At 40.9% G+C, this 61602-nt stretch overlaps 2 protein-coding genes across 2 annotated transcripts; both read left to right on the top strand.

Moving 5' to 3' along the window:
- Nucleotides 1–13945: 13945 nt before the first annotated feature.
- On the top strand, nt 13946–46703 carry tead1a (TEA domain family member 1a; the record flags this gene model as incomplete). Its single annotated transcript, XM_079247023.1, has 11 exons — nt 13946–14150; nt 27184–27248; nt 29411–29473; nt 31139–31270; nt 31409–31455; nt 33526–33587; nt 36768–36895; nt 39166–39339; nt 43991–44131; nt 44354–44506; nt 45633–46703. 11 exons carry the CDS (start codon nt 13946–13948, stop codon nt 45744–45746), a joined length of 1284 nt encoding a protein of 427 aa, XP_079103149.1. The 3' UTR covers nt 45747–46703.
- A 9885-nt stretch (nt 46704–56588) lies between these two features.
- On the top strand, nt 56589–58052 carry rassf10a (Ras association domain family member 10a; the record flags this gene model as incomplete). Its single annotated transcript, XM_079255615.1, has 1 exon — nt 56589–58052. The coding sequence occupies one exon, from the start codon at nt 56589–56591 to the stop codon at nt 58050–58052; it is 1464 nt and encodes a 487-aa protein (XP_079111741.1).
- Between the last annotated feature and the right edge of the window lie 3550 nt (nt 58053–61602).

Below are 61602 nucleotides of genomic sequence, written 5' to 3'. Positions count from 1 at the left end.
GAAGTGCATGCTGTGAATCACAGCCTCTTCGACAGTCATAAAGCAAGTCTTTCTGTCTTTCTCGAGTGGGTATTAGCACCAAGAAAGAATAAAAGAAGCTTCGCCGGCTTCTTTTCATTCAGGTTTTTTCATTTGCTTTATTGAATATTAGTCTTTGTGAGTTTAAACAGGAAAATCAGGTCAGAACTTACCCAAACACCTCAAGACTCGAATGAAAAAGACTTTTTCTTTTTTTTTTTCACCTGCTTTTGGTCTGCGTTGTGTAACCTGAATTGATCAGTGGTGGGTTCATCGAAATGGTGTCCATCTGAACTGTGAAATGTAAAAGCAGCGAAGCGTGTCGGTGCCAAAATGAAAATAACGAGTGATGGAAGTACAGAGTACAAACAGAGGAGCAATTACAAAGCAAATAGAGACTGAAAAATCAGTTTGCTCTGATATTCCTGCTTCAAAACTCACCAGAAACTCTGACACAAATGTATATTTGAGCAGTTTTGCTTTTTATTGATTGGTTTTCGGGCTCTGTCGCAGCTGTTGATTGGACGTTTGGCGCCTTCGGGTTTGGCTGTAGACGGCTGGTGGAAGCCGTCACGCCTGATGTTTGTGTAGCTCTATTAGCAGGCTTTTTTTTTTTCCTGCTTGTTGACCTCTGCTTCCACCTTGCCCTGCACACACTTCATAAAATGCTGCCCTGTGTGAGTGGATCATAAGAAGACGCCGCCACGTTGAGGCAGGAATGTGTCTGGAATGTACAGAGGATGCGCCTCTCAAAGCGCATTCAGAAGAGTCAAGGACACGCGTCCTCACAAGAACCCATGTGTAACTCGCCCCCTGACCCCTCCGCAGGAAGTCGCTGGCTCTTAACGCACGTGAAGCTCAACAAGTCTTTTCATTTGCTGTGACCAGACGAGTTCTGTGAAGTTTTGGAGCTAGCATGTGTGGCTGCGTGTTAGCTGCGATGCTAACAGCAGCAGTCGAGTTCTGCAGGAGTATTTACATCCTTAACATGAGTGAATTTGCTAATAATCAGTCAATAGTCATTATTATTTTGTTGATTATTTTCTCATTGAATTAATTTATTATTTCCTGTTTTTTTTTTTTTTTAAAGAAAAGGATTGGTGGCAATTTGTCCCATCTGTCAGCTGATTCACCAGTTCAGCTGAAGGTCGGTGGTTTGCCTCATATCTTCCTGATGATTGTTGGCATCATTTCTGACTTGAGTAAAAAATTACGCCCACAAGAACTTCTATCTCCCCATAGAGAAGATTTTCTGAACGTTTAATTAAAATCTGTCCAAAACTTTTGGCCTTACGTTGCTAAGAGACGGCCAAATGCATGACCTGCGCCGGGGCAGAGGTAAAAATAAGTAACTGTAGTTGTTGGATCAAGGTTTTCAGCTTTTCTTCACCGACCAATCACAATTTCCATTTACTAAATATTTTGTGTGTAACTAAATACATTAAATCAGACATTTTCCTTTGATTTTTATTTAGCTTTTTCCTTTTTTTTTTTTTTTACATTTTGTCTTGAAAACAGCATAATTTTCCAGTAAGGAGTAGAATAACTCTGTACACACATTTTTTGTTTTCTTTTACACATAATTAACTTCATGTACATTCATCTTCTCCTTTCGCTGCACCTTGTTCAGGAAGTAGCTGGTAAACAACACCACGCATGCTGAAATAAATAAACAACAAAGGATGAACGATGCATCATGGAATAGTGCTCATGGGAAACGTTTGTCCATGACGGTGATGAGAAGACCAACTCTGTTCAGAGAATCAGTGTCTTTAGAAGAGTTTGCTCCTCCAGCTCCTAATTATTGCCTAATCTAGAGTCACTGTGAGTTTTGGACATAATTTATGGGTGTCTTTTGTGATAGGAAGCTCTTTTCTGCAGTGTTTTCATAAAACATTTTTTTTAAAATAACGTTTTGATTAAAAAAAATTTTATTTCATATTTTTATCTGACATTTTTAATGAACAGCTGAACAAAGAACAAATAAAGGCTAAATTTTAATATGATGACATTGTATAAACTTATAGATATTTTCACATTATTTCATGTTCCAGATTCCTGGGATCTAGTAGTGTGTACATCTAAAATAAATGTAGGACTAGAACATAGCCTGGAAATCAGAAAATGAGTAGAAAAGAGCTGCGTGGCGAAAGTCTGCGCTCTCAGTTTGTATTTAAAGTGAAGCTCCGTGTTCTCGGCCTGTACAACTAAACCTGCTGTCATTGGAGTATCTGCACCTCCTTCCTTCTTTCACTTAATGGTTGATTCCAGTCTGTCCTCGCACTTGATTGAGCCCATGGTGTATCCATCAAGACAAAGTCCCGCCTCTGCCCATGAGGAGAGTTTAGCACCAGCAGCTGGTGGTTTGATTCGTTCCGATGGGAGTCGGTTCCTCTTGTTCCTCGCAAAGAAACATCATTAATTCATCCCCAGGCAGAGTGGGAAGTACGTTTTCATTTATAGAACCAACATTTGGTGGGTTAATGAGCATTTGATTCTGTCTATAACTATATTTAACCTGGATGTTTTTGAAATGAATTGAAATGTTGCTGTAAAGGACGAAAGTCCAAATCCAGAATTTCCTAATTGTTTCCAAAGCAGACTTCATTTCTCCACTGCTGGTGTCACGTTATCCGTATCTTACCTCTGGATTCCATTTGTGGGAAAAATCTTATGCTTAAAGCTGGAGTAGGTAATCTCGCTCAGACATTTTTTTTTACTCTGGTTCCTCGTCCTGATAGTAGTCTATTCATTTTGTAATCATGAACAATAAGAAATATAGTTAGACCCCTCAGTTTACTGTAAATGTGTAAAAACTCTGACCAATCCAAACGTTCGGACCCAAATGAAGTTTTTCTATATTTCGTAATCTTCTTCTCCCGGCTCCCCTCCTCCCCCTCCCGCAGCACATACCTGATAGCCACACCCTGCATATAAATAGCGTGTTAGGATGAAAATACAAAGTAATAAAGAAGAAACTCAGAAGGCAAACATGGCTGAGAAAATGCAGGAAGGATTTCCCGACCTGGCTCGGCACGCAAGGAGCAAAACCGGAGGGGGAGGAGCCACGACAGGGTGCTACTTTCACATCTTGCTCGCTCCCCAACATTACCTACCCCAGCTTTAAATTCTCCAAATACCGTTTGTTGTGTAGAAATCTTGATAGCATCTAATCCTGGCTTAAAATCTGTCGGTCGTCTTCACTGCTACTTTATCGTGACATGAAAGATCAATGTTTTAAATGATCTGATTGGCAAAACCCCAGAATAAGTCCTAAAGACTTATTCACTGACTAAAGGCCTTCACGTGGAGTCCCTGAAACCTACATGAACACCACCCTGCAGATAAAGAGATCGAACAGATGCATTTTCACCAGATTGCAAAGCAGCTGGCTGCTTAAACTCTTAGAGCTGTAACAGGCCAGTTGTGCTTAGACACACTGACGACTTAGACCTCCAGTTGTGTGTTTAGTCGTACTTCTTCCTACTACAATTAAATCGTGTTCCAGTTGACTGCAAGCTCTTAATATGCATATCTCAATTTAAGTCAGTCAGCAAGTCCTGCAGGACAAAATACACTAGAATATTGTGTACTTATCATTTCAAAGCACTTTATCTGTGTTATTCTGCATCAGTATGTGAGTACTGATGCACCCATTGTTGAAGGGTGACAGTGAAGTTCGCTAAAGATGACTGAACTTGCTTTGTTTGGCTCATGCATACAGCTCTTTTTTATTAGGGTGACTCCTAACATCCTAGCAAAATTAGGAAATTCTCAGAAATGATATTTAAATCCAACCCATCTCTGGTGTAAGTGTGTGCGCGATAAATCATTGGAATATTGAAAATGGAAATGCTGCTTATTGTAGTTTAAAGAAAAAAAACACAATTTTTTAAGCAAATTGACATGTTTTTAAATAACCTGTATGCACACAGCATTGTTTAATATTACAAAGTTATATAAATTGTTAGAAATTCTTTAAATTTTGAATAAAAATGAAATGTTTTCAAAATTGAAATCAACAGGTAAAAGCAAAGTTATTGTTCTTTCAAGGTAAAACACGTTTTTTTTCTGAGTGTTTAGTGAAGTGGTACCAAAAAAGATTACAATCATGATCAATGAAAAACAAACAAACAAAAAAAACAATCATGATAAATTTCTTGCATTTTTGTTAAAATAAGGCTCTGAGAAACAACAACCCCGACTGCACCGGGGACTAGCATGGAAGCAGGGATGTCATGTAGATGTTCACCTTTTGTCAAATCATTTTAAAATCAAAAATACATTTAGTGTTTCCAATTTTTCCAATTTCCAGTTTCCAATATTTAGCTTAATGCCACTATTGGACAAGTTTGAATTAATTTATTTAATGCTGCTGCAAGTGTTCCCATTAGAAAGTTCAGTCACTACAGTTTTATACAAATGCATTGTAAAAGACATACGATAACAGTGTTTTGTTAGATTTGTGCCTATTATGCCTGGTGTGGTGTTCAGGGACAGGCAGTACATCAGCTCAAGCTGAACTCATAAACTTAAAGACATTCTGACAGCTTGAATAACATGAGGTGTTCTTGAATGATCTTACCTTGTGAATGTCTGCTGTGGAGGCTGTTAACATAAGAAGATAAATGAAGCGTAAGTCTGTTCAGATATTGAATGCTTTATTCACATTTGGACTTTAGTGAAAAAAAAAAAAAGAAGAAGGCTGTGTGATATGGTCCTTGATGTAAAATAAAATTATTATAAAAGCAGAAACCAAGAAATATTGCCATATTCTTCAAGGAAGAATATTTTAAAACGCGGCATAAGGCTGGAAAGTAGAACAATGTTTGCCTTCAGGATTGAGAAAATCCTCTTGTATTAAGTGTGCATGTAAAATGTTAGACGCAGACCAAACAGATGATGTTGACAAGCATAGAAAGGGTGAAAGGGCTAAACTGTGAGAACAGATTGTGTAGCGACAAAGCACACACTACAAACTTGCAGATTCAAAGCATTATGTTTAATTACAACCTAGCAGACCTGCTTGCGAACATATGGCGGTTTCAAACCATTAACACGTAGCTGGTTCCTTCCTGGTTGAAGCCAGCGAGCGCTGTAAGAAAGAAGGAAAAAGAGGACGAAAGACACAGAGGGGGGAACATGCGAGTCCAAGGCAGCTGCAGGATTGTGGCTGTATGCCCTGTGTGTTCTCCCGAGGGCTGGCACTGACACCATGAAGCCTGCTGTCCTGGCTGGAGTGGCCTGGGCCTGCCTGGTGACAGAGAGAGGAGGGAGGGGGGGGGGGTATCCAGGGTGCAGAGGAGTCGCCCAGTAGTCACAGTTGATTGTTGTGTGACTAATGTCTTTCTCCAGCGTCCATCTGCTGCTGGGCCCCTCTCACACTCACATCTCCTCTGTAGTTCTTCTGTTAGCCTCTTTTCTTCTTAAGTGTACTGTAGTCAAGAACACAAAGTAGAGGCACAAGATGAGGGATTTCAAGGCTAACCAGCTGTTTCAGGCTGGTAAACTCGTGCAACTCGCCAGAATATTCAAAGCAATAGATCTGAGCTGTATATAATATTTTCTACCTATATTAATTTCAGAAAAGTAGTGCAGTAATAACGCTGCTCTGTGAGCTCTTGTGTTGTCACACCTCTTAATGAAACCATCACAAAGTCCATGTGGTGTGAAAATCGTTTGTAGTGACAAACCTAAAGAGAGTTATTACCTGAATCTTCAGCTTCATGGAGCTTAACAGCAAGTTGGAGCTCATTGTTCGGCTGTCGAGGTACTTTACTGTTGTGGCAGACTCCCACAGCTTTCATAGTGTCTTTAATGGCTGAAATAGGCAGCTGTTGCGACGAAAAAGCTCTACAATCAAACTGTACTGCACAGACATGGCTGGCAGCTTGCTGGGGAAAAACAAGTGGGACATTTAGTAGCTAAAACATGGATGTTTTTTCTTTTCAGAAGTTAACACAAAAAGCAGCCAAAAGAGAATCAGCGGACTAATATTTCTCATGTGGCAGGAGCCAGAATAGTAATTTATCTTGATGTGTTTAAGTAATTATTCATCACATGTTTCTGCCAGTGATAAGTTATTAAGATTGTCACATTTCATAACAGGAACAGAATTTGGATGAATGCTAAGAGAAATGATGATGATTTAAAGCAGGAGTCAAGGTCTGACTATTTAGTAAGTCTCCAATTAAAAGGCCAGTGTGTGCTTTAGTAAGACATAACTTCAACTTTGTTTTTTTTTTTGGTTTTTTTTAATAATTCACTATTGAGGTTTTCAAAACATAGAAAAGCTATATTGTATCTGACATACAAAAATATAAACACTTCCTATGTTTACATGGGAGTTTTAATTCCTGTTTAATTCATAATAAAAGTTAATTCCACTTTAAACTGATGAAAAACGACCATGTAAACACTTAATTCCTAATGCAAATTTCTATTAGGAATGAGACTTAATTCTGATGTAAGCGGCTGGTTTATTCGCATTTTAATCCCAAACTATTTAATTCCTCTGTCATATAAAGCTTCATTCAGCTCTAAGTTAATTCCGGTCATTCTGAGCATGCTCGTTACCTTGTCCTGTCCCGATGACGCGCGTTGTTTTACCTCCCGTGTTCGGTGGTCTGTCTTTCTTCTCCTTCTCAGCTGCTGCAAAAAGTGAAGTAGTATGCTCGTGTTGAGCTGCTACTTCACATTTATAATAAAAATAGAGGCGAAACTGGTGCTTATTATGTAGTTTTTACAAGTTATGACTGAAAAGACGAGAAGCAGGGAGTGAATTTTATTTATTTTCGGTATACATCATACGTCACATGCACCCTCTGTCCAATCAGAACCCTTCGCCACCTGTCGCTCTACAGAGGAATTAAGTAAGGACTTGTTTCACGTAAACGTTTATTCATAATTATTATTTTCATGTCAACTCGTAGGACAATACGTTAATTCTGAATGATTTAATTCTGAATTATAAATTCCGAATGAAAAAACACCATGCAACCGTAGCCATTGTTTGTATATTACTAAAACGAATCCTTTACCAACTCCTTTCGTAGTTGTTCTTCATATTGTCACCATCCTCCCCAAATGTTTCGAGTTTCTTCAATTCTAGTCTGAGTGAGAAAGTCAGTTTCTCCATATTATAAATGCTAATCATAGTTTCAACCCAGTCCTCGCCTGTAAGCAATAAGTTCAATCTTCTTTTTTTTAAGTGACACTTTTCATCTAAATGCTCATTTATGCTTCCTTTACGTAAATCTTATCAGCTTAGAAAGTTTGAATTGATTAGTTCATGGAGGTGTGAACTGACTTTGATTCACATTTAGAAAAAAAAAAAAAAAAAAAAAAAAAAACTTGTTTAATTTTCTATCAGCTTATTTGTTTTTATTTATGTTAAATTTCTGGGTTCATCCCTTGAGGAGTAGAAATATTCACCTTTGCAAGGACACTGAAAACTCAATATTGCTTTCTTTTATAAATGACACACAGGATGACCTCCAACATGTAGTAAAAGCTCGATAACCCACATATAGTTGTAGTAGCAGCAGTAATGATGTACTATATGGCAGTTTCCATGGTTTTTGGAAAAAGGGACTTTTTGTAGCTATGGAAATCTAAAGTCCATTGTTAATGCCTTAATGGTGGGCCGTTGAATGTTTATCTGAATAGGTCTACAGTTAAATACAGACATTTTCGGATAACGATGAAAGACTTTAAGTCTTAAAGGTATTGACTTAAGATCCTCTTTTTTATGAGTGGTTCCTTAAAAGATGAGCTGAATGCCACAATGCTTTTAATGCTGTCATTGATTTTTATGGAAACTTAACTCCTGAGCCAAGGTCTTTGAGAAAAAGAGCTCACTAGACTCTACAGACAGCATTGGGCCCTCTGATCAATTTAATTGGGTTTTAGAACAGACCAAAGCTGAGAAAAGTATAAAGCATAGGACTGTTTGCTGCATCTGCAGTTTCCTTCGTGATGTTTGGAGGCTGTTGTACAGATTTTTTTAAAGGGTCTTCTGAGTATTTTTAGATACTCAAAAGATATAGAAATGTAGCCATGGAAATCTAAAGCCCATTGTTATTGGCTTACACTGGGCCTTTAGATATTGAATGCTTATCTGAATAGATCTACGGTTAAATACAGACATTTTCGGATAAAGACGATGGACTTCATTACTTCAGATCTTTATCTTTTTATGAGGGGATCCTTAAAAGATGAGCTTAAAACCACAGTGCTTTCATGCTGTCATTGATTATGATGGAAACTTCCCTCCTGAGCCAAGGTCCTGGGGAAAAGAGCTCACTACACTCTACAGACATTGTTGGGTGTTTTTGGATTTAGAAAGGACAAAAAGCACAGAAAAAGCCTTTTTTGAACACTTCATAATGTCTCACCAGCAGCTGACTGTTACCAAACAGTTTTTACCTTCGGTAGGACTACTTTCAGAGATGGGGCTTAAGGCTACCCCCAGGCTAAAGTAGCTTTTATAGCCGATCTGAGTCAAAGTCACTTGCAAAGACTTGACTTAAATAAGTCACAGTTTTGCCTTCTTTTGGATTAAACTCATAGACTGTATAAAAAGATGGACTAAGTCTCCGTTACTCACGTGTAGGTTTCTGAAGAGCTTAACTGAAGCTCATTGGGTGGTACCCCACCCCACCGTCCAATGAATGCCAAGTGTCCTGGAAGATACAGAAATGGGCAAAAAGGTGGAGCTGATAGGGGGGCTGTGAGCGTGGGGGTGGATGATTGACATCTATTGAACGCTGACCTGCCTGTATCTAACAGCTATCCAAACTAACACAGAGCCAATGTGAACTCACCAGCTAGAGGAGGTAGGTTGGCTAAAGCTAAATGATGCTGTTAGCCAGCTAAAACTTGTTGTGGTACGCTCTGCATTCTTGCAGCGGGATATCAAGTACCTGTCAGTCAGAAGGAAACGCCCCTAAGTGCCAAATTTTGAGATGAAATGGGTTATAAATGGATGAGTTATCAAAAAAACTTTTTTCAACAATATTTTAAAAAATCAAATAAAACAATTCACACTACAAAGACGTCATCACTGTACAAACCCAAACTTCTCTCATAATACTGCAGGGCCCGAACAACGCTTTGATTAACCAGTATGCTTTTGGTAATGCCAAGCTTGTGCAAATTGGAATCATAGTTGACAGAGAGAAATGCAGCAAAACCCAACAAATCATGAATTAAACTGCACCATTTTAAAGACTCACATGATCTTCATAGATCCATGGATCACCTGAGAATTATCTCTTCTCATCTGTAATAATGTAGATGTTAAAATTTAGTTTTCATGGAAATAGTCATCCTTCAAGCTGCACATACTGCAGCTCTAGTCTGGTTTTGTGCAGAGACAGTCTGCAAAGAGACATTTCTATGATATCTCGTGTTGTAGTTGGGACATGCAATGATTCGTTTTGATTTAGTTGTTCAGGAAACCCCAAAGACCTGGTGCAGTTTTGGAAATGTATCTGATTTCTAAACTTTATTATGAACAAGTTGTCCCACTGAAGACAAGTGACAGAATTTGTTTGTCCATGTCAGTAGCTGAGCTTCTCTTTATAAATAGAACTAATACTCCAGTCTCCGACCACAATACAAAGACACACATTAGGTTAATCGGTCACTATAAATTCTCAAAGGAATAAATCCCGATTTATACTCGCATGGCATTTGAGTGGGCTAGTGCTGATGCACTGGATGCCAATGAAATACGCTCTTGCGTAGGGCGATGATGCCGTGTTGCAGTTTCTCTTCAATGCTTACGGCACAAACTCAACGAGAAGCTCCAGAAATTTGGAAACACATAATCTCAAACCGACCAATCACCAGGAAGTACTTCTGCGTAACCGTGGTGCAAGCAGGGGTGGAAATTGGTCTGGAAGACATCTGCATCAAGCCTTTATGGGCCTACGTGAACCACATGGTGGTGATGCTGCTATAAAACCTTCTTAAGCATCAGTGGTTGTTTTTCTTTCTGCGTTGGTCCTGTGATGGACCGGTAACCTGTAACTATGTGCCTCTTGTATTGTAACTCAGAGAGGTCCCAGTCCCACATCGTCTGCCAGTGGAATAAGCAGGTAAAGAAACCGTTAGATGGACCTTGTATATCTGAGAAAAAGCAAAAAGAAACTTGGTTAGTTATAGGAAGGAAGACAGTCTGATGCCTCAGTTATATAATTGTCTGTACATAAAAATATCCTTCTAAGTCTTTACTGGAAACATTAGCCAAGTCAGTCTTCTCACAAGAGACTTAAAAAGACAGATTGACATGGGAAAAATGAAGGTGTTTTGGAACTCTGTCATCGTCCTTTTAAAGATTAAGTAAAGCAGTGGATGTTTTTTAATATCATTTTGTTAGTCTTTAAAGGTTGAGAACATCCGGCCAGATGTCACACAGTTGGGTTACGCTGTTTTTGAAGGTTGGATGATTCAGTCTTTTTTTAAGATAAGAAAAAGCATTTACTACTTGTGAGGAGGGATACTTGACTTTAACACAAAACAGCTGAATTTCCACAAATGTACACAAACTCTAAAGGAAACAACACGGCTGTTGCTCAAACCATGCAGCCTGCTGGATGAATGAATCCTTGTTTGAATGGAAATGGGCTGCAGAGGGTCAGGAGGGAAGCGGGGAAGACGGCAAGGGTGGGGAAGCCAGAGAGGAAACGGATATGAGGGTGAATAGAACAAGCATGGAGAAAGCACCAGAGGACAGACTGTGGTAAAAGCAGTAGATCCCCCTCATTACTCAAGGCTGTGAGTCTTAGGCAGCGGATGTTTCTGTGCAGACTTGCAGTGTTTTCCCTCAGGTGTTAAAAGCTGAGCTCTTGTGTGCAGACAGGGTTAAAATGTGTCCAAAATGCTGCTTGCTGCTTTACATGCTTCACTTGCATGCATGCATACTGTCAAGTGTAATTGTGTTAAAATTAGCTGGGCTGAGCACACACACACACACACACACACACTAGTTTCACACTGCAGGCTTGTTCAGGCTGCAACCAGGGACAGTGCATGGGAAGTGTGAACACTAGAAGACCAGACAAAATGACATGTGTTCGCCCAAGGGGCTGGCACTGTAATTGTGTGTGTTGTTAGGCGAGTGTGTGCATATGTTCATGTGTGAGTGTGGAAGCGACTGCGCCAACCCTGCTGTTTACCATGGGGGATTTTAGAAGAACTGTGGGCAGCTGGCAAGCCCCACCAGTTTCTCTTTTCTCCTCCTAAATCTGCTGGTACTGGTGTATGGTAGTAGTCTGTCCCTCATTCACTCACTCCACTTAAGTGCATGCGGATTCAACGAACCACAGCGATTTTAACAAAATACGCAATTTCTTTCATGAAAAGAAGCAGTAATTGTTCTCTAACAGCTGGGATACAGGCTAAAGACATGTTGCCCATGACTTAAAGCCGTATTAAAATATATTTTGGTTAAAATTCAGAGCCAGAATTGGCATAAATGACAGAACAGGTTGCAGACAGACCAAGGTAAATAAGTAAAAGCTGCTTTCTAGGTTTTTTTTTTTTTTTTTTTTTCAATTAAATTAATTTTTCTGGTGACTTTATCTGTACAACTCAAGAATAAATTCAGAAGTTGAACAAAATAGTTTATTAAAGCTAACAGAGCAGCTGGTCGATAATAGTAAATCCTTTCCACAAGAATGTACAATACAAGTTTAATTTCTGACAAATTTGTTGAAAAGTATACACTATATATGAAAGAAAGAAATAAAATTGAGCTCAATTTTAAATTGTAAAATAATATTATCTCAGCACTGATTTATTTTCCTTGAGTATAATACGTTTTGTTTTTAAAATGTTTATTATTATTTACATCAATACAACAACACAATGTGAAACATGAAAAATATAACAGTGCTCTTTTTCCATATACTAAAAGTCATCAAAGCAACAAAAACACAAAAGTACATTGGTTCATGTTGTAAAAATGGAAAATGTACTGAAAACTTATCATTGATATCATTAATTGATACTTCAATCCAATAATAAGTGGTTAAAGTTGCAAAGCATTTTAGCCCAGTCGGCCCACATGTAGGCTGAAAAAACTGCACATATTCTCATCTGCTATTAGTAACCAATAATTAAACTGGACTACAGAGTTTATTTTCAACTGTTGCTCAACGATCCTGGAGAATTTAAACCCTTGTGTTCACAAAACAAATGTATTTTATTGCAAACTTTATGTGTAAAAACTGATTTTGTTGCTCAAAAGTCATCAATACCATCTGTGCAAATGGAATCACCGTTAGCATGGAAATTAAATAAAGAAAAGATAGGTGAGGATAGAAATGTAGCATGTTTTCTCTGTTTTACTGCAGGTTACATGGACATTATAACACTTTTAACTATTTTCCACTGGGAATATATTTCTTGAGGGTTCCAGATGTCCTCAGATACCAGGAATATGTACATAAACGTTTCTCCATTTTCTTACAGATCTGAAGGGATTAATGAGGGCTGCATTCACATCAGGATAGTCTGCTAGACTCAGTCTGATTGGGAACTCGACTCAGTTATGGGGGGGTGTATCCATGCGGACACTCTTATTGCATGTTTGATACCTCACCAGCGCGCTGCAGAAGTGGAATCTCTCGTTACCACACTTTAAGTTGGCACCATATAATCAAGAAAATTTCCTAATTTGTTTTTTCATTGAGAATTATTGCATGTCACATGTTTTTATGCAGGCATCCTACACAGCAGGGGTGGGAAATCGAATCGGAAAAATCAAATACGTGGAATTTTTTTTTTTTTTTTTTTTTGCTTTATAATTTTAAAATCTATGTTTTTGTTTAAAAAAAAAAAACAACAATTTTTTTTCATAAAATTTCCGTCATTTTTATTGTTTTTATTAATCATTTACTGGTCTTCTTGGCCATTACAGCAGCAGAATGATGGTCTGGCTACTCTGTTGTTTTTTCCTAGTTAAAATTAAGAAAAATTACGATTTTGTATTTAGTCTACAAAAATCAGCAATATCGAAGAATTGTGAAAACTTGTGAATTGTGAGGTCTTAAGCATATTGTCCCTACGACTACATACCCCTACTACATAATAAGTCACATAGTGAGTAGCAACTGTAAGTTTACAATTGACAAATATACACAAGCTTGTTAAATGGTTCATCTGTACAGACGTTGTGTAAAACACATCAGTCAACACTGAAGCCAGCAGCCATGGAGCTGATGGAGCATGCTAATGCTAACATCTGCAGCTAACTTCAGTAAAAAAAAAAATTTTCCCACTGAGAACAATCACTCCTCCGATTGTTCAGATGTGAATTGGTTAGTCTCTTCTGTCTAAACCACACACACACACACACACACACACACACATCCAAATAAGTTGCACAACTTTCACATCGATGCAAATAAAGAAAACTGGAACCTTGTGCTGTCCGCTACCTCAGATTTGGTGCATTTCTATCCTATAATGTTTGTTAACACAACACATAACTGAGTATTTGCCACATATAAAATGATGCTTTATTACATTCATTAATGTCCAGAATGCCCCTTTACCCTCATGAATCTTCTGTAGCGAGCACTAAAGCCACAGATATTTCCAACAAAAAAATGCTTGCTTAAGTATGATTAGGATGTTGCCACCATTATGATGTCAAACTTAGTGTTTTTGTTTTTCTTCTTTTTCCTCTGCAGGCTTCCTGCGGTCTGACGCTGGATCCTCAACACTGATGGTTACCATTTGGAGCCTCCATTAGCGAAGCTAGCTTTAGCTTTTGTTTTGGTCTCCACCACTGCCTGTTCCTACTGGGAGTGAAATATTGGTATTATTTTTTAATTAAGGTGTGAGTTTACATTAGTTTTAATAGCATCATTGTTAGTGCTGACTTTACGTCTGCTAGTTAACGTTAGCTGCAGGCATGGAGCGTAGTAGCTGGAGCGGCAGTGAGAGTCCAGGGGAGGACATGGACAGACTGAGTGATTCAGGGGGGGACAAGACCATGGATGGGGATCCTGAGGGGGTCTGGAGCCCGGACATCGAGCAGAGCTTCCAGGAAGCCCTAGCCATCTATCCACCCTGTGGGAGGAGGAAGATTATACTGTCAGATGAAGGAAAGATGTACGGTGAGTGACGATAGATTCTAAATTAAGAGTTTCTTGATGGGTCAGCCGGCTGGTAAAATCTCTGGGTGCTAGAGACACATTGTCACAAGCCATATGTAAAGAGTGTGAATCTCTCTGCCCTCATGGTGAGTTGTGATGGAACGCTACATCCCCAAACAGGGATTTAACCACATCCAGCGATTTGTTGGAGCTGTTGAGACGCTGCTGTGAGACGGTGGAAGGTTGCCTCGCTGTGCATCAAGTGTCAGAAACACAGGAAAAGAAAGATAAGCTGTAAAACAGTGGTAACAGAAGCAAACCGCGGGTGCATTATGCCAGTGTGAGCGAGTATGTGAGCGTGACTGAAGAGGGGAGAGTGGGTGTGTGGGTGTGGGTGTGTGTGTAAACTAATAGAGTGATGAACAGATGGTTCTCTGGCTGCCACCAGCTGCGTCCCCTGCCAACTCGCTTTCGCTGTTTTTGATTTTCTCCCTGTATGTAAAGTGCACTCTACAGATTTCTTTCTGATACTTAAGTTACTTTTTAATCTGTCTGTAAATGGAAAATTAACTCTTTTAACGTTTTCGTGTCAACAATGGCCAACGTTGTTCTGCAAAATGTTAAAGATGTTCAGATGCAGCTTCACCCAAATAGTATAAGTCTATTTTTAGCTTTAGTTGGATTGTAATCCAAGTCTGAGATGATGATTTTAGTTTTTTTTTTTTTTTAAATCTTTTTCCAGTATGGGAGGCTCCTAATGTAGCTAATTCATGGTTTCTGTGTCTGCTTGCGCAAGAGGTGTATGTGATGTAAATGTAATTATCCACACTAATCTGCTAGGATCCATGGAGCCTCGCTGGCCATGTGCTTTCTGCCTGAACTTTGTGACTGTACAAGATCATATCTCTTTCATAACACCTGCTGCTGCACATCAGGAGTATAGCATGAATGCTTGTTCTGAGGAGAGATTCTGCAAGGAGATGCTATTATCCAAACCTCTGTAATTCATTACTGAAGCAGTAAAAGAGCACACCATATATAAGAGATAGATCGAGCCTCTATGACATCATGTGTAGGTTTCTTAAGAACTGAGTTGAAGCTCATTGGGCGGTTGCTAACATCGCCATCTGTACAGCGTCACACAGAAAATACAAAACCAGGCAAAGAGGTTGAGTTAAGAGAAGGGCTGTGAGCGTGGGGTGGATGATTGACATCTCGCAAATTCCAACAAGCCTGTAGCTAAGAGCTAACTGAGCTAACCTGGAGCTAACAGGAGCTAACAGGAGCTAACCAGCTGACGGAAGTAAGCGGGATAAAGCTAAATCACACCATTAACCTACTAAAAACCGCGGTTGTTCTACATTCCTCCCCCTTGAAGAGGGATAACATGTACCTGTCAATCTACCAAATTTTGAGATTAAATTACTTTTAAACAGAGGAGTTTAAAAGTAAAAAAAAAAAATTCACTCCCCCCACAGTTGACATGAAGGTAAACCTGACCTAATAAACCGAAACTTTTTTTTTGTAGCTGTAAACATGTTTATTTCTGCTGTGAAGTTGACCTTTTAAAGGTCTATGGGGATTTGCTCTATTGGAGCCCCTAGTGGATGAGGGGGAGACTGCAACTTTTTACACCGCATAGGCTTAATTTTTTACTGCTCTCCGCTTTGGGCACACAGAATCGTTACTGCGTTTTAATTAGATGGTTGACAAATCTTCCTGACGGTGCTTTATCGCCACCTGTTGGACTGGAGGAGAAACTGTGGAACCATTTATGTGCTTGCCACAAATATGGGATTCAAACGACAAATATTCTCAGTTTGATTAGAAAGAAAAATAATACACTTTTTTACTTTTCTTTGCCCCAATATGACTTTTAATAACAAACTTTGGTAATGACGTGGTATTTTTTTATCTGACTGACCACTTTCATAGCCTGTATAAATACCTCCGTTAGCTGTTCAATAAAACTATCTGTTCAGCCTTGTTCAACTATTTTACACCAGCAGAAATATGGAAGTGACAACTTTCCGCTTCACACTTTTCAGCGTTAACCATGTCCACCTTAAAATACCAATCAATCACATGATCCACCAGTCATCAGAATCATGTTCTGCTTTGCTGATGTCCCAAGAACATGTCTCACCAACTCCCAAACAGAAATATTAGAACAAAATAAGGCTATGATGTTCTGGAACAACAACAACAAACTTCTTACTTCCTGCAGAGTTTGTGACAAGCGCTACAGAAGTGCGTCCAGTGTTTTAGCATTTTGCCACACACTGTGGGACAATCTGATCTGCTCTGGTGTGGAAAACTGTAGGAAGCTGATGATCTGCTTTGTGATGGAGTAAAACCAAGTTTTACATAATGTTTCTGCATTGCTAAGTATTGTTTTACCACATTGTCCTCTTTGTGGTGTCATCAGTTGTTATTTCCCATTTTGGCCTCAACTTTCAGCCAATCAGGTGATGCGTACAGAGAGATAAAATGTGTCCGAGAAGAGTTTTAACCAGCTGAAAGAAACCCAGTGCATTTCCTCAATTGTGATTAGTTTTAATGATTTAGGAATATAGATTTAAACAGTCAGATGATGATTTGTTCAACTTGTAAATGCTCTGAATTTGATCAAATTTACAGTTTTAAGATGTGAGCCAGGGGCTGCACGGTGGCGCAGTGGTTAGCACTGTGGCCTCACAGCAAGAAGGTCGCTGGTTCAATCCTTGGCTGGTTTGGTCAGTGGCCTTTCTGTGTGGAGTTTGCATGTTCTCCCCGTGTATGCGTGGGTTCTCTCCGGGTACTCCGGCGTGGGTTCTCTCCGGGTACTCCGGCTTCCTCCCACCATCCAAAGACATGCATGATAGGTTAATTGGTCACTCTACATTGCCCTTAAGTATAGTTTGAAACGTTTAGTGATTTGTGGAGACACCTCGTGATGTTTCTCTTTTCATTGTTGAAGGATTCAGAAATAACATTTAAAGCAGTGATTTTTTTTTTTTTTTTCCCTTTTTGCTGTTGTCAGAGTGAAGCGTTGAGATTTCTTCCAGGAAAAAACAAGCCCAGATCAGATTGTTGTGGGCATGTAGAAGCGCATACAGTAACTCCTGTCAAGATTCATCACAACAAGCCTAAAATGCTGACATGCACAAGTCACACTGATACCAAACCCCCTACGCAGGCTCCTCTGTCTTATCGATCAGTCGCCAATCAATCAGTCTCCCTCTGTTCTCTGCCTCGGTGGCATGTTCAGAGCTGTTTGTTTACCTTGTTGACTCTGTGTCCAGGTTGTTGACACGTTTATCATGTTGACCTAATCAAGTTAGACAGCGTCTGTCTTCAGAGGCGGAGCAGGTGAGGTGTAAATGGTGAAGCCTGTTACATACTACACGAGACGCAAGAACTGAGTTCTTGTTCTCGAGGCTGCAAGAACAATAAGAAACGTCTTGTTCGGCAGTCCATACCTACTCCACGAGAAGCAGGTCTGCAGCAGGGAGGGATCACTGTGGGGGGGCGATGTCTGCTTTATGTGCAATGAACCCGGTTGTTACCTCCGCCGAGGAGGTTTTTTCTCCGGCGTCTTTTTGCTTAAGATAACTTAAAAGGTTACGGAGGGATTTTATAAATATTTCAAGAGTTGTTGCAAATGTAAAAATGAAGAACTGATTAAATTCTGGTGGTGATCAGGATCACCGTTTGGATCCAGGAATGTTTTAAAAGGATTCTTAAACATTGAGCATGGCGGAGGTTTCCACTCTCCGAGTTTCTAGTTTCATATATAATGAGCAACTTCGTCCACGGCAGGGCGGGTCGTGCACGCGGCTGTGTTTTATTGCCACATGTAAAAATGTTCGTACTTTCTCACCACCTCGATCAGCTGTTTTATCAAAACAATCCGTTTTGCCGGCAACAGCAAACACACGGAAGCAGCAACTCCACTTCATGCTTTCTCCGTGTTAACCACGCCCACCTCCAATGTCCGACCAATCACACGATACTTCTCACAGCCCCGCAAGAAAAAGGTTCTGCAGCCCGGTGTGTCAAGAACTGTCCTCAAACACGTCCGCGAGAACAAAATGACGTCATTTTCTTCTCGGAGCCTCGAGAACAAGAAAAAAGTTCTCGCTTCTCGTGGAGGATGGAACAGGCTTAAGAAGGGATGAGCAGCATTTGGCCTTGAGAGTGAGGGGGGGGGGTCTTTAATTGTCACCACAGACCAGCCTCGTGAAACAGATCCAACTTTGTTATTAATTGTGGCTTCTGATTCTGATTCGGGCTCATATTTCACATGCTATTTCTCTGGGTTTTTGACAACACAAAGTCCTTGTTGATTTTTCTTTTCTTTTTCTTTTTTTTTTTTTTTTACAATCATGTTTATTTTTTTCCTGACAGAAGCAGCGTTAGTTCGCTTTTGAAGAAAACCAGCAATGATTTCTTTCCTATTTAAAGCGAATCTTATCCCATTTCCAGAGGCTTTTGTAGTTTTCTTGAGTAGTACATTAAAGTAAAATGTGGGGTTGGAATTTTCCCACAGAGAGGGGAAAACATCTAAAGGACAGAGGACTCATTAAGGTCATATACAGATCTACTGGATAAATATTAAAACAAGTATTGAACCTTTTCTGCCTCTTAAGCTGAAGATTAGGGTCATGTTCACATAGATGTTGCAGAAGAAAACAACATACTGAGAATGGCTGCAGAGGTGACATGGACTATAAATACCTGAAATATTCCCATCAGTCTTGTTATGTTCTGTAAAACATGCACACACATTCACTTCCAGTGTAAATATAAAGTTCTCTTACATCACATGCATCATGAGGACTGAGTGGTCCGGTGAACTTCTAAACAACGTTACAAAATCAAGTTACAACATCAGCAACTGCATTTACAGGAAGGTCGTTCAGACCACTACGATAAGATTATTCATTAAAATTCCAGCTTTTGTCTCCTAATTTCTACCATCACGTCTTTTAGAACGTCACGCCTCAACGTTGTATGTTTTAGGAAACGTAAATAATTCTCAAACGTATTTTTCCCCCCAAATCATCCGATGAAGATGTAATTCAAAGAACTGTGTGAAAAGTCTAAATCAATCCCTCATTTCTTTATAGTTATCTTCCAAGATGTGAGATTTCCTTATAATCTTTCGTCAACGGCGTCTTTTGCACAAGTTCTCTAAACTTTATGAGGGTCTTTCACAGTTTTCCTTTGGGCATTGGCGACTTTTTCCACTCGTTTTCAGGGATATTTTCATTCTTTCTTTCTAGTTTTCTCTTTTTAAACTCTCAAACTGACCTATAAGTCATTAAAAAAAAAGTACCCAACTCAAGGGATCAGCCACCTTTTTGACACACCTGAAAACAAAGCAAATAACTTTTTTTTTAAACTTGTATCTTTAAAAGAAGTCAATAAAGTTTATTTATGTTGCACCTTTCATAGACAAACATCACACAGAAGTGCTTCACAAAAACTGAATTTGATGAAATCCACAACAATATGATCATTTTACGTTTTGGTTTTACAACAGCACCAAAAGTTTCTTAGATTAAAAATGTATTTTGCTGCTTTTTAATAAGTATCTACAGAGTGCAGATGATATAGAGGTAATAGCAGAGCGCTCTACAGTCTGCATGCTTCGGCTCGGAGAGCTGAGTCTCCTCCAGTGCTGAAATGAGTCCAAAGAGTCTGTGATTAAATGACTTCAGGCTGAGACAGTAAGTCTACGGCTGAAGAAAATAAGTGACATTATACATGGCCATGTTGAGATCTGAAGGCAAAGACAAAATTGTGGAATGAAATCTGAAAAGCAGTGACGTTAGTACAGGAGTCAAATGAGTTCTTGTGTTTCATTGAATCAGAAGTCTTGCAGCTTGTTGAGACTCTTTGAGCAGTCAGTTGCAAAGGCGTCATTTGTTCACATTTCTTCAGGTTTTCTACAAAAACAAGAAAAGTATCACAGTTAGACAGAAAATAAGATTTTTGCAGCTACAAGGTGATTCCTGAAGAGCTTTTAGCTAAAAACTTGACATATCTCAGCGAATGGGCTTTGTGTCCTTAAAAATGAGATTAAACTGGACAAGTGGAGGACAGAATAAAAAGTATCAGGTCTAAATAAATGATTTTCAGCAGATGAACAGGATCTGAGGATGTCCTTTTAACAAAGGAAATAATCCAAACTTTGCTTTCACATCTGGTACAGGATGTCGTTGCGCTTGCACACCAGCAGTGCCTGAAAAATTGCTTCTCGGCTGTTTTCTTTGTGAACAGCTACATCGTAAGTGAGCACATTAACTACCAGACCTACATGCTGGCTGGCTGAACTACATACTAAATATAGCTAGAACAAACAAAGGATCCCAAACACCAGGCCAAACTATCAATAAACTTAAAACGTGATGAAGGAATACATCCACCTGGACAAAAGATGATCTACACATTGTGCTGCATGTCCATCTTTAGAGCTGCTGGGTGCTCATCATCCACTGCAGAAGATGCTGGCTGTGGCGGCGCTGTCCAGCAGTTTGCAGATAAACCCGCCGTTTAGCTCCCCTGGAGGAAAGCCCTCCAACTCCGGTTCTGGTCAAGCTGATGTAAACGACGGCCAGTTTGCATTGTGTAACGTAGTGTTCATTTAATGAAATTAGGTCACATTGAAGACAAACACTGGTTAAATAAAAGTATAAATAGATGAAGAAAACACGGGAGTTCTTAATACTAGCAGGACTGAAGTTTTTGGTACTCTCTTTGGGGACTGAGAAGGGGTCATTTGATCCCCTGCCTTGGAATGTGGTGGCTGAGGAGCCCCTATTGTGATTTGAATGTGCAACTAATGGCAGGACTGAAGTTTTGGGAAGTCTTGCCTTGGAATGTGGTCGCTGATTAGTCACTATTGTTATCCAAAGATTCACCACTGAGCAGGCTTTGCAAATGGTTCTGGGTGAAACAAGCCTTTTTGACTCTAAAGCAGATGACATCGACCTTCAAGCAGAATCTGACTCAGAGCAGTCTTCGAAGGAAGATGCTCCCCCTCCCCTGAAAAAGACTCCTCGGCTGGATACCACGGTAACAGAGGCTCCAAAAGATGGCATGGATTTCACTCCTATTGAACCTTACGCCGCAGAGGGAGAGCCTACACATGAAGCCAGAAAAAGGATCAAAACTTACCTTCAAACATTTCTCTATTTTCTTACTCACCAGACTGAGCATGCAAGGGAGGCAGAGACTGCGGATTGGTTTATGTCCGTTCCAGAATTGATGGCTTTCATTGCAGTCATCATCTGGCGAGGGGTGACAAAGGTTCCATCATTGTCTGACAACTGGTCTGAGATGTATGGAAACAAACGGATCATGGCAACAATGACTAGAGACCGCTTCAAAGAAATCATGCGACACCTTCGCTTTGATAGGCAGAACATCCGGCCTGAGCGAGTGCAGACAGACAGGTTTTCAGCAAAGAACTGTGTCACATTCTACAGACCTGGGGCCTCATTTACGAAGCTTTCGCACGCTCAAAACCCGGCGTACACCAATTATAGTCAACTTTTGGGATTTATCAAAACGCGACTTGGCAGTAAAACATCCCTACCTCCATGCCAAGTCTGACCCTGGCGTACGCACAACATCTGAAGAAACGGGGAATGGTGACACCAAAGGCAGAAAATAAAACCAAAGAAATGTCGTCTCATTTATGTACGTTCATTTTATAATATGAAACAAAGGAATGAACCAATTTCAGCATCATCTGGAGCATTTTGTTCCAGCGTATCTCTGGACTCGTTCATTTTCCCCTGCTGACATTCATCTGTCTTTCTGGTGGTGATGTCCATCCCGTCTCCACCAGATAAAATACTTTTACATGTTACAACATTATCTATTTGAATTTCTTCCTCATTTTCCAGAAAATTCCTCTTTTTTTTTTGCTTTTTCCCTGCAGAACCGTTGTGGAAATGAGATGGATTAATATTTATCAGGATGTTCACCTGACCTTTTATAGCCAACATGTGGGCGTGACAACATGCTCCCTTATGTGTGCAACATTTAGTGTTGATCCTGATTTATAAAGCGAAACAGGCGTGGGACGTGCGTGCGCACCGCTTTGTAAATCGTGAAGTTTTTTTGCACCGCATTTCCTGTTTTCCGTACGTACGCCACCTATAGTCAGCGTTGCTACGCATAGTTTGATAAATAAGGCCGCTGGTTGGCACATCACAATTGATTAACAGCTTTACCCATCAGAGACATGTAACCCTTTTCTGCAATATATTGCTACGAAACCAGACAAGTTTGGGATCAAATTTTGGGTGGCTTGCGACCTGAAATCAAACTATATCTGCAATGTCTTTCAATATGTCGGCAAAGACCCCAGTCGTCCCAAAGAGGAGAGACTGAGAGTGTGGTAATGAAGCTGATGGAACCATGTCTGGACCAGGGCAGAACGTGTTCACATCAATTTCACTCGCAAAGAAGCTGCTCAGCCGGAAAACCACCATTATTGGAACACTCAACAAGATTCGCAGAGAAATTCCCCTTCAGCTCGAGAGAGAAACTGCAGTGAGTTCAGCACTCAGGTCTTTTCAACGACTGATGCCACAATGGCAGTGTTTGCAGCCAGCCGGAAGAAGACTGTGCACGTTATGAGCAGTATGCACGGTGTCATTCAGACTGAGGACAGCCGCAAAAGAAAGCCAAACACCATCAACCAGTACAACTTAACAAAATGCGATGTGGATACCATGGAGCACATGGTGCGGGAATACAGCGTACGGGCAGGAACAAGAAGATGGCCGGTCGCTGTCTTCTGTAACATGGTTGACATGGCAGCCCTGAACGCCCATGCTCTACATCAAGGCTGCACAGGAAGGAATTTTCTGATGTGGCTTGCCAGTGAGTTGGATGAGTCTCATGTGACAGTGAAGAAGATTGAAAAGGAAAACTGTCTTCGCAAACAGGCCGCCGCACCAGATGAACTCGGCAAAAGAAAGAAGTGGCAGGTCCTGCAAAAAGAACCCTGCTACCGAACGATGTGTTCATTGCTACAAGTTTACATGTGGCAAGAGCAACATAGAAGTGCCATGGCAATGCCAGGTCTGCTCAGACCAAGGACAGTTTTGAATAAGTTGTGTGATGTCAAACACACACACACTAAATATGTGTGATATTATTTGTGTTTTCTGCAATGTTGTTTCAAAAATATGAATAAACCATTCAAAATAAGCACAGTTTCTATTTTGTATGTTTTTAATTTTCTTACTTTCATGTCTCTTACTAAATTGAATTCAACAAAAAAAGATAAATATGTGGCGATCCATTCTAAGCAATGCAAAATATTTACAAAAAAAACAGGAACATTCAAACGGTCAAGAAGTAGATTGGAGTCAGAAGCAACAAAGTTAGTTTCAGTTGCTGTAAAACCTAGTTCTTCCTTTTGTTTCTTCATTTCCTTTGTGCTGCTCTGACAATTTGCATTCAACTCACAGCAAGAGGCTGTCACATTATTAGCATACTGGTCAGACCACATTCCAAACAGGAGGATCAAATGATCCCTCCGTAGTCTCCAAAGGTAGAGGGATCGAATGACCCCTCCGAAGTCCTTCTAGTGTTACGACTCCAGAACAACAGATGCATGTGGACCTTCAGATGATCCATCTTCCATGAGTCTCCATGGAAAGGTAGCTTTATTTCCACCCCGTTTACAAGAGGTGGGAAAATCAAAACGAAAAATCAAAAATCAGGATTTTTTGCTTTACATTTTTTAAATTGATTTTTTTGGTTAAGAAATCAATTTTCTTTTCAAATAAATAAAAATAAACCGTTACAAATTTTTTGTCATTTTTATTTATCTTTTTATTTGTCTTCTTTGGCATTATGACAGCAGAATGATGGTCTGGCTACTGTGTTGTTTTTTATACAATTTTATACAATTTTTTTTCTTGTGAGAATTGTAATTAAAATCGAATCGGCACCAAAATAATCTGAATCGAATCGAATTGAGACAAAAGCATATCGTCACAGCCCTACTGTGCCTGTTTCCCCTCAATGATGACATGTTTAATCAGAGTATTGCATCGAAATCCTGCTTTTGAAGCATTATTTATAGAAATAACTTAACAATATATGTTTAATGTGCTGCAGTGAAACTGTATAAACATTTAAATTCAGTAGTTACAGGCTGCTGCTGGGAAAGAAACAACTTTTGATAACTTTACTTTTTTATCTCTCAGCTTTTTTCCTGTAACTTGCCTGTTAATATCATTTATTCATTCATGGGGCAGATTGTACAAGATTTAATCTTCCATCTTTGCCTATTTGTTCATGTATAACAATGTAAAGTTAAACTGAACATGAAATAAAATGAACAAATAAGTAAAATTTGAAGAATGTAATAATTTCTTTCAGTAAAACCTCTAAAATTAAAATGAGACAATATTTTGAGCTCGTTTACGCCGAGCGAGCTCCGGCCGACCTGACTATTGTCTTCATGCTTCACGTGTTCGAGAACGCACAAACGTCTCAGGGTCTTATTTTAGTCCAAGTTAATGATTAAGGCTGCTGCAGGTTTCCATTATAAATTAACCTCAGAGATAAGATTGAAATGTTCACATCATTCCTCTGTGTAGCCCTGCAGTGGACTGGCGATCTGTCCGGGGTCGCCTGCTGATGGCTGGAAAAGGCTCCCGCTCCCCCACGACCATTAAATTAGAATCAGTATAGAAAATGAATCTTAACATCACTGCATCAGCCTCAACAAATAAATCCTCAGTCCATTCAGTCTGTCACTTTAGTTTTAGGAAAAGTGGGTCACACATCCAGCTGCTGTAAATATGCACAGATATTTATTGAACAGTTTAAGCTGGGATATGATACCACTTGTTGTTGTTCTGCTCTCAGCAGAAACCTTCATGGTGTGTTAGCCTGCACCATGTTTGCACCAGCCTGTTTGCAGTGAATAACATATTAACTCGTAACAGCAGATGATGATGATGGCGTTCATGTCCTGGCGGAGAAAAGCCAACGCCTCACACGCAGGAAGTGAGATCTCAAAGCTTAGCACCTAAAATGCTTCAGTTGTCCTGAGGATGTTTTAACAAGCACAAACTCCTCCTCGGCGGTGGTAAATCCAGGCTCTGGGCCAAGATTTGGCCCCTGTGGTCTCCGGGGTCCTCCCAGGCTACTCAACAATACACACCAGTCAACTGCAGCCTTGTTAGCAAGTGCAGTCAGCAAGGCTTCCACCTTATTCTGAGCTTTTCCATGAAGCAGCTGAAGCTGCTAACACTGTGGACCAACAGTACACCACTGCCGTTAGAAGACACATTTCTGACCTAAAGTACAGATTTACAAACTTTGCTTCTGTTGCTTTAGGATGTTTGTGAATTTCAGTCTCTCGTATCTGAAATCCGCGTTGTTTTCATGTCGTTTCTGCTTTTTTTTTTTTCCACCTCAAACATGTCCCTTTTTCCTTGTTTCCTCTCCATGTTTATTAGCTTGCACACAGAGCGGCTTAGCCCAGAGACAGAGAGGAGAGAGAGCGAGAGTTGCTTCTGTTCGTCACGGTTAATGACCATCTGACTTTGGCCTTGAAGTCTTTCACTGGGCAAGTAGAGAGGGAGGAAGAGGGAGGGAGCAGAAGGGAAGCCCATTCACTACGAGAGGGACAGAGGAGGGGGTGGAAAAGGGAACAGCCAGAAGAGAGGACGGATGGATGAATAAAGGGAGAAGGGAAGTTTGTGTGTACATATGTGTGTGTGTGTGTGTGTGTGTGTGTGTGTGTGTGTGTGTGTGTGTGTGTGTGTTGGAGAGTTTTTTTTAGAAGGAGGGGAGGGCAAAAGCGAGGGATGTGTGCCGCAGGGTTAGTGAAGGATGATAATTCACCGTTAAGCCTCCTAGAAAGACCAGCTGGCCCCTCTGGAGTCAGATGTCAGCTTCCACAGCCAGGACTCGCTCTGTGTGTGTGTGTGTGTGTGTGTGTGTGTGTGTGTGTGTGTGTGCTGGCACTCATACATGTATGTACATTGATGTGTGTGTTTGCATGTGTGCTGTCGTCAGTCACAGCTTTTGACTGCTAGAAGGAAAACACCTGCATGGGGAGCTGTAGATTCTTATCAGTCTAAGCTTCCTATCTCAGTGTCAGTGGGTCTGGTCAGAACACACACACTCCCCCCCCCCCCCCATACACACACACACACCCAAATGCACAAACACCATCTGCTAGTTAGTTAGGGCTATTGTTGCGAGCCATTTGGGCAGAGTGTAGAGGTTTGGCTTTGTGCAGATCTTGACCATCGGTTGGCCAGCTGGCCTGACTTCGCTTTTCCACTCGGCTGCAGCAGAAAGCAGGCCAAGGCAGAAACCAAACCAAACCAAACCGAGCCGCGCCACACCAAATTTGCTTGTTAGCAAATGCAACAGTGGTCAGGTTACCTCATCTCGCTGATTTATCTCAAATCATCAGCTGTGTTTACCTCTGAGTCCCCGTTGCGGTGCCGCGGCGTGGATGTGCACCAGGAGGAGCGAACACACGTATATCTGTTACAGGTTTTTATTTAAAGTTGTGTTTTTTTCCCCTTTCTCTCTGCTCTCCCTCGCTAATCTATGCCAGCCAGGTCATGCTGAGTCTGCTGTGCTCCCTATTGAATGGGTTGAATTATTCAGCATTGTAAGCGCCTGTGTGCGCGGATGTGCGCGCACGTATGCATGGGTACAGCTGGCCTGCTGGCTCCTTTAATCAGGGGACGGCCGGTCCGCATGAATGCCTGCATTGTTGGGTCATGTGTATTCAGGGCCGTGGCGTGTGTGTGATTTTGTGTGTGTGTGTGTGTGTGTGTGTGTGTGGAGGGCTCAACAGGGGTATCGGTGATTACAGTGTTTCTAAGTGAAAATGCACGTCACAGGATCACTGGGTCAACAGCTCTAAATCAGCCACTAAGTTGTTTGTCAGGGTCAGATGATTTCTGCTTGTGAGTGTCTTTGAGACCAGAAAAAGACGGTTTTATGTGTGTGTTGCGGGGGAAAAAAGGTTCATCAGTGTAATATGTGTCTTTGTTTCCCCCTCCAGGTCGAAACGAGCTGATAGCCAGATACATAAAACTTCGAACAGGCAAGACGCGGACAAGGAAACAGGTAATGGTGGGAGTGTGTTTCACAGCATATTGCATTATACACACATGAAAATAACTGCAGGGGTTGTAAAACCCGTCACCGTGTCTCCACTGGGTCTGCACAAGCAGCATCGGTGATGAATGAAAATACGACTTGCAACCTGTAAATGAAGGGTGGGTCAGGTGTTCTGATGCAGGAAAACCTCTAAAACCTGCTGGAAAGCCGTCCACCATGACCGCAGTTAGAGATCCCTGGTGTGTTTTATGGCACTAATTGAGGTCTGAGAAGTGGAACGGAGGTGCATTCATCTGCTACACCTGCGCATGCTCAACAGCAGAACTTCCTCTGAGGTGGGGGTGTCCAGCTCCGGTCCTGCAGGGCCACAATCCTGCAGGTTTTTCCTATTTAAAAGGGTCTTAATGCAGAACTGCATTGGCTGCTGGATCCATTTCATTTGAGTCAGGTGCGCTGAAGCAGTGAAACAGTGAAAATCTGCAGGACCAACTCTGTTCTAAACGAAACACAGACCTGAGCTTCTTCACGTCCAAATGTCTTAACATTATAAATACATTAATATTATACGTGTTGCTTTTCTGACTGGAATAAAATCTGATATTTTGTGCAGAAATAATTCTGCAGTTGTTCCCATTGTCTTGATGTTTGTTTGGATGCATTCTCAGTGAATTCGACATATTGGACACCAGCGGTGTATAAAAGAAGTGAATGTTGCTGCTCATTTATTCTGGTTTGAAGATGAACATTTTCGACTGCTAAAAGATATTTAATAAACACGACTATATTAGGACAAAAGAGGTTGAGCTGAATACAACGTGCTTCTTGTTTGGGCCACATATTAGATTAAGGATTATACAGCATCATTTTTTTAGTACCAGTAGCTGCGTTGACTGTGTTTAACAGATTGATGCAGCTGCTGTTGAAACACTTGTTGATTTGTGGAAATTTTTCAAATTTTTCTTGTTTTTTAAAAAAAAATTTTTATGATATGCTGCCATGTTTTGAAGTTAGAATCGAAGAAAATCAGGCAGAAAAATGCCGTAACTCATAACACAGTTTGTTTGCAGCGATGAAATTAACTGATGAAAAAGTTTCTTCTGTCATAGTTTATCAACGAAGGTTTTTTTTCACAAACTGTTGCATTACATGATTCTTTTCTGCAGCTAAAAAGTCTTTTTTTTTTTTTTTTTTTTTTGTTAATGCTAGTCAGCTCCATTTTATTAATACCAAGATGGTCAGCGATGCTTACTGATCGTCATCCGTGACATAAGACTTGTAGTCTTTGCTTAACTCTGCAGCGTTACCCACTCTGCAGACCCAGTGACACGACATGTAACGACATCCATGATTACCTGCAGCTCTTTGTGTTTAGCAGCCATGTGAGTCGCCTTGCTGGCCAGTAGATATAATGCTTCAGCTGTCGTTTAAGTGTGTTTACATCCTGTTGACCTCATCCAGGTAGCAAATAGCGGAGCTGTTTACCTGCAGGGTAACAGCACAAACATGATTCCTGCAGGTAAAGACTAGCTCCTCTCTGAAAGCGACGTTAAGGTTTAGTGTTTTCTCTCTTTGCATCGACATAATCAGTCATTAAACACAGATTTTTAGCTGTAATCTGGCTTATTTAGACATTTTATGTGAGCTAAATTTAATATTTTTATTGTCATGCATGTTTTGTTGTACAGTATTTGTCTGGGAGCTTCGCGACTAGACATCTGTGAAATGTTTGATGTGCGCGGCCAGACGGGGTCAGATGAACCCAGGAGTAAAGCTGCTGTTTATGGTGACAACCAGAGAAAAACAAGAAACAACAAATCCTTCCTCTGCTGTCCAGCACTAATTGTTTGACGTCTTTTTCAGCTGTTTTGGACAGAACATAACATGGCAGTAAAGTGTCGTTGTTGGCCTCTGTTCCCAGGTGTCTTTTTGCTTTCTGAAAAGATGTGCATAGATGGGTCTATTCACTGTTGTCAGGGGAGAAGTGTGTGTGTGCGCATGTGTGTCTGTGTGTGTACTTCCAGTATGGCAACAATCCTTTCATAACCATGGCAACTCACTGTTTGGTCCTTCCTCCTCTCTCTCTCTTTTTATCTACCCTGCAACCCCTCCTTCTCCTCCTCCTCTCCTCTCCTCTTCTCCTCCTCTCCTTCTCCTCTCCTCTTCTCCAGGTATCCAGTCACATCCAGGTTCTGGCTAGAAGAAAATCCAGGGAGTTCCAGTCCAAACTAAAGGTAAAGAGCAGCAGAACCCAGAAATCTGCTTTTCTGCTTCTGGTTTTGGTGGTTTCCTCCCAGTAGGAAGTGGTCTGCTGCAGCACAGGAAGTGCTGTGTTTTCCAATCTCAGTTTGTTTGGAGCAAACACAGCTGATTAGTGCAGATTAGACCTCATGACTGCAGCGGGCTGAAAGAGGACTGCCCACAGAAACCCAGATAGGTTTCTCTGCAGCAGAACAATCTGAATTCAGCGTCTGTCCGCCGCTGTGGCTGGAAGGATGCCTGTCACACCGACTCTAGTATCCTAGGTGTCTAATTAGGCCTGTTTAGGTTCCTCACCGCCTCCTCCTCCTTCTCCCCTTCCTGTCGTTCTCCACCATCCATACATGCATTTATGCCTTCCTCGCCTCCTCCCTCTCTTCTTTCTACCCTCCGTCCATCCCTCCTTTCAGTCTCCCAGCCTCCTTGTCTCGTCCTCCCTTTCGACGTCTTTCTTTTCCGTCTTGCTTGTAATTAACTTTGTGTTGAGCAACAAAGGAGCGCTTGTTTTCTGGTGAAGGCAAAGCTGAAACCGAAGTGATGTTTGCCATCATAAAATGAGCAGCAGATGGGAAATTAAAGTCCAGATTGAAGTTATCAGCATCGATCCAACCTAAATTAGTTATTGACGATGTGTTATTAATGAGACATGGAGCATGCATGAAATGATTTCCTTTAACGCTGAAGCACATTTATTGTACACAATGCTTAATTAAAGAGCTGCTTTATGGGCGTTTGGATAGTTTTTCCCCTTTTCTTTTGTCTGATAAATGTTTTAAAATCCTGTGTGTACATATGTATTATTTTTACAATAATATAAAAGAAAGAAAAGCAGCAGATCTTTGTAAACTGATAGATTGTCAATATTCCTGATGGATTTTATTAGTGTGACCAATACTGAATATATTATATATTAGGTACTCCTCTGTGTTACTGAGCTTTACTGGTTTCATTCTGGTTCATGTAATATAAAAGGTAATATTGTTTGAGTTGTTTGAGTTGTTGTTTTGGAAAAAAAACACGACTTCTTAGTGAGTTGCACATTGTGAATTTACTTTTTTTAAATTATTTGAACATGATGTAGGAGGTTAAACTAAACCAAATGGGCTGGTTGTTTTGAATTAACAAGTTCATTTGAAGGATCTTATCACAGCCATATGGTTTGTGGTGTTTGATGTGAAAATCCAGCATGATTCCCGTCTTGGTACCTCCTATAATGTTATTACCTCTCCCAGGAGGAGAGATTTCTCTCAGTGCCAATTAACTTGAGTGAAGCTGCCAATTAGTGATTCTCCAGCTATCGCAGTGCATCTAATTCAGTTTCATTCAGCTGTTTCTGCTCCATGTTGCTTTTAGTTCAGATTTGATAAATGTGGGTGTCTCTGTAAACCTGCAGGTTTTAAGCGTTTGCCTCGAGGCGACTGGTGTTCGCCGTGTTATGAGCCACATGTTGCTGTGACTTTTAGCAGGATTTTATGTTCTATCACTGAAGATAAAAGCAGTGATTTCTGAAATTTCCTGCTTTGCTTTTTTTTTTTGCTTGTTTGTTTTTTGGCTCAGTGTGAACAGTTTTGCTAAATGCACCGTAATGAGTTTGGGATAAATGTGTGTGTGTGTGTGTGTGTGTGTGTGTTGATGTGCAGGACCAGAACGCCAAGGAGAAAGCTCTGCAGAGCATCTCGTCCATGTCCTCGGCTCAGATTGTCTCTGCCACCGCCATACACAGCAAGCTGCTGCCTGGGATAGTCCGCACCAGCTTCCCGGGAAACGCACAGGTAACTCACGCACACACGCCGCATCTATCCTCCACAAACATATTCAAGGGCGTCAATATGACAACACAGAGGAAGAACACACACATTGCTCTGCAGGCTTTTGTAATCCAGTGTATTAATGTGTGTTTTTTATTCCAGCTGTGGCAGGGGATGATTCCCGGAGGACAGTCCAGCTCCACAGAAGAGTGAGTCAAGTCAAACTTATTACTCAGTTTCAGTAAAATGCCCCCGAAGCAGGTGGGTGTGCTCGCTTGACTCTTCTGAGATAAAAGAACTTTTTAAAATGACTTTTTGTGCAAGTATCACAGTTTAATCTGATATAAAACTTTATTTTATTTATTTGTATACAAATAAAAATAGTTGTTTTCATGGATCTCCTTCTCCTCCGCTAAGATGCACCTCCACATTACAGTCCATAGCATTACTTTACTGCTTTTTTTTTTTTTTTTTTTTTTACAGTTTAATGCGTGAGATGTAACTTTTCTACACATTGTACAGTTAAAAAGAAAAAAAACTAATGAATTGGTCTGGAAAAATCCAGTTAAATAAAACCAGACAAGCTTCAGTCTCTTCCTGTTCGGACCAAAGACTTATGTCTGTGAAGAACTTAAACAGTTAAAGTTAGAAATAAAACAGCTGCTCGCTCTCCAGGTTTTCATTCTTTTTATGTGTTTTTTCTGCAAATGAGCTCACCTGCTGAGACTACAACGTGGTTTTAAACCTGCTCGAGGTTAAACTAAGCCATCGAGGTCCGCTCGCTTCTTAACAGCTGGAAAAATGAGAGTTCAGCACAAAGATACAGTCTATACGTACATACAGAACATCGTAACGGCTGTTCGCTAAGGCCACGGGGATCCTAAGCAACACAAAATAAGTTAACTGCAAAAATAAAATACAGACTTAAAGAACAAAATAACTGATAAAATATTAAGTCTACATTTTAAAAACTGAACAAAATATGATGTTTTAAAATATTAAGTGGATTAAAAAAAATAATTCAAGGGTTGATCTGTGTAAATATGACACTAGGTGGTATTACTGACTGACTGATCAATCTTTCATATTTGTCACGATTCAGTCAAGCTTTTAAATACAAAATGATACTATTACATCTCTGTTAAAGTCAAATTTCATTAGATTTATCAAATTAATTTTTATTTATAAAGGAATTTTCATACAAAAAGTATCCCAAAGTGTTAAAAACAGCAAATCCAAGTATACAAACTAACAGATCTGACCATAATCTCACTGTCTTGCAAATGCACACATACGCACAACACACACACACGCACACACACACACACACACACACACACACACAAAACACAACTCAACAGGTATTTTTTCTGTCTAAATGTGGTCACTCTGGCTGCAGAAGAAGAAAACAGTGCTTCACCGATCAGCTGAATTTACTCACAATTAATCATCAACATCCTCATTACCAATTACTCTGCTGATCAATGTGTCAAACTGATCAGATAATTAACCTGTATTTTACCCAGCAACAGTCTGATAAGTCATTACGTCTTATTTTATCTGATCAGCCAAGCAAAAAATATTCAGTTTACTGAGATATAATCAGAAATGATCAAAGCTGCTGATTATTTCTTTTGTTTCCTGATGATTAATTTCAGCTTTATTAGTCCCATTTCATGCAGACGTTTACAGAAACACTCAGCATTTGTTATTTTCTGGGAAGGAACGAGACAGCTTGGTCGTATTTCAGTGTTTTCAAGGAGGAGACTCCTTCACATTTCTCCTCATATGCTTCCAAATGTGCCGCCAGTCTGCATCTGGACGTGTATGATTATCTCAGCTGGTGATTCAGAAAGCATTAATGTGATTAACTCACATGACCGACGTCTGGAACCCGCCGGTCCTCATATTGCCAAACACAGACTTTCCTCATCGTCGACACAAAGACCACCTGCAGAGATGAAATCTGATGGATATGGATTTTAAAATCTGCCTCCCTCTGTTTCCGTGTTTTACATCGATGTGTGTGCGCATGGCTCGCAGCTCTTCCCTGCTGTAGCGTGTGCGTGAGGTGATGGTGATGATGACGAGTGTGTAGCTTTTTTACTGAACTCGGAGCTGCTTGACCTCCGAGCTGCTGCTTCTCTTCGCTAAAGAGACCGAGGAGAAATCTTTTATGTATAATGTGGGTACAATGAGACCAGTCCCACTGTGTCTGTTCTTCTTTCAGCCTTTTCTCCCTGTAATGCTCCCCCTGTCCTTTTCTCTGTCTCTCCCAGCATCAAACCGTTCTCCCAGCCAGCCTACTCTGTGCAGACAGCAGGGACCACCACAATCTCAGGTGAGAGGGGCCGCAGGACAATTATCATCTTTCTTTAAGGCGAACCGGTGCTTCTTTCTCCTGCCATTTACGCTGCTTCTTCGCCACAGGGTGGTTTTTCCACTCTGCTGGGACACCTGGGTCTCCAGCACTCCTTTCTTTGTCTTGTGAAGAGGTCAAAGAGAGGGAAACTGTGTCAGTCTGACTCTGTTTTCTTAGAATATATATATAAGCAACAGGTTAGCCTGCCTTCTTACAGCATCTTCTGTTCAAACTTAAATTTGTTTGGCTGAGAAAACATAATAATCAGAAGAAAATTAGTACTTTATAATGTTTTATAATGTTTCGCCATCAGATTAATGTCTGTAGCTTTAGTGAAAACACCTCATTGCTTATTTGTCCCTTAAAGTGGAACTATTATGTGCATTTCAGGCTAATTTATTTTTATTTCTGAGACCAGGAGGGCTGGGATTGATGGAGTTATTGTCACAAATTGCTTTATTTACTTCAGACTGACCCTCTCCGTAGGCTGTCAGATCAGCCTGCGGGCAAAACGAGTGGATTGAGACTCTTCCGCATTAAGCCCCGCCTCCCGCCACGTGCTACATTGGGAGCGCGCACCGCACCTGCTTTCGCCGTCATTGTAACATCTCATAAACAGAAGGATTAGGCTCATATGAACTCAATAAAAAAAAAAAAAAAAAAACAATGTCAACACATAGCATACAGCCCTACATGTTGGAACCTGAATCAGAGCCTGAAAACGAAGTGGAAAACAGCAACCCACAGCAACAAATGCAGCAGGATGTCTCTCTTTGGTAAACTCACCAGCCATCGTTGGAAATAACTTTATCCCACGTTTTCCACCCGCCTGATGTATTTGTACATGCCCTTGTTAACCAGTAGAAGGTAACCAATCACCAAACCTTATCCCCCGGGACATCACAAGGATTTCCACGTAGAAAAAACTCTCTAAAACGACACGTTTTTCGTTGCCATGGAAACCGAATGGAGAGAGTGCTGGAACTCAAACTCAAACTCAAACATGCGTTTAGGTGATAAAAAAACCGTTCACATGTCTGATGAGAGTTCAACACTGTAACACTGTAGAAAGCTCAGAAAACTCCAAATACCATAATAGCATCCCTTTTAGGCATCAGTGGCCGTATTAATGGGTAACTGGCTGGAATGAAAAAAAACAATAAACCTTATTGATGCCATGGTCCCTTTAAGAAGAAGTTGTCTAAATTCCAAGCTAACCTAAACGCACCATGAGCGCTGCCAGCTGCTAACGGGTCGGACGACGTTAAGAGATTCTTTCCCAAATCCGTACCTGTGGCATCAAAACGTCAAAGTTCTTTCTGAGGCATGTTCGCCAACAATAAAGTTTGACATTTAAATTACAACTAAATCTATAAATCATTAATCATTTGAGCTACATGCCTGCTTTTCAGACCTGTGCTCGAAAATTGCATTCCCATAATGAAATGAGTGCAGCTCTGCACCACCAGGGTCTAGGAATACCTTTCCGGTCAAGATGGCACACTGCACGAATGAAAACAGTTTCCGGCTTGCCTGAAAAAAACCTTTCAGGGTGAATATGGATATTGTTTAGGAAGGATGCAGCTGGAGCTCTGCACCTTCAGGCCCCAGTACTAAACCTGAACATTATCCCTGCAACCACTAATCAGAGCACAATAGTAGGTTTTAGTCCCTGAAATGGCCACTTTAGGGTTTTAAAGGGCTAAAAGACAATTAAACATAACATCACAATGAATGAGAATCAATTGATTGTAAAATCTTACAGCAGGTGTAAAGTGATGTGTTCAGGTGTCATCGTCTACGTCCAAACCAGTCCGAGGACCAGTCTTTTTTGCAGTTTCATTAAAATGATCTATGGATTCATAGCAGTCACATCCAATGCTTCAGGCCACTTTAATGCACAGGCTTTCCTGGGCTGAAGCCCAGGGGCCCACAGAGTATAGGGGTCTAACTCTTTCAGGACAAAATTACCTAAAATGTCCATTTGTTATGTAAGATGTAAGTTTGCCTGTCAATCACTGCCTTATGCAAATTTGAGCCTGCTGATTGGTCCAAATGAACCCGTTGCCACCATGCCATTATTGCTCCTTATGGTCATGTTATTGAGATGTCAATACAACTAGAAAAAGAAAAACTCACTGTAAACCTAGATATTATTTTCTATAATTAGACTGTATATTTGAAGGAGAGGATCTTTGAACCATGATGCCCTCATAGTGGTGTGGATGAGAAAAATATTTGTAGAAAAATCAATGTAAAACTTTAAAACGAAGCCGTAAAATGCTCAAATAAATCTATAAATGAACACAGAGACAGACAAGTACTCCAGCTATATGTTCACACCCTCCTAGGCTCGTATTAGTGGTGCATAATAAATTCATTTACATGGTTTGATTTCAGGGAATGAGGATTATTATGAAATTGACAGCAGCCACAAGAGCTTTTACAATCAATAAGGGCCTTCAGACTGTAAATCCACTGGAAATAATCAGCATTTTCAACAAACTGCTCTTTATTCATCATGAAAATTGGTTTTCTTCTTCCTTGTAAACCAGACCTTTAGACTGTTTTGTAACCTGTAGCAGCTGATTTGGCTGCAGCATCATATGATGCTCATCACAGAGTGGGTTTAGTGTTAACCCACACAGCGTTGGCTGAGTCAGGAGTGGGGCAGAGTTCTACAAAACTTCATGAAATCAACCATGCGGTTTGTTGGACATATATCGTCTGAAGCCTGGAAAGGTTTCTGTGAAGTTTTAACATTTTTCTGGTGGATTATGGTTGTCGTTGGTTACAACAATGTAACACTAAAAGTATTTTCTTTCAATAAAACCTAAGTTTTTCAGTGCTGCAGCCTCATATCAGCAGGGCTTTTTCTGCGTGTGATGGTATAAATCTGTGTTTCCCCATCCTGTACCACCACCCTGCATGTTAAATGCGATCCGACAGCAACACACCTGACTCAGATTGATGAACTTCCTCATCAAGATCTTTGCAAGCCTGTTAAAGAGCCATTGATTCAATTAGGTAGTAGGGTCGCCTCTAAAACCTGGTATAAATTATACACATGACACTAACTGTGCTAACTGAACATGATGTCAGTGGTGAATTAAGCTTAAAAACCGTGTGTGTGTGTGTGTGTGTGTGTGTGTTGAGCAGCCTATGAGCCTCCTGCTGCAGCCCAAACACACAGAGAGCCGGCGTGGCAAGGCCGCTCCATCGGCACCACCAAACTACGACTGGTGGAGTTTTCATCCTTCCTGGAGACACAGAGGGACCAGGAAGCAGTGAGTACACACACACACACACATTTTATATAGATAGATAGATAAGATATAGATACATAGATATATGTACAGACACACACACACACACAGCAGTCTACAATAAGCACTCCCTATTGTCCCATAAACAGAGATGACAGATAACCCTACAGCCGAGAGCAGCATTAAAGGCCTTTGTGTGTCTGCTAGTATGAATAACCTTTGTAAAGCTCTATCTCTCCGTCAGCTCAGTCTATCTGTCATCCTGCCACTCGCCAGACTCATTGTCATTTTTCTACCTTGGGCTTACAGACAGCTGGCATTCATCTTGCTGCTCTCTGAATGGGCAGGACGTGAAAATGTGTAACAATGACTTTCAAATAGATCCTCTCGTGGAACAACATCGTGTTTCCTGCATTATTTACACTACTGTAAATAAAACGAGTCGGAAGAGGCCCTAAAGGTTCACTGGACTGATCATTGGCAATTCAACTTAAAGGATTTGTATAAAAATAATAGTTTGAAGTGGAAAAACAGCTGCCACCAAAGTCATAGTTGGTCATTCTTTTAAATCTGATTGGTTGTTATTTAATATTATTTAAAATCTTTTCCCCTGTTGTCATCATAGATGATGACTTTTTTTTAAGTTAATACTGAACATAACATTTTAGATGTGACACAAGGCGGTCGGCTGAAGATGGATTTCCTGTCCCTCATCTTTCTGGGTCACAGGATCAGGGTTTCACTTTTACTTCTGGGAATCAAGAAGTGTAATTATTCAATTCAATTCAACTTTATTTGTATAGCGCCACTTCACAACAATGTTGTCACAGGGCACTTCACATACACATCATTTTGAGCCAATCCATACATATCCTATAATAGAAACCAACTGATTGCATCGAGTCATGACTTTGAACCAATCCCCCATCCTGAGCTGCACGAGGCGACAGTGGGAAGGAAAAAACTCCCCTTTAACAGGAAGAAAACCTCCGGCAGAACCCGGCTCAGGGAGGGCAGCCATCTGCCTCGACTGGTTGGGGTGGAGACGACAGGAAAGACAGATCAACATGTACAATTGCACTTAATAAGGAAGACCTGCAGAAAAAAGGAGAAATAAGTTAGAGACGGCAATATTGGCATATATTTATATATTAATATATAATAGAAATAGAGCGAGGTACTTCTCAGTGCATCAGGTGACATCCCCATTGTTACATAAGTAATGGATGGCTAGACTACCCATCCATTATCAAACCTTTAAACCAGCATGGTCAGTAGGATCAGTAGCCTGATGTTTACAGAGTTGGGCATGCAGATGTTGAAGTCCCAGGGTTGATATCAGAGGTGAACCACTGTGGGGCCCTCAGCAAGGCCCCAAACCCCCCAAAAGCTCTCAGGATGCTGGAATATGGCAGCCGAGTGCTCTCTAGTAAATCTACTACAGATGTGTAAAATGCTTATGTCCCGATCAGGATTAATAAAGTGGTGAGTTATAATCTTTATTACTAATACCAAAGCAAAGAGGAGGTAAAATTGGGTGCAAACTAAACTAAAATGATGCTTTAAACTTCACTTAGTTCAGTCTTCATCAACAACTTGTTTCACATATTGCCATAAATTTATAAACCAGTCTAATATATATAGATATTTTTTTTTAAATTATCAGTAAAGACTGTTTAATCTGCAAGCTGACAAAAGTTATTCAGTGTTAAAGTACATGAAACACTAAATATGCACATACAGACTGTAGATAAGGGGCTGTAACCATGGTAATGTCCCAGAGTCTCTGATCTGCTGTTTTAAAGCTTTGAGTTCTGCCTTCAGCTGTCATCATCTTCTTGTTTCTTCATGTTGAGTCGGAGACTTGATACTCACAATCTGATTGGATAAAAATAAACCAGACCACAATCACAATGATGAGATTGCACTGGTTGATGGGAACGCTGTGGGGAAACAGCACCTAGTGGCCATCATTGGTATTGCAGCTCGGCTTTACTTCTAACAGCAGTCATGTTAATCTTTTACACAGTTTCTCTTTTTCTGAATATGTACATCTATGAACAATAACAATGTGTATATCTATTTCTTACATAAATGTATTTAATATAAATGCATTTTTTGGCAAATATTATAAAACAGTACATTACAAAGTGCATTGTCATTGACGTGTTTTCTGTCTTGTAGCTAAAGAACAGAGCATGCTCCAGTTCCACTCTGTGAAATCAGCGGTTTTTCTTCTGTCTATCAGTTTTTTCCGCCTCCGTCTGACGCGATCTTTTCTCTCCTTTCAGTACAACAAGCACCTGTTCGTGCACATCAGCCAGAGCAGCCCGAGCTACAGCGACCCGCTGCTGGAGTGTGTGGACATCAGGCAAATCTATGACAAGTTCCCGGAGAAGAAGGGGGGCCTCAAGGAGCTGTTCAGCAAGGGCCCACAAAACGCTTTCTACCTGATCAAGTTTTGGGTGAGTTAAAAACATTCATCCTGCTTTACTCGTCTGAACTAAAGGGAAAAAAAAACCTCCAAGAATCTTGAAAATGAAAGATGAGCTTCGTTTTTCATTAATACATTTTGCTGACATATTTTCATGTGACGAGTAAGCACGCACCCCCCCCACCCCCACCCCCTGTATTTTTCCACACTGTGCCACGTCTTTGTCTGCACTTCCAGGTGTGTGTGTGTGTGTGTTCTGTCTTTCCACCTGGGATATGGAGGTGGTGGGTTGATGAAAGCTCAGTCGCTTTGTTTGAACACCTGCTCTCCTGCTGACTCACAGGTTTACACCTTTGTGTGTTTGTGTGTGTAAAAACCACTTTACTGTTCCTTCTCAGATCTGCTTTATAGACTCCACCATAAAACTTTAAAGAATTTGTGACAACAAATAACTTATTTATGTAATATTATGACGGATAAATACATACAGATTCATCTGCACGTGGACAGTTCCTAAAACATCTCGTGGAACCATCCTGTCGCAGCTGTCGCATGCTGGTGTGAACAGTTAGAGGTTACAAGGTTGATGATCTTGTATCCTTTTAGATGCTCAAATTTTAAAATGCATTTATTATTTGTTAACATTAAAAACCTGAGCTGTCTGTCTTACCTGGACTCAGCTGCATCAGACCGCTCTGTTTTCAGAACCAGCTGTGCTAACAGGAAAGCTAACCTAGCATTTACTCACAGCCAGAGACGTTCTGTTCGCTCGGGCCAGTCCTGCTTGCATCAGACCGGAGTGATTGTTTTCATGGCGTAAAACAACTTAAATCTGAGTCATTTGAAATTAATCTGAGCGAGTTGATGTTTGATGTTTGTGTTGCAGCGCACGTGTGTGTGCTCGTAATGCAATGTGAAAACAGTCATTTTACACTTTCTAGAGTTGCTCCCTAATCCAAATTTCCCTCCCAAGTTGATAAACATGTCTACTGCAGCTCAGTGTCATTTGATCAGGTAGTTACGACGCTCCTTGAACCCGCTGACGTGGAGTCACACGGTTCACGCAGCCCTCAAAAGCTGCTAACCGCTCAGCGCTGTCAGGCGATCTGTATGGGTTCTCGCAGAAAGCAGCACAAATACATAACTTTTCCTCACAATTTTCCCTTAATATTGCCCAATAATGTGCACTGATGACTGTACTTTCTCTGTAATGTATCAAAACTTTATTTTTGGAAGCAGCAGAGAGACGACATTTATCACAGTTTTACACTTTTGACAGAAACAGCAAACAAACTTTGGTCTGTAAACATAGCAGTAAATACATTTACAGATTATATTTAGTGATCAAAAATAACTATTTTAGTTAATGTGATGTTTATAATGTGTGTCTTTAATATGACAAGGGAAAATATGGAGGTATAACCCCCATTTTAAAGTTGCTTTTCTCTGCATGCTAGCATGTGAATGCTACACCTCGTCCTGCTACAGTGTGAAGTAGGTCAGTAAAGTTAGCACACATTGAGCTTAACTTCATCTACATTCTGCAAAGCCTGTAATATCACTGTCTGTCCCAGGATTTACTGTCTCCAAACCCTCCAGCTGAGGAAGACGTCATGCAGTTTGTCTGGTGTCACATGTAGAATAAGCTGATCTCAATAAAACATTTTAAAGAAGTTTTAAATGACTTGAAGGACAAGAGGCTGCAGATTCTCTGAGCGATGACTTGAGAGTAAAACACTCATTTTCATAACTTTACCTACTATATATCTCTCTTTTGCTTTGTGAACTGAATAAATACATCTAATTGTTGTTTTAGCCATAAAATTATTGTAAATTATGAATAAAAAAAATCTTATATTAATTGTCGGTATTTTCAGGTCTGAACACACAACTTTCAACCAAACAGACAATAAAAACATTTTATTTACGATGTAGTTTTATTCTGCAATCTCACAGAGGTGGAGGGATGTGTGCAAACTGGGTGAGGAGGCAATCACAGCAACATGGAGCTGCAGCAGAGACAGGGAAGCTTTCTGAGGATGTGACTGGGCATACTGGGGCAGCAACACATCCATGTGTCTCATGCTGGCAGGAAGCACAAGATGGAAAAGACTGTCTAGAAAACAGCAGCAGCTTTTGCTCCTGGTGTGTGTAACTGGTGCTGCACTTGAAGGCACTTCTCTTAAAAATCATCTTCAAGTCAACTCCTTGTGCCCTAATCCATCAGAGCAGTCAGTCATTTTCTTAGTCCTATTAACCCTTTCATGCATAGTGGCCCCACAGTGGACACCTATTTACAAGCTTTTTTCTTGCGTATTCATGAATGAGGATGGTATTTTTGTACATAAATCACTACAGTGGATGTTAGTGAGTCATTGAATACGTTTCCACTCACTGGAGAATAAATAAATATATGATATAATTAAACGTAATGTAATTACACAAGTTTGCCTTTGCAACAAATAGGAAAAGAAAATAATTCAGCTATATTTTGTGTGTATATATATATATATATATATATATATATATATATATATATATATATATATATATATATATATATATATATTATATTATATTATATTTAAAATATTTTATAGAATACATTAAAATAAATAAAAAAAAAATCATGATAAATTCTAAATATCACAAATAAATAGTGCTGTGACTATATGCTTTTGTCCCGATTCCTCTGCCATAATGCCCAAGAAGACAAGGAAAATACATCAATAAAAATGACAACATTTTTATAATGGATTATTTGCATTTATTTGAGAAAAAAAAATTGTAACAAAAAAATTTATTTAAAAACAGTTTTTTCTATTCGATTTCCCACCCCTACTAATAGACAAAAAAAGTATCATTGCATATGTCTGTAGAGGTAAAATAGGTATTTTAAAAAGTGTCGCATTGTTTTATTTTAATTAATGCATGAAAGGTTAAAGGCTGCGGGGAGCCTATCCCAGTAACCACTGGGGTACACCCTGGACAGGTCGCCAGTCCATCACAGAGCAGTCGATGATAAAAACATCACCAGCATTTTAAGGACGTCATCTGTATAATCAGTGGCGGATTTAAGAGATTCGGGGCCCCAGGCAAAGGTAGACATGGGGCCCTATGGTAAATAATGCACTTTCTACCCCACTACTGTATATTATTTGCGTTGCTAACAAACAGCCAGTGTAAAAGTCTCTTTGCTGACGGAGAGATCACATCAGGTATTAGTGCGCAGCCCTGAATACCAGAAGGGGGGGGGGCGAGACACATTATATAATAATTATTCTGCTGACAGTTTATTGAATGCATTTTGATCAAAAACATATTTTTGTTAGGCAAGGCTAGGCAACCACCTAGTTTTGCCTATTGGTAAGTCCGCCCCTGTATATAATGATGTGAAAAATGCACAATCTGCTTATTAGCTGTAGTTTTTAATGTATATACTTATGTTTTTAGTTTTTAGTTTACAATGTGGGATTTATTTGTCACATTCTCTTTGATTTGTAGGAAATAGAATAGATGTTGTGGATGCTGACAACACTTTTGGAAAGAACACACTGGTGTGTCCTTGGTCGTGTTTCCTCCCCTCCATGAAAAAGATTGGTCTGAAATCCGGATTTTATCGCCTACTTGCTGTAACAACGCTGACCAGCACCATGAGCTGAGCTGCGATTGGAGCGTTCCCATTCTGGGGAGGGGTTTATGAAGACGAATGTGAGGCGTTCAGGCTTCAGAAGGAGATTCAGTGTTTCTTAAAATGCAGAAACGAGGTGGTGTGTTCACAGCGCAGACAGTGTGTGTGTGCGTCATGTAAAGCACCTCCCTTCTGAATTTGATGAAAAAGCTCTCAGATCTACCACAACGGAGCATGTTTCTGATAATCTGCTGCTTTAATATAGTCCAGTTTGATGGCTGTGTGTGTGTGTTTTAATGTGCTGTACATGTGGGTGGCTTAGCATATGGTGTTTGTGTGTAAATGTGTGTGTTCTCAGTCCTTAGAGACACTGTGCTCCTTGGAGAACTCATTACAAACGGTACAAACCCTTCTTCAGGTCTCCTGGCCTGTAATCCAGGCACAGCATGTCCCGCCGGCTTTGATCAAACATCTCCTGCTTCTTCAAACCAAATACTGTTTAGATTTTTTTTTTTTTATATAGCTGCTTATGCTTTAATAGAGATCATTTGTGGGTAAGATTTATTTGTGGAAACAGAAATGATCTGCACCTCAAACACAACTTTGTTTTGATGCAGTAGGGCAGCGAGAAAAACATTGTTTTTTTTTTTATAGTAAGTCAAAGTTAATTCCAGTTGAAGTTAGCTTAGACTCTAAAGAAGACAGGGAAAGTTAATGTGATGGGGTTTTTTTTTTTTATAAACAGAGTTTGTTTGTTTGATAAATTCACTTTATTTGGGCTTGATTATAGATAAAAATGATCAGAAATCATCTGAAATATAAAATAAAATCTTAAAAGTAGCATAGAAACAATTTAATATTAGTTTACTTATGTATTTAAATAAAATTAAGCTTTTAGTTGATACTTAAATAACCCCATTAGAGGATCAATGTAACTTTAGATATATGTAGTGCCTTTGGTGACCAGCAGAGGGCGATGCTGCGTTGAGATGCAGAACCATGTTCCAGGTTCTGCTGATGGATTCTGACATTATCGCTCTGTGATTTCCAGGCGGACCTGAACTATAACGTGCAGGACGACCCTGCGGCCTTCTACGGTGTGACCAGCCAGTACGAGAGCTCAGAGAACATGACCATCACGTGCTCCACCAAGGTGTGCTCCTTCGGGAAGCAGGTGGTCGAGAAGGTGGAGGTGAGGACGGATGCAAAGCTTCTTGGTGTTTTCGGGAATGATTTATAAATTAAGACAGGGGTTTGCAAAACATTTTCCCAGAGAGATGAATTTGTTTTTCAGATCATCCCAGACACGGAAACAGTGAGGGTTCATGTCTACCAGTCAGGAAGAAAGTTACAAACAGCTGCGAGCTGCTCCACTCTGTTAACATAACTCCTTGTTCTGGACGCTCTCTTGCAGACGGAGTATGCCAGGTTTGAAAACGGACGTTTTGTCTACAGAATCAGCCGTTCTCCGATGTGTGAATACATGATCAACTTCATCCACAAGCTCAAACACTTGCCTGAGAAATACATGATGAACAGCGTGCTGGAGAACTTCACGATTCTGCTGGTGAGTTCATCAGCGTGTCCGAGTGCAAAGTCAAATGCTTCCTCCTGCAGCTCTTTAACTCCAACCTTGAAGATGCATCACTGGAGCTGAGTGATTGTCAGGAAACTCATTCATTCATTCATTTTCCTAACCCAATAGTCCACTGAAGGGTCATGCAGAAGCTGGAGCCTATCCCAGCAGCCTTTGGAAAATGACTTATTAAAAAGTTATACCTGCAGGAGGATGTATAGTTTGTCCATTGTTGGGGTTTCTTATCTGATAGAGCAGGAATAGCATCTGCAGGTGGAGCAAAAGAGGACTTTTCTGAAGAGTGTAGAAAAGCAACTTTCACCAGTTTCCATCCCCAGTTCCGAGCTCGACAACCACTGCCATTAGCAGGCTGAAATGAACAGTTACGCTTCTCTGTTGAAGCACATCTTAGCAAACAATCTGATCTTTATTTTCTTTAACTTTAACCGACTTTTTAACATTCATTCATTTTCTAAACCCCTTAATCCAATTCAGGGTCGCGGGGAAGCTGGAGCCTATCCCAGCTGGCTTTTTTGGGCCAAGACAGGGTACACCCTGGACCGCTCGCCAGTCCATCGCAGGGCCGACTTTTTTTCTTACCCAAAAACACACAAACCTAATAAACCTGAACTGGAATAACATTTATAATGTAGCATCAGAGGATTTAACCACTTTATTCTGTGACTAAAAAAAGACCCTGTGTAGCTAAAAGAAATGCAGCTGGTGACATCCTGTTTCACTTTAATGCTCCTACAGTAAATACTTTTGTTCTTTCATGGAAAGTTTTTGAAGACCGAGGTCCGCCTTTACCCATCGAAGACGGCTGCTCATTCCCAGATCCGACTTTCTAGTCAATAAATCGCACCGTTATGCGTGTAGATGGCGGACAAGATCCTCCGTGTCCCCGTTTGGCATAGAATATAAACAGATCTTTAAGAAAATCTCATGAATGAAGCGACATGTTCATGAACGATGACCTTCCACAGAGAACGTTGGATCTAGTTAAAAGCCTCAAACTTTCATTTACGACCCCCTACTTACCTCCGCTCTGTGTGCACGTGTCCATGTATTTAAGTGCGTACTGTATTTTTGTGCTTCCGTGTGTGTGTGTGTCCAGGTGGTGAGCAACAGAGACACTCAGGAGACCTTGCTGTGTATGGCGTGTGTGTTCGAGGTGTCCAACAACGAGCACGGCGCACAGCACCACATCTATCGACTCATCAAGGAATAGCGCACACCCACACAAACAAACACACGCATATGGCCTTTGCTTGGTGATTAACGGTGACGTTCGAGGAAAAATGTCTTAAAAAAAAAAACAAAAGCAGAATTTTACAAAACTCTGTCAGCCAAATGAGTTTGTGAAGAAAGGAAGTGGCTGCATTTTCACTGCTCCGCATGGCCAGAAAGGATCAGACACATTAGAGAAATGGGGGGTAAATGTTAATTAACACCAGATATGGCACTGTATCCTGCAGGATCCTCCCCTGCAGGAGCGTTTCAACAGAAAATATTAACGACAAGCTGATCGGTAGCTTATTAGCTGTAAGGAAAGAAAAAAAAAAAAGAAAGAAAAGTTTTTAACAAAAAGAAGCACAGTGGCAGTGCAGCCATGGAAACCCATCAGAATCGACCTGGGTGGTTTTCCCAAGAACATCCTGACTCTGGTATCACCGGGAGATGCTGTGTCTCCCGCTAATTGGTTTCCCCCCTTCCATCTCTCCCTCTCTCTCCCTCTCTCAGTACATTTGAATTCTCGCAGCTGTGATGATGGAAATTTCTGTGATATGCTTTTGGGAAAATCAACCCATGGAGAAGAAAAGAAATCTCAATTTTTTTTCCTCCTCCTTGTGACAAAAAAAAAGCGCCTTATCTGTCGCGATAATGGCGCTCGCTTAAGGTCAGACCCTGTGTACCATCAATAACCAGAGAAGGTGGCTGTTGGAGGGAATAACACTTCTGCATTATCGTATAATAGACTTTCGAGGTGGATTTGTACAGGTAGACACTGCGAACTGTGTGAGGTGACTTCTTGCACAAAAGAAAGACGTTTGTCCCAAAGAAAATAATCCAATTTTTACCTTTTTGTATCTTTTCTTTAAAAAAAAAAAAAAAAAAAAAAAAAGGAAAAAAAATCTAAACTTTGGGAAATTGTTTATTGATAGTAGCATATAGACTATATTTTAATTCCACGATCACTATCTAAAATTTATGTTAATTAAAAAAAAAAAAAAAAGTATAATTGAAAAATTCAGGTACCTTTTTGTGCAACAGGTGATTCTTGGATTCAGATTAAATTAAAATCCTTTAGATTTTCCTGCTCAGCTGAACGGGAATGAAGGCGTCCCGAAAAATCTAATCAAAGATGGTCGTCTTGGAGATCTGAGGATTCTAGTTTTACACAAGCTGTTGTGTGTCCTTTAAAAAGCACTGTGAATTTTAAAAACTACACGTCATTCATGGTGTCTGATGTCGGAAAAAACTTTCCGCGCCTAAAGTATAATCCTCCCTTTACGATCTGGTTTCATATCAGACGTCCCACTCGGCTCATTTCAGGATTTGTACCAGCAAAGAGGAGCCTTAACGTGTCCGTGTGGATAAAAGTGTGCAAATCTTACCTTTTTTTTTTTTTTTTTTTTTTTTTTTTTAATATATATATATTGCGACCATGTTTTGATGGAGTGTCCTGACAAGACGCTGAAGCGCCTCAGCGCCAGGCTGGCACGCTTTGCTTCCTCCTGTAACGTCACATCGTGTCCGAGTGAAAGTCGTTCGTGGATAAGAAACCAAAAACTGTGGATGGAGTGTTGTGTAGCAGGTGTCGTCTGGTGGCTCTGTGTCTGTGTCATGCTCAGCAGCATGAAGTGCCTTTTGGCTGGAAACAGCTGTGGACATTTCTCTTCTGTTTTGCTCGAGTCCTGCTAAATCGGTGTTGTAGATGTGTGTAGAAATAAAAGATTGTAGTGTGCATCAATAACACTTAGTTTGGTCTGAGTTTTCAGTGTCCTTCAGCCATATTCAACAGGTTTTCTTGTGATTTGCTCAAAGTCGGCACCAGATTGTCTTCAAAAGCTGTTTCATCCCCCCTGCAAAATATCATTTCACTTGCTGTTCAATGGCAGTATTCAGGTGTGTTTGAGTTTTTCATGTTGGCAGAGCGTAAAAACGTCATTCTTTCTGGTGCCTCATTCATAAAAAAATTCAAGATTTGGACTTTTTAAATCACGTATTAACCAACCTGTCTGCAAGTCTGTCCACATGGTCCTCATTCTGGTCGAGCTAAAACGAATACTGCTTTCATTTTTTCATATAAACCTTCAGGTGTTGGTCTGTTAGCTTGAATATTTTCAACCAGAAACAACAGCATGTTTTTTCCTCTAAACATTCCTCTAAAGCAAACCAAGACTTTAGATTTTATTAGATTCAGATTGCACTGAATCATCTCAGGACATTTTACGGTACACCGTACAAACGTCTCCAGTGGGAAGGAGAAACTCAACATTACCGGAGTTTGTTTCCATTTACAGGAGAAATAACCTGTTGATTTTACATTTCACCAAGTGTAGAAATATTTATTAAGTGAAGTGTACATGTAGATCACAGATGTGTAGAGACGTTTTATCCTGCAGAATAATGTGAAATTATTGTCAAACAACAACATAAAGACTTAAACTGTACATGGACAGCAGCGTTTGCTACAACTTCAGCTACACACACACACACACACACACAGAGCGTTTATCTGGTTATTCCCGTGTTGATGCAAAAATACCAAATGTAATCACTGTGTGTCGCTGTAAGCCTTATTTAGTTCTAAATGCTACTATTTAACATGTATTAATACAGGAGTAGTGGCTCTCAGGCCCTTCACCCAGGGTTTTATGGGATATTTGTGTGGCTACATAAACAGAACTACTTGATTAACACATGAAATATGGAGCCTACTTTACCTGCAGGACATGTCGAAAAGGAAGGAAATTAATCTATAAACACACACGGCTGTTAATGAAACTTAACCTAAAGAAATTATCAGCCAGTGTTTTAAGTTAGGTTTTGTTCTGAAGACAAAGCAGCCGAATGGGTCGTATTTAAATCTGAAAACCTCATCAGATTGTTGGGCTGCGAGTGAAAAGATGTTGGTTCTTGCAGAGATCTGTCACATGGACGCTCTGCAGGACGATTTCAGCTGAATGTTATGAAAAGGGAAATATTGAAGACAGCTGAATGCAGAAGGTAGAAAGCGCTCATCTCATGGCATCATTTTAGTTTTCACAGCTCAGATTGAATCAAAGTGTTGCTTGAAATGTGGTCAGTGGGAAAAAATCAGGGTTAAATGTAAACGTACATTTTTATGGGATTAAAACTCGAAATGTTGAAGCCATTTTAGCTCCAAGTCTGTTTTCCTGTCTTCTAATGGCTTTTTTGAGGAGATTTTTCATGTTTTTTTTTTTTTTTTTTAAAGTTCTTTAACTCAGACATGATGGTGGGATCAGTTTTCACAAAACCAGACATAATGTCATTTCCCAAACTGGTCCTTTACTGCACAGACAAAGCAGCCCAGCACCACCAGTTAGTAAAGCTGGCCAGGTTTGTCACATTTACTGAGGTATCCGGATGACTTCAGCAGACACACACCCCCCCCCCCCCCCCCCCCCCTCTCTCAGCAGCTTCGGGGTGTTAAAAATTCCTGGCAGACTTGCAGCAGTTGTGCAAGATTTTTTTGCATGTAAATGAATGAGGCTCAGAGCGTTTTACGTAGAAATGAAGAAACACGAGACGTTGATGAGATAGACTGTCAGAAATCCACCGGGATATGTTTCCAGTAAGACCAGCTGCCGTGCTCTGTGGTGTCCAGAAGATCCAGTAAGACCAGACACTTCAGGGCTGAAATGAGATTTCCAGGCGGTTTTGACCTGTGTGCTGGCTTACGGTAACCTCTGAACCCGTCTGAGCTTTCGACCTCCTGTGAGTTTCGTCTCGCTCTGCAGTAACTTGTTTGCAGACGGACTGCGGGGCTTTTTGCAGCGGAGCATCAACATGTAACGTGTAAGCGAAAAGCGAACAGAGCGGCCGTCGCTGCAGTAACCGCTCTGTCTGGACATCCTCGACCACCTGCCTACCAAAGACCGTCATCATGTGACAAGTGGTACCGAGAGAAAAGCGATGAAGCGGAAGGATCCGGGGGGGAGAGAAGAGTTGTAAAAATCTTAATATGGACCCGTCTCATGGTGAAAAGACCCGTCTCAGCTGAGACTGGTTGAAACGCCCCACATGTCTGCATGCATTGCAAGCGCTGGTCTGCAGGGCTTTACTGTTACACGTCAGCTCATGTAAACAAGCCGAGGAGGTCCTGGTGTGTGGACTCCAGGCCTGAAGGGGAACGTAGAGCTTCTCATCCTCGTCTGTGTTCTTATTGTTGTCTTGTACGTGTAAATTGAATATTTATCTCATCTTCTGGACACATGTGGCACAGAGATCCTGTCTGTAATCAATCCCAAAATGGCCTTGAATCTTTTCGCTCTGGTGCAGCACATCTATGTGTGTGTGTGCGTGCGTGTGTGTGTGTGTGTGCGTGCGTGCGTGCTCGCACTGAGGGTTTTGATAAGGTGCTTTGTATAAAAGTGACAATAACGTTTATTACAGATGTTGTGTATATCTTTGATATTCTAATGTTTATCCTATTTTGTGAAGAAGAGAGTACATTTAGAGAAATCAGAAGCTAGTAATGTGTGTGTATTGGTACTGCACAGGGTCTGATCTTTGCTTTGTAACTTTACCCCCCCTCATGGCTAAAAGTATGTTAGATATTTTCTAGCTTTGTAGAGACTTTGTACGCATATGCTATTCAGTTTAAATAAATGGTCAGTTCTAAACTGTGCACACTTCTCCGCATTTTTATTTCCATTCATCCTGTTGATGCATTTTGGCTTAAATGTACTTTTATCCTTTTCTTTTTTTAGCAATATAGTTGAGTTACTTACAGGATTAACAGACTGAAGTTCAGACAGTTCAGATGCACAAATCGAACTGAATTATTCTGCAGAAATAAAAAGCTAAAATCATTAAAAAAAAACTATTAAAATTTTTCCAGTAATCAGTAAATTCTTGATTTTTATTCACTATATTGATTCAGTTCGACTATCAAACAAAAAAGTAAATTTTACAAAGACATCATTCGTCCAAACATTTGTAAAATTTCAGGTTTGAATAGTTTTAAATAAATGAAAAAAATTTAAAAAAAAGAAAAATACTAAGTTTAAAGCCGAACTGAGGATTCACGTCTTCATACCTGTTGCTTTTATCGTTTTATTAGCCTGTATTAACTTTGACTGATGCTTTTATTTCTAAATCAGTCTTTGTTTTTAATCTGTTTAACATTAAATTGTTCTTTTTTAATGTCTTTCAGTTTTTTTTGCCTGAAGCTTTTACCTCTGTGTATTTACTTTGTATAAAAATAAATAAATGTAGGCGTTATAGGGTTAAAATGAGCTGAGCACAGCTTGCAGGTCTGTCCTGGTCCAGGACCTGGACTCCAGGTTACAGAACCAGATTTTCAGGAATGACAATGTCAGACATCAGTTTGTGTTAAAAGTAGCTTAACAAGCATCACGTGCAGGACTAGATGAATATCAGACAGCGGACAGTTATTCTAATAGCGTATAAAGTCTGGCTTCACCTGACCCAACTCCAGCACGTTCATCTGAACTGACTGGTCTTATTTCTCTCAGTTATTCCAGTAGAGCGATTAGAAACCAATAGAAACTGGCTTCTTCTGTCACTGACTTTAGATCCTGTTGCTCCTTTAAGCCGCTTCCTTCTCATACTGGATCGTTAAAGTTTGTACTGGTTCTGACTGGTTGTTTTCCATCAGGAACCCTGTCAGAAGAACGATGTGGAGTCAGAAGAACCTGGCTCATCACATCGTTTGTATTTTCCTCCTTTGTTTCAGGAGGTTTTTCAGTTCCCTGCTTACAGGCTGTAAAACACGTTTACTTTTCATTTCCACTGATCTTTCAGCAGTGTGGAAAATATTAATTGTAAAATGAAGGAAAGTGACTAAAAACTGACACAGATGGACTAAACAAACAGTTTGAATAAATGTCTCTTTGTGGGGAGGAAAAATGCAAAACATGTTTACACACACACACACACACACACACATATATATATATATATATATATATATATATATATATACATATACATACATACATATGTAAAACCCAGAAAAAAAACCCTTTGTCTTAATTTTTTAAGTGTGTAAACATGTTTTGCATTTTTCCTCCCCACAAAGAGACATTTATTCAAATCCAAGATGAAGTCTGTTACCAGGAAACCAGCATGTTCTGGGCTGATGCCATTAAATCTGGCAGGACTGAGGAGGCGATCTGGCCCAGGTACACCACCATGCAGGCCGAGCACAGCAGTCTGAGTCGAGATGCTGACACTGAATCAGGTCTTTTTCGAACCAAAATTCAGGTTACAACACATAATCCATAGTTGATCTAAATAGACATGTTCTCTGCTAAATCCACACAAACCAAACAAAACGTGTCATGCAGCTCCGGGCCAGAGGCGGCTCACCAGACACGAGCAGCTGCCAGGATTTTAGTGGCTGTGCTAACACAGAGCCTGATGATGTGGAAGGTGGGTGTGTATGCATCTTGCTAACAGAGGATAAAATAGTGGAAAATTCCAGCTTCTGTTGTTGCTGAAATTGCAGCATTGGTGTGAAAATAACAGAATTGTTAAAAAATAAACAAGCTATCAGAATTACAAAGCATAGAAAAGTCCTGCAATCTGGCTTTTCCTTCATACTATTAGTTCACACCAAGTTGAAGGTTCATGTGAACAGCTATTGAGTATTTCTGCACCTTCAGCCTCGCAGTTTCATGTTTGGACGGCAGAGGGCGCCACACTCCACAAATCCAGTAAGTAGTTCTCCATTACTGTCAGTTTTCTTTTCATCCCAACTCAACTTTATTTATAAAACCCTTTAAAACAACCAGAGTTGACACAAAGTTCAAATGCAAATAAGTAACACAATAAAACAACAGGTCATACGAGGAATACGGAATTAAAACAATAAAACAAACTGAATAAATAGTAAGTAAAACACAATAATAAAAATAAACTATAGCACACTGACTGGAAACTGTCTTACGTTGGATTAAAGGCCAAGGAATAAAAAAATGGGTTTTAAGATGATATATATTTATAAATGGACAGGGAGGAGGCTTGTCTAATGTGGAGGGGAAGTCCAGTTTCTGCTGATTCACCATTATCTCAGCTCAGTGAACATCTGAAAACCATTTTTCCTACCAGTCAGATCTCTCAAGACTTCGTTTTAAACCAACAAGTGAGAAGATCCTCAAGAATTTCAGCCTTTCTGTAAATGTCTCAACTGGCTTTGTGGTCACGTTTGCTATGTTAAAAACGGTGAAAAAGCAAACCAGTAACAAACCCGCAGGTCAGACACACGTAATGACCTCACAGGAAATGAGATCAAAGATAAGAAAAACAATCTGTGCTCCTCCACATCCACAGACAATCCTCTTAATCCAAACCTAGTTTGTAATGCAAGCCCTCAATGTGTGCACATGCTTGTGAGAATAATGCTGATTGTTTGTGTCTGATTTATGCATGCATGCTCACATCTTAGTGTGTGCCCTCATAGTCCCAGATGCTTTTCTAAGTCGTTATTTTACCAACAAACGTGGCCTGGACAGAGGCTACAGCCCACAGACACACTAATGGTCTGTGTGTTGCGGATCAAGACTTACAGTTAATGTAAAATGCACAACAAAACTCAGTTAAAGCAGAAAAAAAAAAAAACCTTTTTCAAGTTTCAGTCATCATATTCTGCCCTGAACCAGTTGGAAGAGCAGCTTACGGGGTCAGACGTTATGTCAGGACTCTGCAGGGTGTAATAGATGGATTTCCTTCTGCTTTATGCTCCGTCCAGCTGAGCTCTAAAACATTCAGCCAAGTGGAGATTACAAAGACAATGCAGAGCTTCATCTGGGTTTCACATTTAGCTCGGGGTTCTACTCTGCTTTGCAACCTGGTCTCATCATGTCAGGGTTGTGTGGAGCAGAAGACGCTGCCAAAACTACTTCATGAGGAAAAAAAACACCCTAAAGATCCAGTGAAACTTGCTGCTTTCAAAGCCGTCTGCTGGGGATATAAACAAACATTACTCGACAAGTTTTCTGGAAACTAGTGTAGAAATTTAGCCTTTAAATACTTTGTAATCTCAAAAACGATGTGAAAACCCGCAGCTCCTGCTGGCCGGGAATCAAACCTGGAATTTTCATGTGGTTTATCAACTACTGAGTAATGAGGAGTTTGCATCGTAAAGGTGCGGTGTGCAAAAAGATGGGACAGAAATCTAATATGTCATTATAAATCGTGTTTCTGTTGGTATTAGCTTAGTCAAAATCTTGCTTTCATTTTCCAATGAGCCATTTATATCGACTTGCTGTGGGTCCACACCATGGACTGTATATGAAAGATGGACGGAGCCTCCGGCGGTTAAAAGTGAAGTCTATGTGGAAGTGCATAAAACTGCAGTTCCCCCTTCATCCACTAGGGGCTGCAGAACAGAGCAAATCCCCATAGACTCCCGTGTTAAAAAGACCAACTTCACAGCAGAAATAAACATGTTTACAGCCTGGTTCAAAAATCCATTTTCGGTTTATAGGTCAGGTTTACCTTCATAACAACTGTGGGGGGAGTGAATTTTTTTCTAACTCGCCCGTTTAAAAGTAATTTAATCTCAAAGTTCTGTATATTTAGGGGCGTATCCTTTTGATTGACAGGTACACAACCTCCCGTTTCAAGTCAGAAGAACGCAGAACAACCGCGGTTTTTAGCCGGTTAACAACGTGACTTAGCTTTAGCCCACTTACCTCCGTTCGCTGGTTAGCGCCTGTTGTCTCCTGTTATCTTCGGGTTAGCTAGGTTAGCTTTTAGCTACAGAAAGCTCGGAGTTTGCTCAATGTCAATCATCCACCATGACGCTTACAGCTCCACCTCTTTGCCCATATTTGTATTTTCCGGGCGAGACAACACGTATGATGGTGCTACGATGGCGACGGTAGGAACCGCCCACCGAGCTTCAATTCAGCTCTTCAGAAACCTATGGGTGACGTCACAGAGGCTCCGTCCATCTTTTTCATATACAGTCTATGGTCCACACACATTGCAGCTGCCTTATTTGTGCCACAATTTTTACTATGGTGTCTCTGAAGAGCAGGGCCGGATTAAAAGTGCACAGGTCCCTGGGCCCAGAGTCTTCCAGGGGCCCCGTTCCACACCATAACATTATAAATATTGTGAATGATACACTGTGAAAAGACATCTCTCAGCCAGTGGTACCAACAGCAATACACTAGACACTGTGGTGTAACTATCTGGCTTTTATATATGTTTTGTTTCATGTCCAAACTGCTGGTGTATGTCCTGTGTGGGCCCCCATGTCCACATGGGCCCCCAATGGGTGTTGGCCCCTGGGCCCGTGCCAATGATGCCCATTGGACAATCCAGCAAAGACCCCCTCTTGTTCTTCTGCATCACTCTGAAATGCAATGAGTTTTACCATTTTTTAAAAATAAAATTAGTCAAAATGCTTATTTTATTTTCTTTACTTTTTAATTCAAAGCAAACTATAAACATTAAATTACGTAATGAATGAGAAACTGCTCCCCCATCACTGACGGGCTCAATGCAGGCGGCTTATTAACCATTTGGGATGAATACAGTCTCTACTAATATTAATAAAACTCAGACCTAAAAAACCATTTTACTGAATTACAAACACACCTACATAGATCTAAATAAACAAACACCTCCGCTACAATCTGGTCAGTTTGTGCAAAGTGTTGGAAAAACACAGAATTTCTAAATGAATCTGTGGGATCTTTAACTGTGGAAATATTTCATGCAAAGCTCAAAAGCTTCTGATTGTTGTACATAAGAAAGTTGGCTTTTGGTAACACTGCATGTTCCTGGCAGGTGCAGGGTTGCCAGGTCTTTGCTATTTACTCCTCCTCCGGGGAACCCAGGACGACTAGCTGCTGGATCTGCAGCCTCTAACAGGGATCCTACAAAATAAACAAACAAATACATAAACAAGATCAACAATCTCTAACTAAATATTTTCTGCTTCCAACATCAGTGTAAAAATGCTACTGGAAATCAATAATACTAATTATTGTTTTTTTTGGGTTTTTTTTTTTTAATGTAAATCTAAAATTAAATCCATTTTTATCCAAAATGAAAATGTAATTAATAATAATAAATGAAATGTTAAAAACCCACAAGCTGGAGAAATAATTGTTTAGCAATTTTTCTCGTGCTAAAGATAAATAAACCAGTTTTTATGTCAATTTTAACTTTTTTTTTTTTTAACGTGACTTTTAGGTGTCTAAACATCACCAGAAACGCAACTGTCATCATGAAATCCCGCACAGGGACAAGAGGCGGCTGCTGAGTCGACTTTCCATCCACCTGCTACTTAGAAAAGACAACTTTCATTGTGTGTGAGCAGGTTTGTGTGTGGACGAGGAGAGGGAGGGTGTTTGTGAGGCAGGGGGGAGGAGGGGGGGGGGCGTGTCCCCGCCGGTACGGCAACCTCCCTCCCGCTCCGTCCCGCACAGCAGCAGCAGAGCCAGAGCCGCCTGTCCTGACGCGAGGACGCGCTTCTCCTCCTGCTTCTCCTCTCCTCCTCCTCCTCCTCCTCCTCTCCTCTTCTCTCCGGAGCAGCAGTCTGCCGGGGAGAGAGGCATGAAGTCCGGCCGGCGGCCTCTGGGGGTCCATGCCAGGATGCGACGCCATCACAGGACAGTTTGGGAAGAAGCTGAAGCTGTGTGTGTTTAAAACGGGACCTGACGGGCAAACTGCGTCTTGTTTGCTTCTTTTCGGATTCTTGTTTTACTTTGAGTCGCAGTTATTGATTAAAAACACTCCAGACTTCTTTACTTTGCTCTTAGTTTCAGCACACAACTTGAGAGGATTCAGTCCCAACTTTGTTTTGTTTTTTGTTTTTTTTTAACCCGGAGTTGGTTCTGAGATGGAGCCGGAGGAGGGGAAGATCTCAGTTTGGGTCTGCCGGGAGGAGAAGCTCGTTTCCGGACTCACGAAGAGAACCACCTGCGCAGACATCGTCAAAGTCCTGCTGGAGGACCAGAATCTACAGCAGGGGGTCTCGGCAGCGATGCTGTCCGGCTCCCCGCAGTCCTACTGCGTGGTGGAGAAGTGGAGAGGCTTTGAGAGGATTTTACCCAACAAGACCAAGATCCTCCGGCTGTGGAGCGCCTGGGGGGACGAGCAGGAGAACGTCCGCTTCGTCCTGGTGAAGAATGACGCCTCGCTGCCCAACAACGGGCCACGAAGCGCCGAGGCGCGGGTCGTCCAGAGCCGGGAGAGCGGAGGTCCGGGGGGGCTCTTCAAGGGCACCGCCAAGACCTGCTGGACGGCCGCGGCCGCCGCGGCCAACCTGTCCCAGGACAAGCAGCGGCGCATCGTCAGGAAGGCCTTCAGGAAGCTGGATAAAATGAATAAAAAGAAGGAGCAGGCGGCTTGTAAGGACAAAAGTTCCGTGGAGAAGATGGAAACGCTGGTTCATCTGGTGATCTCTCAGGACCACACGATCCGCCAGCAGATCCAGAGGATCAAGGAGCTGGATCGGGAGATCGAGCGCTACGAGGCTAAGGTGCACTTGGACCGCATTCAGAGACACGGGCTCAACTATGTGCAGGACACATACATGGTGGACGTTTCCACGGAGGACTGCAAGCGCAAAGCAGAGCGGCAGGACGCGCGCTGCACAGCGGAGGCGCTCGCGCAGTTCGAGGAGTACGCGCGCCGCTGCGAGGAGGTGGTGAGGCTGCAGGAGGAGCTGACGGAGCGCGAGGCTCTGGTGGAGAGCATCACCGGGGAGATTCAGGAGGAGTTGAACCGCCGGTGGATGAAGCGACGGCGGGAGGAGAGCGGAGCGGAGGCGGCGCAGGACGCGTGCGGCGCCACCGCGGAGGCGGCGCATGACGTGTGCGGCGCCACCGCGGAGGACGCGCGTCTCGCCGCATCCGCAGATCCAGCTGCGGGACCAGATGTGGAGAATCTGTCTGAGAACGAGCTGGTGCTGGAAGAGGAGAGAATCAAAACCCAACTGGATACCAGTCTGTACATCGGTCTGAGGCTGAAGACAGACCTGGACGCCATCAGAGGGGACTTGGACCTGAGTCTGGCACTCTGGGAAACCAAAGAGAGTGAACTGTTGGACCTGCTGGCCAAAGTCGAAACCATGGAGATAGAGCAAGCAAACGTAAAGCAGACTGATGCTGGGAGTGGAGAGCTGGGTGCGGGGAGTGCCGAGGCTGAGCCGGGGACAGCAGAGAAGGCCGGTGGGTGGGTGGAACAGGCTCGGGGTCTGTCCAAGGCCTGCAGTGCAAACGATGAGGACTCAGACACGGGTTTGAGCTCCATGCACAGTCAGGACTCTGACAACCCACCAGTGTGTGAGTCGCTGGTTTAGTCACTATGTTTGGAAGCATGTGGGACTTTTATGCAACTCAGTGCCACAAACTCAGGGGCAGAGGAATCAGTGTTGGTTGTACTGGGAAACCTTCCTCCCAGTTCAAAATGCACCTCTGTGTGGACAATTCTACAGCAATAATTCCTATATGTAGTCATTACACAATAAGCTAGAGAGGTCAGCATGCGTAGATAGGGGTTTGATACCAGTGTGCTGCTCTGTCGCTGACGTTTGACCTCCATGAGGAAAGTCAACAAAACACCACTTATTAGAAGTAGCCTAGAAGAGTATTATAGCAAGCCACTTATGATCTATAGTCCTCAAACTAGCTCAAGGGTAAAGCTGATTGCAGCTCGCTACTGTCAGTATAATCTGACTTCTTGCTTAAGCAGCTAAAACAGCGACGCTGAGTGTTGTTCCAAAAGAACTCAGAGAGTCGGCTTTATGCTCATAATCGGCGGCGTCTCTTTAAAGGGACGGGAAATAAGTGAGTCCACTGCACATGCAGACAAGTCGGCTACAAACACGCGGAAAAAGCCTTTTTCAGACACACACGCGCACAGTGAAAGTGGGATCATTCGCTGCAGCTTCCACAAAGTAAGACTGACATTTAAAGACATCCTAACCACTAAAAAGCCATCACACACTGCGAACGTTTCAGCCTTTTTCAGGACAAATACATCCTCAGACTCTGTGAGAGTAGAAACATTGATGTTTATCAGCAAAGCATCAGTCAGATCACATGATATCCTCCTATTTAGCACAAAAAGGACGTTTTTACACACCAACATGTTGAGCTGAGCAGAAATGAGGCTTACAAGCTGCTATACGAGTCATCTTCCTGCTTAGATTGTGAAAATGAAATTAGATTGTATTTTATTCCTCTGAGACGTTCAGTGTTTAGAGTTGTGGCTTGTAACTTAAAAAAGACAACTAAATGAACACCTTGTATTAAACATTTCTATTAGATATGGTCATTTCAAGTCAGCAAAGTTTTAAATCCAAGTCCTGAGGAAGCCAAGAATAATATTTGTTAATACTTATTAATATATACATATATATATATATATATACACATATATATACATACATATATATATATATATATATATATATATATATATATATATATATATATATATATATATATATATATATATATATATATATACACACACACATATATATATACATATATATATACACATATATATATATATACATATATATACGTATATATACACACATATATTATATATATATATATATATATATATATATATATATATATATATATATATATATATATATATATATATATATATATATAATTATTTTTTTTTTTTTTTTGTTGGTTCAGAGTCTGAGAAAGTTGATTCAGTGTGACATCTTTCTGACAAAACCAATTAAATGTTGACTTTTGTTTAAAGGGACAGTCCAGCAATCAGAAAACACCCTCTTGTTGTGACAGCAGACTTACAAAAACGATCTGAACATAAACGGAGGCAGCAGATATTCTGACTTTTAGTCAGTATGGATTCATCATCCATAAGCTGCAGATCTTACATTTTCTATAATGCTTGGAGATAATATTGCGAAATAAACCCTCCCTGCAGCCGAACAGCCCGCTGCTTTTAAATCGCAGACGTCACGATGTGTTAGATAAACATAAGACGAGCCCGATGACGTGGCCAGGCTTATCTGATGCAGTGAGACGACATGACACATGTATTTTTCCCAGGATGGAAATACCCCCTTCTGCTGGGTGACCTGAATATCATGAGGGAAATTGGTGTTGTATCCCTTTAAATCTGCGCATGGCTTGTTATAACATGAGTTTGGCCGCTCTAAAGAGCTTTGCTTCCATGAAAAGCTTCTTAGTCAGCCATAATCAATGTGAGCAGAGAGGAAAAGCCTTGTGTTTATATTGAAGTTTCAGTCAAGGAATTACTTCCTGTATCAAAGGGACGCTGTATGTTGTGTAACACATACGGAGACAGGAATACAAACATGCGCGTTTTGTATCAGATAATGTCTGATAGACAACTTTATGCAAGCTTTCTACAGAAAGACTGATATTTTTGGCCACTTTTTTTCTTTCATGACGCGCTTGCATTAATTTCCATTGCAGAAGCAACGAAATGCTTCTACTTTTATAGAGATACAGATCTAAAAGTAGCCTCGCATCCGAGTCTACCACTGACCCTACATTAGATAAAGGAAGCCCCTCTGTGAGTGCAAACACCTGTAAGATTGGATGTGAGGATGCTTTCGGGAGAAACAACCCATTTAGTAATCCTGCAGTCCTTGCAGCTCCGAACGCTGTGACATTAAAGGAGAACTATTTTAAGACCTGGTTCACTTTTTATCATGAGAATAGTTTCTACAAAAGGAGCATTTGCCGTGTTTCTTGGTCAAACTGGCTCCTCTGAGACCTGCATAGACAAAAAGAAAGCATCAGAACATACCTTAATAATTTTTAAGGTATTTACTATGTATTTTGTCAGGATGTTGTGATGTCAGACATGTTTACTTTGTCCAGCTGTTCATGGTGAGAAATGATATCTGCAACGCCTAAACTAAAATTATAACGTTGTTTCTGTGGAGTTCGCTGTATGCAAATACCCAAATGACCTGTGTGTAGCTAGTCTGTGTCACATGATCAGGGGCTGTTTGGGCCTTTCAGTCTCGGACATTCAGCCTGCTTTGTTTTCTAAATTGGTGGTTTTAGATAAAACTAAAGGGACTCGTGCACTGTGGCTGCAGTACAATGCACATCATCACATATGACTGTTTGTGTTGAAATAAACAGAAAAATCTAGATCCGACTCTGGCTTTTTTTTTCTCTGACTAAACATCCCATCAGTTGGGATTTACCTGCATGCTGTGCGCGGCTCCAGGCTGCAGAGTTTGACATTAAGAAATGCGTGTCTGAGTGTGTGTTTGCATGATGCGTGTCGCTCCTGCTGTCCCGCTCGTCATGCATACTTGTGCTTAATCGCTGCTTCCTGATCACTCTTGCGTGAAGTGCTGCATTAATTATGAGAGGCTGAAACAGAGACCTGAATGTACAGACCACAGCTGGACAGCTCAAGTTGCACTTTAGTGAGACATCCCTTCGACTTGTTCCTCAGAGGGAACCGCAAAGGCTCAGTCCAGCCACTGTTAAAGCAACAAGCTTCATGGCTTGCTCATTGTTTAACCTGATGCTTTGGTTTCAGGTTTTCTGCATCCAGCCAGATCAATGGAGATGAACGGAATTTCATTTGAGGGGTTTGCAGCAATAATGACTAAATGAAATATTCAACAGCGGCATCCTTACAGCTGATTCTCTGGCTTAACACAACCCAAAGCTGTGAAAACATTTTAAAGCTGCAGCATAATCTCTTCTCATCTTTAAACTGACAGGTATTATAGTCAACTGTGTTCACGCTTGTTGTTTGAAGCCTTGACAACAAGTCGAACCTCTCCTCGGCCCATTCAGGAGAATTCCAGAAATTTGGCGGAGCATCTGTCTGATTACGATGCCACTCCCTGCGGTTCTGAGCTC

The sequence above is a fragment of the Telmatherina bonti genome (assembly GCF_933228915.1).
Source record: "Telmatherina bonti genome assembly, chromosome: 2".
Classification (NCBI taxonomy): Eukaryota; Metazoa; Chordata; class Actinopteri; order Atheriniformes; family Telmatherinidae; genus Telmatherina; species Telmatherina bonti.
This window is presented reverse-complemented; position numbering and strand designations above follow the sequence as displayed.